Genomic DNA, 72,089 nt, shown 5'->3' on the forward strand with positions numbered 1-72,089 from the left:
ATCAGTTGAAGCAAACTGCTACCCTAATCAACATACACAACATGCTGGAAGAACTCAGCAGGTCAGGCATTATCAAAGGAAATGAATAAACAGTTGACGTTTCGGGCATTTTAAGCCAAGACCCTTCATCAGGACTGCTATTCCAATGTCTTATTGTTACTACTGCTTTCTGTTAACTGGTGAACGATTTTGATGAAAATAATGAAGGCAGAGGGCATAATTTAAATTTAATTCTAGGTGTTAGATTGTTTTTTGGTTATTGATCCCTCTTTACTTTTTATATTTTTCTAGAAATAATATTTTGAATCTCATCTTTCACTTAACATCTCTTTATGAAACAATGCATGATATTGACGACCACAAAATTCTTTAATTCTATTTCATATTCACTCTGTCTAATTTACAAGTTAATGATCATTCAATACTCAGCGCATAAGCATTTAAATGAATTATCTGATTTATCTATTTGCCTCATTGCTTAAAAAATGTGTCAGTTTGTGAGTAACTCTTCAGAATAAAAGGAGAAATGACACAGAATTAACCTGACGGGGAAAAGATTAAAAGAGATTTATGAGGCGAGTTTGTACCCTGGAATTAGTAGGTGGCTGAAACACACTGCTGGGGGTGGGGGGTAGGAGGTAGGAGGTGATAGATACAGGTAGCAATAATTAAGAGACATGAACAGGTCATTGAGAGCTTCAGATCAGGTGCAGACAGGTGAGATTAATTAGATTGGCATCATGGTTGACGCAGACATGGTGGGCTGAAGGGTCTGCTTCTCCCTGCAAAACAATGAGATATTGGATTGATGGTGGGAATGAAGATGTGGTGGCTTTTTCCGAGTTGAGTTTAAGTTAAATGTGTGCACACATTCAGGTAATACACAATGAAGAACTTACTTTAAGTTCAAGTTCAAGTTTAATTATCTTGCCATTCAACCATACATGAATTCCTATGAATAGAGCCAAATGAAACAGCATTACTCGAGGGCCAAGGTGCAAAAGACAGTCCCAACAGTCATACACAGTGCAAGACACATACAGCACATATAAAGTAGCAACCACATCCAAGATATCAGTAAAATATAGTCACACAAAAAATATATATAGTCCAAAACTCTGAGACCATGAATGTTACAAGAGTCTGCAGTTGAACACAATATGGCTTGTCTTCTGCCGAATGACCACCGACTGCATGGACAGCTCACCACACCATCTCCAGTGAAGCATGCTGATTCCAAAACCTCTCTCCTGGGTGGCTGTAAAACAGCTGATACTGCGGCTTATGGCCTAGTCCTTGCTACAACTGAGGCCGCATGGCTCTCCCGCCATTTGCCCCTGCCATCCACCAATAAATCAGTGAATTGGACTTGCAGCATTCCACTTTAACATTGTCCGACAGGGTCTTGTGATCACAAGGAAAGTGACTGAGACAATCACTTGATGTTAGACTGCACACCGCCTTTGCGTACCGACTCCTCCGATGCCTCTCTGACCCAGGCAGCAGCACGATCCGAACTAAGTCCAGCTCCATCAGTTTCTCTGCTAATGAGCAACTCACTGTTGGGGTAGACCTGTAGTACTTTAAGTTCTTAATGTCTAGAAGGGTCTTGTGATTGTAACAATATGTTTAAAAAAGACAATTACACCTTTGGCCTCGTAGAAGCCTCTGCAAATGAATGTTCTGCCATCTTATCAGAAGTCAAAGACTTGCTTACAGCAGTATCAGACACACATAGGTACAGACAAGACACAGAACAGAAATTCTACATAAATATGTAAAATTATAGTGTTAAAATAAGACCGTGCAAAAGTAAAACCTTAGTGCAAATTAAAACACACAAAATTGATGACATCCATGATAGTTCCAGAGAGGTCCATAGAGCCCCATTGCTGAGGTAAGGTTCGGGTTGAATTCAAGAACCTGCTGGTTGTAGAACGTAGCTCGTCCTGAACCTGATAGTGTGCGACTTCAGGCTTCTGTATTACATTCCTGATGATAGCTATGAGAAGAGGGCATGGCAGGGATCTTTGAATATAGATTCCATCTTCTTGATGCATTGCCTGGTACAGGTGATATTAATGGTGGGGAAAGATATGGTTGTTATGGACCGGGCTGCTTCACAACTCTTTGCATTCTTCTGTGTTCCTGTGTCTGCGTCTGTAAAAGCTTGGCATCTGTCATCCTCTTAAAGCAAATCAAATTATTATTATAGAAAGCTGAACTGTTGCAAGATATGACTCTCACTTGCCAGTATGAAGATTAAGATTGGCCATTGGGTTTTACCATGAGTTAGAACTTTCTCTTTAACCAGTGCAGTTTATACATATTCTACATAGACTAATAGGGTAATTGGTATCATTCTGTGATGTTTGCAAGAATTTCCAAGGAGTCATTTTCCACTTCAGTAGGGAGAGCAGGAAGAAAACTGGCAGCAATGAATTGGCCACATAATAACCACCCCTCCTTTTCATTTGCTGTCATTTTTAGCCTGTGGATAAGTTAAAAATGTCCATCTCCATAATTTGGCAGATATAGCATTTAATTGTCAATCTCAGTCAGAGGAGCTAGTCTGGGGAAAAGAAATTTGCATTGGTAAAGAAGAAATTGCTTTTACAAGCTTTGAGTTAAGGGGCAGGCTCTTAACAGCACTGATGTTCACTTGACTGCGCTTTGCTTGATTTGTCTCCACAGGTAACCATTGGAAATAAGCTAAATTTATAAGAGACTTGCAGGAATTTACATATTGCACAGCTGGTAAGAATGATCCACTCTCCGGAGAAAGGAAATAAATGAATTAAAGTGCCCTAATATCAAGAATAGGTTAAAATGTGCCAGATGTAGCATTTGTCCGTGAAGGGAACAACAAAAATCACTTACTTGGTTGTTACCCTTCACAGAAACAATCCTACATTTTGTAATACTGACAGTGCACAAATTTAAACCTGGCGAACATTTTTCAGTCTGCAAATCTTCCCATTTTTTTCTCTAACAGGAATAACAGTGTTGAGTCAGTAAAGATTTTTTTGTAAAGGTATTGACCCATTCATAATAAAAGCATGAAAAGTGAATTGCTAGTGAAATTTGTTGTTTCGTGAACCATAATCCTTTTGCTCCACCTTAGAATTCATCTAAGTCAATAGCAAAGAAAATAACTTCAAGTAAAGAGTTTGCAAAGGCAAGTTTTCATGAAATTTTCCCCACCATGACATTTCAAGAAGCTATTGAATCATTATTCTATACAAATTCACTATTGAATCGAGACAAATGCAGGCAAACAAAATGCATAGATTTTTAATTGAAATTAATAGAAAAATAAGGTCAGTTGGATTGTCAAGGGAATAATCAATTTTCCATTATGCATTTTATGCATTGTGAAGGCCAGTACCTCTGCTAGTTGATTAGCAGGAGCATTTCATTATCTACATCCAGTGCTACAAAACTCATACCCAATCCAGCTCTACTTTATTATCTCTCTGAAGAATCAACTTGACAAAAGTATAAATATTCCACTCTGGATCTCCAGCATCTTCTTGTGTTTATGTTCTACTACTCTAATAATTAATTGTGGTCTTTACCTGATCATGCTATTTCTTCCAGTCTGATGTTGTATACACACACACACTCACAACTGAATGCAATTAATACTTATTTGGTTGAATCAAATAAAAAGCTCGAATAGCCTTTCTTATTGAGCTAAAATCTCATTCATTTCAATGACACTGAATTTTATGTGTCCAGATCATTTGATGCAGATTAAGGAAACAAGTCTCTGAGCCCAAATGCTGGGAAACATGGAACTTCATACTGGTAATTTGGATGCTGTAAGGAATCCACCAGCCCAAGTTAATGCTCCAGTTGGTGAAAATCTCTGCTCCTGCAATGTCCAGTTACAAAATTTCTGCTGACTTTCCAATTGAAGTTTGCGCTGGTTAATCTCAGCGACAGGTTAACAATCATTGCAAACACTAACCTGTAACTTCCCTTTGGTCTCGGAGGCAACTTGATATGGCAGAACTGAGGCGAGGCGAAGCAAGGCAAGGCAGCAGGCCTGTCGCTGAAAGTGAGGAATGTCAAAGTTCAATTGATTTAAGCGCCAGGCCAAATTGGAAAGGTCAGGTATAGGCCAAATTGAGGTGGCAGGGTCCAGGCCCCAGAGCATATTGAAACGACTGAACCCAATGCTTGGACAATGATTTAAGCATTGAGCTGCATTGGAAAGGTTGGCTACAAGCCCAATTGAAGCAGTGGGATCCAGAGTATAGAGTATACCGAAGCATCTGAACCCAATATCTGGATAACGATTTAAGCACTGGGCCGATTGGAAAGCTTGGATACAGACCAAATTGAGGTGGCGGTGTCCAGGCCCCCGGGCCAGATTGAAAATGTCAAGGTATCGGAGTCTAAGGCGAGGGATGAGCCAATTCAGCTTGCTGCTTGGCTGTGCACTGAACTAAGGTTCTGTAGGCAGACTCTCTTTGTGGACCAGTTCAAAATGCTTGTGTTTATTGTTTGCATAATTTGTTTTCGCATTTGGTGTTTGACCGTTTTTTTAATGGGTTCTTTTGGGTTTCTTTGTTTTGTGGCTGCCTACTAGATGATGAATCTTAAGGCTATATAATGCATACATACTTTGATAATAAATGTACTTCAAACTTTGATGGACTTGTCCAGATCTTAATGAAAATCTGGCCCAGAAGTTGAAATAACACCTTATCATTTACACTTAACTGAAGTTTAATTGCATCTATTTAGAATAATTTGCATCTTTCAAATGAAAATTAGGTTTTACACCAGCATATTCCTGTTAAAAATCGCAGAATTATACGTGATGTAAATTTTCTTTAAAGAAAGATGATTCCTTTTCAAAAATTGCAATCACTCTGTAGTGAGATATGTGGAAGGATGTACAGTGTGTGATATTTATAAACTCAAATGGAATCAGGTTGCTCTTCATCCTATAGATGTAAATGAAGCAAAAATTAGGAGAGTTTATACAACATGTCGGCAATTCACTCTGTTAGATCACTGCCATATAAAGACTGAGCTTTGGATTTTGCTGTAAGGTAGAATTTGCTGTGTTTGCTCTGTTTACAGTGCAGACAAAATAGAAACAGCAGAAGGTCATATGTCCTTGCAAGCCTGCCCTGCTCTTCAATAACATCTTGGCTGATCCTATGCCTCATCACTTTTCTGTCCAATCCCCATAGCCTCAGTTTATATAAGAACCCAAAAATCTATCAAACTCAGTCTTGAATATACTCAATGTCCACAGCTCTGAGGCAGAGAATTTCAAAGATTTATAACCTATGTAAAGAAATTTTTCTTCATCTTAGTTCCAAATTGTTGACTCTTTACCCTGAGACTATGTCCCTTTGTTCTGGACTCCGCGGTGAAAGGACACAGCAGTTACTTACCTTGTCAATCCCTCTTAAAATCATGTATTGTCTAAAAGAGAATACCTTTTATTCTTTTAAACACAATTAAGCTCAGGAGTCCGAATGTTCATTGGTTCTGTCACTGATTCTGTAGAAAACTACCCATGATGGCTTTCAAGTGACTTTAAGGCATGTGTAAGATCATAAGACCATAAGACACAGGAGAAGAATTAAGACATTTGGGCCATCTTGAGGTATAGGGTCCAAGACTCTACCAGGTATTCGAAAATGAGCTCTGGCCAAAATCATACACTCAACAAGACTTTATTATTCTTGCATTTCACTCATTAAATCTTATACACACAATTATCACATTATTAGGTACTTCCCATACCCAGTAAAGTGATAACTGAGTGTAGGTTCATGTTTTGCTGCTGTGGCCTATTCACTTCAAGGTTGGATGTGTTTGCATTCAGTGATGCTCTTCTTCCACACCACTGCTACTTGAGGTACTACTGCCTTCCTGTCAGTTTGAACCAGTCTGGCCATTGTTCTTTAATCTCTCTCATTAACAAGGCATTTTCACCCACAGAACTTCCACACTGGATTTTTTTTTTGTTTCTCGCACCATTCCCTGCAAACTCCAGAGAGCATTGTGAGTGAAAATCCCAGGAGATCAGCTGTTTCGGAGATACTCAAACCATCCCATCTGCCACCAGCAAAAATTCCACAGTCAAAGCACTTGTATCACAGTTCTTGCCCATTCTGATGTATGGTCTGAATAACAACTGAACCGTTTAATCATGCCTGAATGCTTTTATTCATTGAGTTGCTGCCACATGATTGGCTGATCAGATATTTACATTAACGAGAACGTGTACAGGTGTACCTAATATTGTGGCCACTGAGTGTAAATCTACATTGGATTTGCATGGAACATAAACTTATAACAAGAATGCTTTATGTATCTTTTACAGGAATATTCTTTGGGATATTTTGATTTTCTTGGAGAAACCAGAAATCCAGTGATAGAGGATGGACAATATTGTACTTATCCCATATTGGCATTTATCTCTTCCCCGACTGCAGCAACAGATTTTGACATTTCCCTTCCCACTCCCAACATCAAAATTTGTTAGGAATTGGTAGTTCATGAATATTCCCAGTTCTAAATTGCTGATAGTTTATTCCGAGAGTTTGACTTTTCGAAAAGGTACATCTTAATGCTATGTACCTTAACAATCCCTTTCAGGATCTTGTCATTTTAAGTGGCCTTGGAAAATAAAAACTGCAATGAAAAAAGAAGACAGTTCTCTCCCATGACTGAAATTATGGGCAGACTGTGTGCAGTGCTCTCGGATGCATTTTGCTGGACTGCGCAGGAAATCTGCGCTTTGCTCCTGCACTGACATATCACACATGACTAGAGGAACAATCCAAGATGTTAAACATGATTTGCTTTATTTGTCACATGTACATCAAAACATGGAAACATCCAGTGAAAATGGATCATTTTGTGTCAACAACCCACCCAGTCTGAGGATTGTGCTGGAGGCAGGCCACAAATATCGCTATGTGCTGGCTCCAACATAACTGGCACACAGCTGACTAACTCTAACATCTTTGGAACTTGGGAGGAAACCTGAGCACCCAGAGGAAACCTGTGAGATCCTGATCATGGTGAGAATGTACAAACTCCTTACAGCACAGAAGGAATCGATTCTGGTTCAATGACATTGCAAAGCAATGTGTTAAATACTATGCTAACATGTTACCTGATAATGCTACAGCCACTATATTACCTGAAATCTTGATTCAACTATCTTCTTATACATTTATTTGGTGCATTTTGGATTGTTCAAGTGTTAATTGTTCAATAGCTGAATTGGTATGTTAGTTACTCTTTAGTGCCTGTTAACTTGCATGCCATTTACAAGTTATTTTCTAAAATAGAAATTAATTATGTTAACTACATTTAATATTTTCTGGCTATGAATTGAAGATTACTTTTCAATTAGCCTGTAACTAATATGTCACAAATACTTTTCTCATATGATGTTCTCATTAACAACTACCGGAAATATGGGGTAAACAAATCACTGTAGTGAGAGAGTAAGAGTAGCAGTTCCACATAAAACTAAGCAATAGTAAATAATAATGAATGGCTGTAATCAAATTTTCCAATTCATGAAGCTTTTAAAAATTGAATTCTGATGTTACAGATTGCCCTGTCTTTTGTTCCAAACAGAGGATTATTAACTCAACCTTATTTGTGTACATTTTAGCAGCTGCCAATCAAAATGGGAGTTGCTGCAATTTTCCTGTAATTTGTTTCACAAATTAAGTGCCAGTGATGATCCTCCTTCTGAGGTAATTAACTTGCTCTGTAGTAGAGGAGAGGTTTGGTAATCCAGCTATGCAAAAACATATGCAAATCTAAGTGCTGAAAGAAACTGAACAAAGCTTCTAAAAAAGACAGGTGGGACCCCATTTTTTTTTTCAAACACGAGAACATACGATTAGGAGGAATATGCTATACAGCCAGACAGGCTATTCTGCCATTTGGTAAGATCATGGCCAATTTGACCTTTTCTTTCCTCGCTGTTCACCTTAATCCTCAAATTACTAGTAGAGCAAAAATTAATTTACCTCAGCTTGAATACAATGAATGTCTCAGCTTCCCCTGTTCTCTGAGGTAGAAAATTCCAAACCCGTAAGAGAAGGATCTCTTCTTCTCCTATGTACACTTTAAAGGAAATGATGCTCTTTAGCTTTAAACTTTCCACCTGAGGGAAAATATCCTCTTAGCTTCTACACTGGCTTCTACCATTAGTATCAATATTTCAATAAAGCCACATTTCATTCATCTGAATTCCAGTGAATGCAAGCCTAACCTGCTCAACTTGTCTCCTTCATTCCTGGAATCAATCTTGGGAAAACTCTGAACCACTCTCATTAGAACTTGGTGAATTAGCTAACATAGACTGGCAACTGATACTTAAAGAGTTGACGGTGGATATGCAATGGCAAGCATTTAAAGATCGCATGGATGAACGACAACAATTGTTCATCCCAGTTTGGCAAAAGAATAAACCAGGGAAGGTAGTGCACCCATGGCTGACAAGGGAAATTAGGGATAGTATCAAGTCAAAAGAAGAAACATACAAATTAGCCAGAAAAAGCGGCACACCTGAGGACTGGGAGAAATTCAGAGTCCAGCAGAGGAGGACAAAGGGCTTAATTAGGAAAGGGAAAAAAGATTTTGAAAGAAAGCTGGCAGGGAACATGAAAACTGACTGTAAAAGCTTTTATAGGTATGTAAAAAGAAAAAGATTGGTTAAGACAAATGTAGGTCCCTTACAGTCAGAAACAGGTGAATTGATCATGGGGAACAAGGACATGGCAGACCAATTGAATAACTACATTGGTTCTGTCTTCACTAAGGAGGACATAAATAATCTTCCGGAAATAGTAGGGAACTGAGGGTCCAGTGAGATGGAGGAACTGAGGGAAATACATGTTAGTAGGGAAGTGGTGTTAGGTAAATTGAAGGGATTAAAGGCAGATAAATCCCCAGGGCCAGATGGTCTGCATCCCAGAGTGCGTAAGGAAGTAGCCCAAGAAATAGTGGATGCATTAGTGATAATTTTTCAAAACTCTTTAGATTCTGGATTAGTTCCTGAGGATTGGAGGGTGGCTAATGTAACCCCACTTTTTAAAAAAGGAGGGAGAGAGAAACTGGGGAATTATAGACCGGTTAGCCTGACATTGGTGGTGGGGAAAATGCTAGAGTCAGATATCAAAGATGTAATAACAACACATTTGGAAAGAGGTGAAATCATCGGACAAAGTCAGTATGGATTTGTGAAAGGAAAATCATGTCTGACGAATCTTATAGAATTTTTTGAGGATGTTACTAGTAGAGTGGATAGGAGAGAACCAGTGGATGTGGTATATTTGGATTTTCAAAAGTCTTTTGACAAGGTCCCACACAGGAGATTAGTGTGTAAACTTAAAGCACACGGTATTGGGGGTATGGTATTGATGTGGATAGAGAATTGGTTGGCAGACAGGAAGCAAAGAGTGGGAATAAACGGGACCTTTTCAGAATGGCAGGCAGTGACTAGTAGGGTACCGCAAGGCTCAGTGCTGGGACCCCAGTTGTTTACAATATATATTAATGATTTAGACGAGGGAATTAAATGCAGCATCTCCAAGTTTGCGGATGATACGAAGCTGGGCGGCAGTGTTAGCTGTGAGAAGGATGCTAAGAGGATGCAGGGTGACTTGGATAGTTTAGGCGAGTGGGCAAATTCATGGCAGATGCAATTTAATGTGGATAAATGTGAGGTTATCCACTTTGGTTGCAAGAACAGGAAAACAGATTATTATCTGAATGGTGGGCGATTAGGAAAAGGGGAGGTGCAATGAGACCTGGGTGTCATTGTACACCAGTCATTGAAAGTGGGCATGCAGGTACAGCAGGTGGTGAAAAAGGTGAATGGTATGTTGGCATTCATAGCAAAAGGATTTGAGTACAGGAGCAGGGAGGTTCTACTGCAGTTGTACAAGGCCTTGGTGAGACCACAGCTGGAGTATTGTGTGCAGTTTTGGTCCCCTAATCTGAGGAAAGACATTCTTGCCATAGAGGGAGTACAAAGAAGGTTCACCAGATTGATTCCTGGGATGGCAGAATTTTCATATGAAGAAAGACTGGATCGACTAGGCTTATACTCGCTGGAATTTAAAAGATTGAGGGGGGATCTTATTGAAACGTATAAAATTCTAAAGGGATTGGACAGGCTAGATGCAGAAAGATTGTTCCCGTTGTTGGGGAAGTCCAGAACGAGGGGTCACAGTTTAAGGATAAAGAGGAAGCCTTTTAGGACCGAGATGAGGAAAAACTTCTTTACACAGAGAGTGGTGAATCTGTGGAATTCTCTGCCACAGGAAACAATTGAGGCCAGTTCATTGACTATATTTAAGAGGCAGTTAGATATGGCCCTTGTGGCTAAAGGGATCAGGGGGTATAGAGAGAAAGCAGGTACAGGGTTCTGAGTTGGATGATCAGCCACGATCATACTGAATGGCGGTACAGGCTCGAAGGGCCGAATGGTCTATTCCTGCACCTATTTTCTATGTTTATTCCTTCTCTAAATGAAAACCATAATTTTACATGGATGTGGTCTCATCAACATCTTGTACAATTGTAGAAAACTTCCTTACTTTTGTACTCCAAATCTCTTAAAATATAGGCCAATATTACAGAAATCTCAGCAAGGTTAGGAGATTACAAGGTGGTTATGTGAACTTCATTTCCATTTTGTATCAATGTAGGAGTGAAAGGCCTATTTCTTCCCATAGCCTTTCAAATCTTTTATTTCCAGTATCTATCTACCTCCCTTTCGAACAACATAATGGAATTTGGCGTTCACTATTCCCTTGGCAGTAAGTTCCAAAGCCTAAACAATCATTGTGTGAAATGCTTTTTTTCATTGCCATTCAGTTCCTTTTGCCAATCATCTTCAATCTATGTCTTCTAGTACTTGGGTAACATAGTGACACAGCAGTTATTGCTCACAGCTCCAAGTATGCAAGTTTGATCTTGATCTGCGTGGAGTTTGTTTGTTCTTCCTGTGACTATGTGCGTTTTGCCTGGATGCCGTAGTATTCCCCCCTCACCCCAGAGATGTGCTGAAGGTTCATTAGCAACTGGCAACTACAGCTAGTGTAGCTGTGTAGAAGGCAAACCAGGGCAGTTGATGTGCATGCAAAAGCAAATAAGTTGCAACAAAAATAAATGAGGGGGGAATGGTATCATCAGGGATGCTGTGAGCCTACGTGGACTCAATGGGCGAAATGGTCTTTAGTGTTGTCAGGCAATATGAGACCCTTTTGCCAATGGGAATGGATTCTCTCTAACTACTTTGTCTACACAGTTTCTAATGTTATACTTATACCACTTGCTTTCACAACTGCTTTGGTTCCAGCACTGTCTTTTCCAGTTTGTGCTTGTTGCTAAAATATTTCTTTGCTCAAATCCTGCTAATTAATCTCTTTTTCACCCTTTCTGGGATCTTCTCATCTTTCTTAAAGTGATGTGCCTGGAACATCAATTGTGGCCAAATCAGTATTTTATAAAGGTGTATCATGTTTCCTTGCATTTGCACTTAGTTTATGCCTTGCTGATAACTTATTGTACTTACATGACATGACCCAGATCCTTCTGAACAGCAGCATCCTGTGATTTCACGCCATCTAAACAATATTCTGTGATGTAATTGGCCAGGAACTAGATCGCATTCCACTTGCCATTCAGAAAAACTAAAGTCAACCAGCTTCACATCTGTTACAGTAAGTGCCATAAATGCAGGAGTGAATGTCATGAATTTTCTATTAAAAGATTGTAACTATCAGGGTATTTGAGTTTTTACAAACCTACTGATTGTGACAGGTACATTGTAACTTTAATATCTTTCTTTAAATTTAAAGAAAGTTGATTCTTCCACTTAACAAGCTAAAAAGGTGTAAGAATTGCTGTTTATGTTTTTGCTGTATTTTCAATATGATGTTCTACAGCCAGAAGTTGTAGCCATTTTAATGGCTTGCAGATAAATTGATAGATAAGAAATAGAAACTTTGAAAGACAGACTCATTACTCTGCAAGTATTTAAAGTAAGATGAGCAGTGACATAAATGGTTCATATCCACACAAAGGGAGGAGCTGCTGTTATATAATATTTTTCCACATGCTGTACACAACATATTTTTCAGTTTGACCGGTATTTAAATAGAGACAGAAATGTGCATAACTTAGAAAGATTTTGTATACAAGGTTGGACTGCTGCCATTATGCTGTAGCTAGATGGTGGATTGTCTTAGTGGTAATTCAGAGCATTTGACATAGATCAATGAATCCTATTTACTTCCAAGGATCCTAAGTGATTGATGTTGCAGGGTAGTGGCCTTGATTTGTCACTATGCCCGGGCTGAGGTTTTAGGTCACGCATGAGTGAGAGGCAGGCCTAATATGCTTAGTTATGTCTTTGATAGATTGCTGTATATCAGGACTTTACATCTGAGCACTCACAACCTGCTGTGTGGGCTCTTTTCGGGAATTAATCTGAAGGCAGTGGTTGCAAATGGTAAACAATTCCCTGTCAGGAAGAGAGTGCTAGATGAGATCACTCATTGAATCCCACTCCTTACTCCACCATCTATTTTGCCCCCACGTTACCACTTTTCTATGATTTTCTGTCTGTTGCTCCCATTGTACATTGGTTTTACAGAACAGCTACTGGATTTTTCATGCCACCATATTGCCCAGCAAACAACTTGCCAAAGGATGTCAGTGGGCTGAGCAGCAGCTATTGGGGAAGGCCGAGGTGGCATGAGAGGGAAAAGAAATTATTAATGTTGATGCTACTCAACCCTCTGAGTTCGTCCAGCAGATTGTCTGTTGCTCCAGATTTCAACATTTCCATTCTCTTGTGTCTCCATCATATTGCCCATCCTGACATGCTAGAACTCAATCAGTGAGGCTGCTCACAGTCACTCACCAGCACTCGCAGGTGGGATTGGGAGGGGTGTGTGTGTGTGTGTGTGTGTGTGTGTGTGTGTGTGTGTGTGTGTGTGTGTGTGTGTGTGTGTGTGTGTGTGTGTGTGTGTGTGTGTGTGTGTGTGTGTGTGTGTGTGTGTGTGTGCGCGCGCTTTATAGCTGTGAAGCTTGGGTAACCTACAGCCGTCACATCAAGTCCTTGGAGCGCTTCCACATAAGCTGCCTTCAGCGCATCCTGGGAATTACCTGGCGTGAGCCAGTGCCTCACACTGAAATACTCGTAAAGACCAAGTGCAGAAGTACTGAGGCCATGGTCACCCAGCATCAGCTGCAGAGGCTGGGGCACGTGATAAGGATGCCCCCATATTGGCTACCCTGCAGAGTGTTATACAACCAGCTACATCATGGTCGACGCTCAGCCGGAGGGCTGAAGAAGCACTATAAGGATCAGATGAAGAATGCTTTAAGGAAGTGCAAGATCAGACCTGAGGACCTGGAGGATGTTGCTGCTGACCGTAACACTTGGCGACAGCTGTGTAGGGATGGGGTTCGTGTATTCTGGAGATGGAAAGAACTACCCAAAGAGAGCCAGGAGAAATGCAGCCATGGTTGCCATCACTACCACCACTACCACATATACATGTTCCACCCGCAATAGAACTTGTGGGTCCAGGATAGGAATGTATAGTCATCAAAGATCTCACCGTTAAAGGAGTGGATGTCATCATCGGATTTCGATGGACAACCGAAGGGGGGGGGGGGGTGGTGTGTGTGTGTGTGTGTGTGTGTGTGAGAGAGAGAGAGAGACAGAGTGACAGCGAGAGTGACAGAGAGTACTGTTGTAGAATTTAAAGATAAAGAAAAACAATAAATGCAGGGCCAACAAGGTTGTTAACTAAAACTCACAAACTGAAAGTTAAATGCGAACACCATGGCTGGATGCAATAACTAAATGCTGATTGAATACCGCTCCTTTACAGCATCTGTCGGAATGGCAACCCTCTTTCCTGGACAATGACGATGGTAAACAGGGAGCTGCTGTGCATTGGTCAAGTTTGACAAGACTACAACAAAAAGGGAGTTAAATACCAACATAATGAACCGGTAATTAGCTGGAACATGCATACTCACAAGAGCAATTGCCGATCCTGTTGCACAGCCCTCCTATGGAAGCACGTAGACCCAGCAGCAGAGACTATGGATGTGGCACCCTAATTCACAGACTACCGACCTGATACACGTCAAGAAGATTGTTTAGAGTTGTGTTTGCTGTTTTGTTATTTGATCCAGTTACTTATCACATGTCTTGTTAAGGTTGTTGATTGGAATTTGATCCAGTTACTTATCACTTGTCTTGTTAAGGATGCTGATTGGAATCAGCTATTGAGAGAAGAATATTGGTAAATTTTTAAATTGCTTTATTATTGTCACATGAATCCTATAAAAAGTAGTGGTTATGCCCAGTCCATCATGGATAAAGACCTCCCCCACCATTGAATACATCTACATGGAGTGTTGTGGTGAACTACATATACCTGTCTGGACACGCCCCCCCCCCCCCCCCCGCCGCTGACTGCTCCTGTGGCTCCTCCCACGGACCGTGGCTCCTCCCACGGACCCCGGTATAAAGGCGATTGGAGACACTACCCCGGCCTCAGTCTCCAGGATGCAGTGTGGTGGTCAATTGCTGCTTGTTCTTTCTTCCAGCCAATAAAAGCTGATATCTCGCCTCATGTCTCAGAGAGTTATTGATGGTGCATCAAGTGTTTTTACAGAAATGCAGATCCATCATCATAGACCCTCACCATCCAGGTCATGCTCTCTTCTCACTGCTGCCATCAGAATGAAGGTACAGGAGCCTCAAGGTTCACACCAGCAGATTTAGAAACAGTTACTACTTTCAGCCATCCCCTTGAACCAAAGGGGATAACTTCACTTGCCCCCTCATTGAAATATTCCTATAACTAATGGTCTCACTTTCATGGACCCTTCATCTCATGTTCTCAATATTTATTGCTTGCTTATATATTTATTAATTTATATTTTGTTTTGTATTAGCACACTGGTTGTCTGCTCTTTTGGGTGCAGTCTTTCGTTGACTCTATGATAAATATTGGATTTATTGAGCATGCCTGCAAGAAAAAAAAATCAGGGTTGTATATGGTGACATATATGTACTTGGGCAATAAATTTACTTTGAACTTTGAACATGTTCCGAGGTACGGTGGAAAGCTTGGTTTGCGAGCTGTACATACAGATTTCTTCATCTTATCAGTACATCAAGGTAGAACAAAGGAAAGGCAATAACAGAACGCAGATCAAAGCGTTATGGTTTCAGAGAAAGTGTAGTGCAGGCAATCAGGTGAAAGGCCCATTGTGAGATAGACTATGAGGTCAATATTCATCTCATCATACAGGAGTTCCATGCAGTAGGCTGGTTCGAATTCATGTTTGAGCCTGATGGTATGTGTTTTCAGCTTTTCATAGCTTCTGCCCAATGGGAGGAAGAAAAGAGAGAATATCCAGGGAGGGAAGGGGTATTGATTATATTGACTGCTTTGCCGAGGCAGTAGGAAATGTAGACACATAGAAAAGTCCTTCAGGTGCTTGAACTAGTACATGCCACGCATGTTTGAGATGACAATATTTTGCAGCTGAAATTATTCAAAGTGCTAGAATGTGCAGGAAGATGGACATGCATAAAAGGATATGCATTATGAACAGTAGCTCACTGACACTGAGCTGTGGCAAGTCTCCAACATCCTCTTCTCCTAATCCTTCTAGTGACAGCAAAAACTTGAAGCTGAGTATCTTTTGTGAGCCCTTCCTTAACTATCCAGCTCTACTATGGAGCTTTATGCCAAGATCCTTGACAGAAAGCAGAGTTGTTGGACAAAACATACAAAAGACTAGCCAGCCACAGTTGCACAGTGGAGTGACGTTAAAGAATCCCTGCCAAAAAATACAATTACAAGAATGGCTTAAAATTGCATTTGTGTACTGGACTCTGCTTATGAAATGCCTTCCTTTGAGTCACTTTCAAAGGCATTATGAAGTGTATGGGTATGAATAAATATTATTTTGGGTGCTACACACTGGAGATAATGTCTAGGCCTTTGTGATGCCACAGGAGATCGGCTGCTTCAATATGGTAATTTGCATTTTGTTTTGCATATGGCTGGAGCAAGATTTACAATCAATCTGAAATCATATCATTTCAGAGAGGATTTTTTCAATGGATTTGCATCAGTGGCAGGATGTAGTCCATTGCTTGATTCAAATTACCGCATTCACTGGACAAAAATGTTTAATTTGCTGCTTATGAATCCAGTGACATTCTTAAAACTGCTCATGCCTTTGATAGTGGAGAAAGCCACGAGACTTGCAGTTGATCTGCACAGTGATTTTAATCCAATCTCTTTCCCAATCATCATCATCCAATTGTATTGTGCAGTGATGTTAAGGAATTCCTGCCTAAAAATACAATTAATACAAGAACGATGAGAATGCCTGTTAATGTGATACATCTATCTCTAAATAAAATAAAATGTGGTCATTACTACTGTATGGGGAAAAATTACTGAACAAACAATAATTTTGAAATATGATCCTTGGAATCACTTCATTTGGTATCACACTCACATAGAGCAAACAGAAATTGCAGACATTCTAATTACTAACAATAAGATGCAAATGGCAATTAGAGCTTTCAAAATGCAACCTGTTTGCTTTTTACTGAAAAAAATGAATAAATTCAATATGTATATCTTACTGGCAGTTGCTAGGAATTAAAATGTTTACATACTCCAACTGTCATAATTAAAAGCTGTTTCAAAATTAAATTTCCTCTGAAATATCATCCTCTATGAGAACAGGTTTGTGTATTTTAAAGTGTCTATAGAACATAAAAGCCCAAACAGGTGCAAAATCGTAAGAGTTTTGTTTTTTTTTACCACTCAGTCTCCACATAAAGGAAAACAATTTTAGTACTGATCTGATCTGAAGCAAGGCTTTTAAAACTATCCCCTTGGTTGTTCTTGAAATAATTAGAAGAAAATATTTTAAGAGAAATTACTCAAAACTCCTCTGGTGCAGCTAACTGGACAACACTAATGCACCATGGGATAGTAACAAAGGTATTAATTTGCAAGCAATCAGTGCCTGCTTAATTACCTATCTTGTAGAGCTTATTATTGCTCGTTAAGTACACCATCTAACAGGGAGAATGCAGTGAACTCTGCCAAATCTCTTTATCATTGCACTAGCAGCCTTATGTTCCCCCCCCCCCACTGTGCCTTGTTTTGAAAATTTCTTTGTTCACTAGGATACCTATGCTTGAATTTTTCTCATCAGTTTGATGACATTAGACATAGTATTTTGGCTGAGATATTCCACTTTACATGGGAGGCTGCAGGAAAACTGTCCCACCCCCTGATGGGGCGACCAATGCATTTTGAGGGGTGACCGTGATGAAGAGTGGAAAATTCCCTGAGAAGGATGAGATTTTACTTGTGGTGCCCCATATGTGAGTACAAGACCAGATGAAGAGATTCCAGGGATCATCTTTAAAAATTACTGCTTGATTAAACATTTTTCCCCAGCAAGTAGTAGTAACTACATTTTAAAATTTTATTTAGAAATGCATCATGGCGATTTACTTATCTGTTTATTGAGATACAGCATAGTACAGTGTGGCCTGCTGAGCCACAATGCCCAGAAACTCCCGGTTTAATCCTAGCCTAATCATGGGACAATTTATAATGACCAATTGACCTACCAACTGGTATATCTTTGGATTGTAGGAGAAAACCGGAGCAACTGGAGGAAACCCACGCTGTAACGGGGAGAATGTACAGATTTCTAACAGACAGCAGTGGGAATTAAATCCGGGTTGCTGGTGCAGTAAAGTGTTATGTCAACCACTATGTTACCATTTTGGCCATTTCAATACAGGCCCTTCAGGCTGCACAAGCCTGTACCACCCAATTACAGCCAAGTGACCAATTAACCAATTCATCCATATGTCTTTGGAATGCGGGTGGAAACCAGAGCACTCGGAAGAAACCTATGCCGTTACAGGGAGAAGGTACAAACTCCTTACAAAAAGCAGCAGGAATTAAAGTCCACTTGCTGGTGGTAAATAGCATTACGTTAACCGAGACACCATTACACGTTGCAATGCACTACTGAAATTCTGTAGAAATAAATGGAAATTGAATTTGGAAGCTAAGTAAGATGCAAGGCTGTTGTAGAGTTAGGGAGTTATGGAGTCACAGTCATCAATTGCACAGCACAGAGATAGGCCTTTCAGCCCATTATGCCCAAACTGACTACTACACTCATTCCATTTACTTGCATTAGGGCTGCGCCATGCCGATTATCTGATTAATGATTCTGAAACATGGTAATTGTACATGCATCCGTCATCTTCTCAGATAGCACATTCCAGGTCTCAGCTACACTCTCTATGTTGAAACACAACATGCCTCTTTATGCCATCTTGTTTTTGATATCCTTACCATGTAGCTTTGTCGTGTACCACTGTATGAAGTCACATTTCTTGGTAATGATTTCTAACCCAACCAGTCCTGCCAAGTTTGTGTATTTAACCCATATTTAATTTCTGACAGGTCCTGGATCTTAGAAATCCACACTAAACAAGTGATGGGGTAATCTAGATTGATCTCTGTTTCTGTAATTCAGTTCCATTGACTGAACTTCAGAAGTGGAACCCACCATGAACATAGTAGTAGATCATGCGTTTAGTTCACAGGGGGGTTAAATTTCTTCCCTTACCTCTGTGACCCACCTCAACTCAGAACCTCCAATGCACAGGATTACAAGAGGCTGCAGAGGGTTGTAGATTCAGCGAGCTCCATCATGGGCACAACCCTTCTCATCATCAAGGATACCTTCATGAGGCAGTGCTTTAAGAAAGCAGCATCCATCATTTAGTATCCTCAACATCGGGGCAGGACCTCTTCTCATAAGGAACGGGTACAGGACCATGAAGACCCGCACTCAATGATTCAGAAATAAATTGTTCCCCTCTGCCATCATATTTTTACATGGTCCCACAAGCCCATGGCTTATTATTCCTTTATTTTGCATTATTTATGTATTTTGGTAATTTATAGTTTGTATGTCTGTACTGTACAAAACAAATTTCATGTTACATGTCAGTGATAATAAATCTGATTCACATTGCTTTTTTGCTGGGCACATGAAAAATAATAATTTCATTCTTATTTCATTAATGTCTGATAGCTTTTTTTTACAACAATTAAATTTTTTGGGTTAACTACAATTGTTCCTAATTCTGTGTCTCGGATTGTGAATCAAAATTAAACTACATTTTTGTACCAAGTGGATTGACACTGGTACGTAATACAGTTTTCTAACTAAAAATCATCGTAATATAGGATGTTATGTTGTACAATTCTCATAAAGAATTGCTTAGCAGTGACAAATAGCCACAGCCTTTAATAGACAGTGGCCTTTCAGAACAAGATGGGACAAAATGTGAGGTTGAAGCGCAAGGTAATATTGTAATATGTGATGATAAAGCTTTGTCATGTCAAGTCAAATCTATTGTGATTTAACTATATACATGTATATAACCATATAATGTATATAGGAACGAGGCAACATTACTCTGAACCAGGGTGTAAAGCACAAAAGCATAACACACATAGCACAAAATATCTTATGAAGTTGAGAGTAAAATCTACAGATGAATCACACATAAATGACAAACTAAAGTGCATTAATAAAATATTGTAAGATACAACAGAAATTAACCAGTGACACTTTGAATACAATATGGCAGGGAGTTCAGAAGCCTAATGGCCTGAGGGAAGAAACTGTTTCTCATTTTAACTACTCCTGTTTTTATGCATCATAGTCTTCTGCCTTATGGTAGAAAGACAAAGAAGATGCTGTATGGATGGATTGGATCCTTAATAAAACCAAGAGACTTGTGTCTGCAGTGCTTCTGATAAATATCCCCGATGGATGGTAAGGAGACCCCTATGATCCCCTCAGCTTATCTGACAGTCCTTTGTAGGGACTTATGGTGTGATGGGAATACCATTTGTCAGGACAATCTCAATGGTGTTCCTGTAAAATGCAGTTAAGATGGAGGTGGGGGGGGGGGGGGAGCTATGCTTGCCTTAATCTTCTTAGGAAGTGGAGGTGATGCTGCATCTTCTTTTTCAGGGAGGTGATACTAAGGGATCAGTGATGTCATCTGTGATGTGAACTCTCAGGAACTTGGTGCACTTTACTCTCTCTACGGAAGAGCCACGTATTTGCAGAGACAGATGAGTTGTCTGCACTTTCCTGAAGCCCAATATGATTTCTTTGGTCTTCTCCACATTTAGGCTTAGGTTGTTCCTCTCACAACAATCCACCAGTCCACCAGGGAGCAGAATTAAGAAACATTGTAATGGAGAAGAGAGAAGTGGAAAAGTTTAAGATAGTGTTGGATCCTGATGCTTTTGCAATCCAAAAGTACTTCGGAAATTAAAAATAAAGCATAAAACTCATTGCTTATGATCATTTTATTAAGTATTAAAAGAGCAAAAAAGAAGGGAGAGGAAGCATGGTGAGTGATAAAGGAAAAAGTGAAAGAATAAACGTGGTGTTGTCTTCCTATATCAGACTACTGTTAACAGTAAATTCTATTGATAGTTTTAAACAATAAAATAGCCAGAAAATGTAACACCTTTCACAGAAACCAAGAAGTTTCCCGAAAAATACGGAGACAACTATGATCACTGAAAATTTGCTGAACGTATATATAAGTGATTATAAAAAATACAAACAAGCATAAGAAAGTTAAACTACAAGAAAAATAACAATTCTACAGTTCATTCGAATATAAAGGACTCCAGAGTGTAGGGTCTAGTCATTTTCACAAGTGAAGCTGACAATGGTGAGCCACAGGCAGACCATTTACTGTAATGCAAGAACCACAATCATTGAAGGACTGTAAGAGCCAGCCATGAGACATAGTGTGAGATATGTATTAATGTTACATCTTGAATTTTTTCCAGAGATATAAGCACTCAGCTATTATTTTGAATTCATAATTAGCCAAAGCGCTCTCTGTTTATCTATATATAGTCAGTTTGACATGAAATAAGGTGGGTAGTAGGCTTGTGAGTACATAAGTACTAATGTAGATCTGTTTGGTTGAACTGTCCACTACTCTGCTGTAAAATTATATGTCTAAGGATTAATCCTTGAAGCTAAGCATGCTATATTTTGGCACCAGTACACTTCTCTACCTCTAAAGTTCTTTCCATTAACTAAAACAGAATTCATTTCAGACAAAAGCACAACATGCTGACTCTATTATAGAACATGTTCAGTGCTATCAATAGGGGCCGAATTTCTAGCAGAATATACAGTTTTGTTTCAAATGATAAGTGTAGTGACTTGAGTGATTAGCATTAAACATGCAGTAAGCATAATTTTGAAACTAAATGTACAAATTTGGTACATTTAATATCTTTTACGTAAGTTTTTAAAAAAGCATTGAATCTTCAGGGAGTCCGGCCGAGTGATGAAAACTCTTCAACCTCTCTAAAATGACTATTTTTCATTCCATGTCTTTTGGGAGTTTATTTGACTGTGAAGCATCACAAGCAAAAGATATATGGTTCTGTGGTTTTTTCATGTCATTTTCAGGATATCCCTCAGCAGTTTACATAAGAAATAGGAGCAGGGCTAAGCCATATGTCTCTTTAAGCCCACTCTAACATTCATCAGGATCATGGCTGTACTTCTCAGTATAATCTTCAGTACAATTAAAAAATCCACTGATTCTCTTCATGCCCAAAAATGCATTGATCTTTGTTTTGAATGAACACAACACAATAGTTTCTGCAACTGACCAGGGTAAAGATTTTTTAACATTCCACCACTGTCTAAGTGAAGAAATTTCTGCTCACCTCAGTCGCAAATGGCTGAGCCCTTATTCTCAAACAGTATTCCCTTTACAACCGATAAAGTAGATTTGACGTATTGGCACTGTTTTACTAAAGGAAACAGGGCAGCTAACTTTCATATATATAAGGAGCATAAGGAGCAATGATATTAATTCGATATATTTTCTCAGTAATGACTGCAGGGTAAGGTATGGTTGAGATACTGAGGATAATCCCCATTTTTAGTTTTCAGGCAAGACATTGTCAGATGTATTGTTTAGTGTTATATGAAAATAGCCTTTCCCAAGATGCTGCTTCTTTAATACAGGAACTTAATAAACCAGAAAACTACGAGTCCCTCAAAGCTCAGTAAATGATGATGCACTCATTGTTATTCTCGGCAGTCCTTGGCACAGTTTGACTTCTACAACCTTTACAAAATGCATCAGTTTTTATTCAGTGTGTAGGAGGCATCAAATGCTTTGCACCTGTGTTAAATATTCTATATTCCTCAAATTTACACTGAAAGAATTATCATACAGTGAGGAATGAAGTCTCAAAAGTACTACCTGCTGTTTGGAAGCCTTGGCCAATATCAGTGGAAGGGGAATAGCAACAGAAGCTGTAACACTGAAGACTTCAGGTGGTTCAGGAACTGTAGAGGATTTCCTGATGTTCTTAGACCTCCTTTAAACTCACAGCATATGGCAGAACAATGTGCCAATTTAAATAAATTTTCAATGCACAAAACTGGAGATTTGCCATGAAAATGGTACAAATTGCAAATTTAAAAATCCTTAAGCAAATCGAATCTCGAGCAATGCCTTCTCACATGTCATTAATGAAGCCATAATCCTCAAATTTATAAAACACAAGTATTATAAATATTGATGTCCACAATGAGCTTCATTCCAATTTTTGTATTATTATTTATATTAATTAGTCAGTTCTTTCAGATATAATGGTCAACATTTATGCCTGTTACAGTGCATCATCAAGGTAGCCTCTTTTTGGTTTATAACCTAAAAAGAGTAACTTTAAATCTCAAGTTGATTTTCTAACAAGCCCCACCCTTTAAAATTATGCTAATAAAATTTCTATTATTTATAGATCCTATTATGCAAATCTTGCATAAAAATTATTATTGTTGGGGCACTTCCGAAAATTGGGTTGAGGGAAGTCTATTACCAGCCTTGACTAGACACATCGGTAGTGCTCTTTTACTTCCCAATGACCTTAATGCCTTTTACAAACACTTTGAAAGGGAGAATCACACGACAGCTGTGCAAATCCCCAATGTACCCGACAACCATATGATTTCTGGCTTGGAGGCCCATGTCTGAACATTCTTCAAGAGGGTCAACCCACAAAAGGCATCAGTCCCCAAAAGAAACCGCAAGCCTGTGCTGATCAATTGGCTGGAGCACTTAAGGACATCTCTGACTTCTCACTGCTGTGGTCTGAGGCTCCCATCTGCTTCAAAAAGGACAGCAATCATTACAACATCTAAGAAAAGCAGGGTGAGCTCCCTCAATGATTATTGCCCAATGGCACAATCTTCTACTGTAATGAAGTGCTTTAAGAGGTTGGTTATGGATAGAAACTAACTCTTGCATGGCTAAGGACCCGGGAATGCTGGAATATATTTATAACCACAACATCTCACTGGCTCTTCATTCTGCTTTGGAGCACCTAAACAACCAGAAGAAGCATATCAGGCTGCTGTTTGTCCACACACACACACACACACACACACACACACACACACACACACACACACACACACACACACACACACACACAATGAATCAATCAATGCTGGAGGAACAGTCGATGTTTCAGGCTGAGATGCTGCCTGACCTGCTGAGTTCAGCATTTTGTTTGTTTTGCTCTGGATTTCCAGCATCTGCAGTATCTCCCGTGTTTATGATTTGCTGTTTATCAATCATAGCTCAGTGTTCAACAGCATCATTCCCCCAGTACTAATAACCAAACTTCAAACCTGGTCTTCTGTACCTCCCTCTGTAAACAAATCCTTGACTTCCTTGTTGAGAGATCACAATCGATGCAGGTTCATAATAACGTCTTCTCCTTACTATCAACACACCTCAAAGCTGTGTTCTTGGCCCACTGCTTTTCTTTTAACACACTCATGAACGTGTGGCTAAACACAACTCTAATACCACCTAAAAATTCACCAATGATACTGTTGTTGTTGGTAGAGTCTCAAAGTGGTGTTACAACAACAACCTCACTCTCAACATCAGCAAGACCAAGCAACTCATTGTGGGCTCCAGGAAGGGGAAGTCAGGAGAACACACACCAATCCTTATTGACAGGTCAGCAGTGATAAGGATGAGCAGTTTCAAGTTCCAAGACCTCAGCATGTCAAAGGGTCTATTTTGGTCCTAATGCATTGATGCAATTGCAAAGAAGGCATGTCAGGAACTTTACTTCAGTTGTAGTTTGAGGAGACTTAGTATGTCTCTAAAGACTCTTACAAATTTCTATAGATGTACAATAGAGAGCATACTGTTAGCCATGAAGGAATTAAAATGTGGAGGAAAACATTGACTTTGAACGAGTTAAAGACAATAGAAGTAGACAAAAAATTGTCTTTGTTCTTGCCACGTGATTGAAGGAATGGAAGCTGCCATTTTGTGAAGCTGCTCTGTAACCTCCATTTTGTGAGCTGTCTTCGAAACTGGTTTTGCTCAGGAACAGCTGTACAAAGTGCTTTAAAATGGACACAATGATGCTCCGGATAATCTGCTGAATTAGAGATAATTTCCAGATAAGTTATTTGTGAGGGGTTCTTTGGTACAATTAAATACGCAAATTTATAAATAGAGGATTGTGTATTTGATGTGTGTAACCTGAGCCTAGTATCTAGGTGGTCTGCTATGATTCACACCAAAGAGTTGTCACTTGCAAGAAGGGCAATGAAATGATTTTGGTTTGGACTAAAGCCATGGGAAGCTGACACACAATTGCCAGATCGGCCAGAGCCAACAAGATTGAAACACAACATTTGTACTGAGAAGGAGGGTATTAGAATGAGACGCTTTGAATGCAAAGCAATGAGAACTCCCGTGACTAACTATCACAAGGGAGACCACTGTACCAGGGGCTGGGAGAAGGAGGATTAATTGTTTGGCCCATGGAAGTGATGCACCATCAGTAACTCACTCTGAGATGTAAAGGCGAGATATCGGCTTTTATTGACTCGAAGAAGGAACAAGCAGTGAGTGACCACTATACTACATCCTGGAGACAGAGAGGCCGGGCTCAGACCTCCATCACCTTTATACAGGGGTCTGTGGGAGGAGCCACAGGAGCAGTCATCAGGGAGCGTGTCCAGACAGGTATATGTAGTTCACCACAGGAAGATCCCCTATTTCAGTTTTATAAATCAGAGAAGTGGTCTAAGTGAATATTTGGTACAGAGGGAACAGTAGAATTCATGTTTGGTTGTGTTGGCCAGTAAATGCATTGATATTTGTGCAGGGACAATAAAGTGCAAGCTTTTATTAATTAGGAGTTGTGTAGTGAAATGCTTAACCTGGATTAGTTGACAATAGTCAACACCATCATGGTCTGATATGGAGGCTCCAATACACAGGATTGCAAGACACTGCAGAGGTTGTGAACTCAGCCAGTAATATCACAGGCAATACCTCCCCACCATCAAGGACATCGTCAAGAAAACAGAGCTTCAAGAAAGAGGCACCCATCACTAAGGACCTGAGACATGCCCGCTTCTTGTCACTACCATCAGATAGGAGGTACAGGATCCCGAAGAGCCACCTTCAATGACTTAGTAACTGCTTCTTCACCTCCACTGTCTAAATTGTCCATGAACCCTTGAACACCACCTTGATATTCCTATTATGCACTGTTTACAGTACTATGCAAAAGTCTTTGGCACATGTAAAAAATTATGCAATGTGAAGACGCTTTCAAGTATAATAGAAAGTTTCTAATTATCCGAAAACCTGTTATAAAGAGAAGTAAGCAGAGAAAAAAAACCTAGAGCAAATCAATATTTGTGTGACCACCCGCTGCCTTTAAAACTACATCAATTTTCTCAGGTACAGTGTCTTGCACTTTGAGAAGAAAATTGGCTTGTATGTCTTGGAGAAGTTGTCACAATTCTACAGGCTTTGGCTGTCTCGCCTACTTTTCCTTCTCCACGTAATTCCAGACAGCCTTGATGATGTTGAGTTCAGGGCTCTGTGGGGACCATACCACCTAAAACCATAGAAAGCATCTACCGTGCAGAACACTCTCGCACAGTACTATGTATTTTTGTATTTATAGTTATGCCTTAGTACTGTACTGCTTCTACAAAATGACAGATTTCACGTCATCTGTCAGTGTTAATAAATCTGGTTCTGATGACTTACATCTGAATTAATCCTTGGCTAGTGATGCAACATTTTGGACTAAAAATTTCCAGCATTACATGTAAACAGCTGCCCAAGAATCACAGGCAAAAATATTTGATCCACTCAGAAGTTAACAAATTTTGAAAATTTCTGAGTAATTTTGGACAGATATTGCTTGCTGATAGTTTATTGTTCCAAGTTTTCAAACAAGGAGTTTTAAATATTAACTGCCTTATTCTTTCTAAATGATGAATTATCTACTGCCTACCTCATTCTTTTGATATTCAGACTTCTATCATTCTTTTTCTCTGGCATTGTGCTGATACTAACTACAATCTCGTATCAAATTAAGAAAAACAAAATTTGAAGAGGAATATCGATAGACAGGCCATTTAGATGGATCAGGCTTGTAATTAGTATTTTTTTCAAAAGAGCCATCTGTTATATGAATAATATATCATATTCATTGAAATCAAGTTAATTACATTGTAGTTTAATATACATGGCAATGTAGATGGAGATGTCAATTAAGTAAGTGTGGGACAAAATGGATAGAAACTATGCAGTGATTGAAGTGTCTCAAAGGGACAAAGAATATGCAAAAATATAATCCTGATTTCCATCACTCCACCTCTGACCTAAGTTCCAAGTTAATTCTCAGATCTTTATCTATTTCACCTTTAAGTCACTTATTGAAATATTCCCTTTTGACCAAGCTCTTGATGCCTCATTTTACTTCAGTGAAACACCCTTACATAAAATATATAATAGGAGATCAAGAGTTTGTAAAACTGTTACAAGTGTTGGTAATTGAAAGAAAGGCCATATCAACTTTCAGGAATGAGATAATTGAAGGAAAGCGTAATAAAACTGTATGAGAACTAACCAAAAGTTTGAGCAATACATGTATGGAGAAATTAGGCTAACATAGTTTCAATGAGTCAATAGAAATGTTATTGACCAAAGAACATCAGCAGGATTCTAACACCTTCCCTGCAACCCCATTCTTAAGGTTGGAGATTTTACTATTTCGATGATTTGGTTAGTTACCACAGTGTAACTAGTTTAACTTATCCTATCTCTTTATTAACTAAAGAATCCAAGAAGGTAGGAGCGGGAGTAGGCCACTGAGACCCTCAAACCTGACCTACCATTCAACATGATAATTACTAAAGAGAGAAACACAAGATACCACAGATGCTGGAATCTGGAGCAAACAAAAGTTGCCAGAGGAACTCATTGGGTCCTACAGCAATTGTGGCTGGAAGTGAATAGTTGACATTTCAGGTTAAGAACCTTCATCTGGACTTCACCCTTCCAGATAAAGAGTCTCAACCTGAAATTTCAAATGTCACTACATGTACCTAGTTACGCCCTTCGGCCTTGCGAACACTCAGTCATTTTCCAGGATTTTATAAACACCGTGCTCTGGGATACTCTCCATAAGTATGCCTTTGTTTGCTTGAATGATATCCTAATCTTCTCAAAGTTCATGGAGGTGCACGTCCTCATGTCAGGGACATTTTAGAAAGGCTTCTAGGCCATGGACTTCATGTCAAGTTGGAGAAGTCAGAGTTTCACATGATGACTGTTTAATTTTTGGCTTTCATCATCTCACTAGCTATCACAAGATGGACCCTACCAAGACCCAGGCAGCAAGAGACTGGACTCCACCATCCAGTATCAAAAAAGTCCAACAATTCCTAGGGATTGCTAACTTCTACCAGGGGTTAATCCAGAATTCTAACTCAGTGGCAGCTTCACTGACGGTGCTAAGAAATCCACAGGCACTTCTGACTGGATTATTGAAGTGGAGGCTGCTTTTGCAGAGCTTAAACAGTGGTTCACAACAACCTCCATCTTGGTTCCTTGTGACCCCTACCCTGCCTTCATCATGGAGGTGGATGCCTCAGACATTGGAGTGGGTGCTGTCTTGTCTCAATGATGACCTTCAGACAGTAAACTGCACCCATATCCATTCTTCTCCAGGCAGCTATCCCCGGCAAATGGGAACTATGACATTGGGAATTTGGAGCTTCTTGCAGTTAAATTAGCTTTGGAGGAAAGGTGTCACTGGCTAGAGGGGGCCAAGAACCCTTTTATCATTTGCACTAATCAGAAGAACCCAGCTTATATTCAGGAGGCCAAGAGGCTGAATTCTAGGGAGGCCAAGTGGTCTTTGTTCTTCAACTGCTTTGATATTATCCTGACCTATCGATCGGGATCAAAGAACCAGAAGCCAGATGCCCTGCCTGTTAGTTTAAAGAACTGGACTGAGAGAAGCAAAGTACCACCATTTTGCCCCAAGACAGTGTGGTAGTGCTAATTCATTGGGGAATCGACACTCTTGTTCACAAGGCCCAAGCGCATTTGTTTTGTGCTCAGTTCTCAATCTAGTTTGATAATGAGTCTTGCTCCTTGCTTCAAATACTCTAGCATTTCAGTCCAAACCATTCTCATCAAGGGCTCTTGTGACATAACTTTTGCAAAGATTGAAGGGATATTGAAAATTTTGCTGAGTGGTGTCACACAACTATCTCTCAGTAGATGACAGCAAGACCAAGGATCTGATTATTGACTTCAGGAGGGGGAAGCTGGAGGTCTATGAGCCAATCCTTATCGGGGGATCAAAGATGGAGGGGGTCAGCAATTTTAAATTACTCAGTGTTATCATTTCAGAGGACCTGTCCTGGGCTCAATTAAGTTCAATTATGAAGAAAGCATAGCAGCTCCTCTATTTCCTTAGAAGTTTGCAACGATTTGGCAATGTGTGGTGGACACAAGCCCTTGAATGGAAAATCCTACAAAAAGTGGTGATTACAGCCCAGTTCATCATGGGTAAAGCCCTCCCTACCCTTGAGCACATCTACTTGGAGCACTTACATAGAGGAGCACATCCATCCTCAGGGATCCCACTACCCCAGTCTTGCTCACTTCTCATTCCTGCCATCAGGAAGAAGGTATAGGAGCTGCAGGACTCACACTACCACTTTCAGGAACAGTTAATAGCCCTCAATCACAAGACTCTTGAACAAGAGGATACAACTTAATTCATTTTAATTTGTCCCACTACTGAAATGTTCCCACAACCTATGGACACACTTTCAAGGACTCTTCATCTCATGTTCTTGATATTTATTTATTTATTATCATTACCTTTTGTAATTGTACAATTTTCTGTCTTTTGCACCTTGTATGTTTGTCTGTCCCGTAGGGTGCGGTCTTTCATTGATTCTATTATGATTCTTGGATGTACTGAGTATGCCCACAAGAAAATAAATCTCAGGATTGTATATGGTGATACATATGTATTTTGATAATAAATTTATTTTGTACTTTGAAATTGTGCATGAGAGCCCTTAGATCCCTCAATAATACTTATAACTATACTTCACACACTTCAGTTCACTCCAGTTATATGAATGGTTTCCATACCATTCACAAGATGCACATGACTGAGTAAATAATATAGTTCTTTTCAGAATCATCAAAATTCAAGGCCGAAATGCCCAATTTAACATTAGTTTTATAAGACATCTGAGACAACATAATTAATTTCATCAAATTAAAACGTTATGTTGTATATGAGTGAATGTTAATGACTGTTGGGTTTAACATTTATCTTTAATGTACTTTCTTTGCTAGGACTCAGACCCAGCTGCTTTGACAACAGTCTTCTTACACAAGATGGCAGTCAACAGCTTTGTGACAGGTCACATTTGTCAATATGAAAACATTTACTTCCTTTTTCAGCAACAGCTTATAATTGAAACAATCATCTCCTTTTGTAATTAGTTAGTATTAAGCAAATCTACAGTATATCTCATTATCACTTGTGAAGACACTTATGGTTGAAGTCCATTCATGTCCAAATTTCTCTTTGTTTTCATCCTTTGCTTTTCTGGGTATCTTTATCCATCCATTATTCATGTAAGGGTGATCATGAAACCTTCTGTGACTGCTTTGTGTTGTTGGTACCCATTGTTTTCATTTCTTGTATGAGTTCTCTTCTTAATTTCTTGAACTCTCAACTAAAACACTTGATAGGCAAACTTTTTTAAAGTTTTCCCTTTTGGCTTCCCTCTAATCTGGATGTAAACTATTGATCTCTAATCAAATTCACAAATTAAAACTTTTCTCCCAACCTATATTGATCTGGCTCTCCAAATTACTTCAAGGATTCATCTTTTGTGTCAAGCACTTCAAAAGGTCATGTCAAGGTCCTATAATGAGCATATTTTAGTTCTGGACCATGAACTAGGTTTGCTCGCTGCTCTTTATATTTTCTTGTCTCCTAGCAATCAGCCAGTAGTCAATACTTGATAAAATTGTTGCTCCATCCTGAGCTTGTTTATCAGGTCATGACAATATAGCTGATACAAAAGCAGGGAGATTAATTTTAATACTTGCCCCACCTCCACTCTTCCTGGCAGAATTGGTCTGGGTGAACAATACAATGGGTGAAATAATGTAATATGTCACAGATCATGTTCGACAGAGTTGTTCACTGTAAGCAAACAGGCTTGCTGTTTCATTCCAAAGGTTCAAGCTTTAAAGTGTCTATACACCGACAATGCAACAAAAATAATCATGCATTCAGGAAGGTGATAAAGTTCTAAACTGAAATACAGTGTGACCAAAATCACCCATGATAAATAATTTTGTTTAACTTTTCTGTGGCAACCTTATTGACGTGGATGAGTAGGGTTGTTCTGGATCTCCCTCAACCAGGTTTTGGCAGGCATGGATTCAGTGGGCTGAATGCCTTCCTGTGCTGCAAATTCCTCGGATTTCTCCGCTCAAGTTCTGTCTGTCCTACCCTGTGTTTTTTATTTAAATGAGTCTAACATTTCAAAATATCTGAATCTCACAAGTGAATTTTCCTCCCACACATTGCAAACCTACCCTGACATGAATTCAGTCCCATGGGTACTGGACTCTTCATCCTGTCAGCTCGAATCTTGTGTTTAAGATAATAATTGAGGCCAACTCCCAGTATAAGTCCTTTGGCCTATAAATAGATGAGATAAACCAAGATGTGTTGAGAATAAAAACTGACATAAAATTCTTGGTTGAAGGGCCTTTGTTGTGCACAGTGGACACTGAACAACATTGATGTAGAAACAGAATCTGAACTTATAAGAGTGTTAGTTGTGGCATTTCTCAGATTGCAGCATGTTATTTAACAAAAACAATTTGAAAGCCTTGTTTCCTACATCTGAATCCTGCATTGATTTGATGTAGGCCTTTAAACAACTGGGGAAATGAGTAGTGTCAGGACATCAAAAGTGAAAACTCATAACTATTGACTATAATTTCTGCCAGGCATTTCTGTCCTGAGATCAGCTGCTGATTTCCAGCTATAAAGGAGGGCACATTTTATAAGCTGCTATTTTGTGTTTGCCTCAGGCAGTAGATATTCAAAAATCTGCCCTGACATATATAAAAGTACTTGAATCTCTTGCGGATGAATAATGGTAAAGGTTAATTTTCTACAAGGTAAATAATTAGAAGACTGAGCTTCTTCATTTTTGGGCACACACTTGTAGGAATTTGGATTGTAAGTGCCACTTTTGTGAAGTCATTAACTCATTTAAAGTGAATAGTTAATGCTTATATGAAGATGATGCAGAAAATGTATCTTAAGGGCATTTAGCATTTTTACATGAATCTTGATAATTGGACTATTGACTAACGGTCTAGATAGAGTGGACGCAGAGCAGAAGTTTCCCATACTAGGGAGCAGAGGGCACAGCCTCAGAATAGAAGGATGTTCCTTTAGAACAGAAATGAAGGAGGATTTCTTAAGACTGCGTGTGGCAAATCTGTGGAATTTATTGCCGCAGATAACTGAGGAGGCCAAGTCATTGGGTACCTGTATTTAAAGCAGAGGGTGAGAGGTTCTTAATCAGTAAGTGAATCAAAGAGAGATAATAAATCATCCATGATGGAATGGCAAAGCAGAATCAATGGGCCGGATGGCCTAATTCTGTTCCTTATGTTCTTATGGAGAGATTTGTATCAATAATTTTTCTTATCCAATACACTCTGGACATTGAACATTGTTCTTTGCCTTTGTGTTCATTTGTTTTCTCTGCAAATTCACTGAAGATGAGCCCTTCAGCAAGGCTTGGCTGTAGCCAACCTTCAAAGGAGGAGGTGATGTTGGTACTGTAATAATGTAGATTATTCAGCCCATGGTCACAACACAGCTCTACCAGTGTGGGCTGAGCAGTCCGGAGTTCAGTACTTTACTTCTGGATGCAAACCTTTTTTGATGCATCTGGGAATATGAAAGTTGATAATACCTGGGAAAAAAGCCTTATTGAAGTGAACAGAGTCAACTACAGAACAGTCATTTCAGAACAAATGGTGAGATGTGACTGTTGCATCTGATGTTATTTTGCTGCTAATGCACTTGGGTGCTTTTCTAAAGGACTTGAAGTGATTGGTTCTTAGACTCAGGCATAATAGGCCTTTCTGTCAGATTAAATGCACAGATCTTATTGTTGTCCATTTCTGTGGCTGTCACGTAAAGAGTTCCAGATTTGTCTCCAGCCTGCTTTGAGAAAACATTCACATTAATGTGAATTCTGAAATTTGACTGAGTGTCAAAGGGTTTTTTCAATTTATTGAACTCAAGTAAGCTTCAGTTACCCTGGCAAGGAAAACAGTTTTCCTTAATGCAATCACACAGATAGGGTCTGTTCCCTTATTTTCTGTCTTGCATTCAGCTTGGGAGACTACCATCAATGAAAATGCCATGTAGCTGATGTTCCAACTCTTCCATTAATATTTTAAGCAGGTGAACATTTTCTTGCCTGTTACTTTATTTTTAAAAAATGGATTAGATTTTAACACTCAAAATTAGGGTTAGGTCAAAAGTTAAAACATTAGCGATCTAAAATATTCCCCCAATTTATCCCTTTTGAGTTTACCAGGAGCATGCTAGACTCAGGCTACATCCACACTAGACTGGATAATTTTGAAAACGCCAGTTTCAAGTAAAAATGATAGGCGTTCACACTATGCATTTTTGGAAATATCTCTATCCACACTGAAATGGAGAATTCGGCGAATCTCCTCCTCCTGCGCATGCGCAGGACACATCTACCAAAAACAAGCGACATGTTTGGTGTTGAATCTTGCCGTAAAAGTGCACATTTGTGTAGTTGCAGACTAGAAAAACTTAAAACGACGGACAGTTGTTGGCTCTCGCGCAGGAGAACTTAAACCTAAAAAAAAAACAAATACTGGAGCGTACGGAGACAACCGACAGGGAGTTCACGGACAGATTGACCCGGCTGACAACGAACATTGAAAAACTGACTAACTCTGTTGCATTAATAAAGCACCTTGTTAATTGTATAAAACATGTCTGCATCAGTGTTATCTTGTATTTCCATACAATGTTACATTAGGCTGCTACACATCTATTGTCAGAGAAGTACTTGCATAAATAGGTAAACCACCTTCATACGAGCAAGGACAGAAAACAGGGCAAAGTGAGTATACTTATTTATTCAGTAAGTTATGGGTCAAAGTATTTGGTGGGTACATTTCTAACTCTTCTGGCTTCAGTCTCTTTGCCGTCTGTTCTGAAATTGTTAAGTTGCGTTCAAGAAAACAATGAAATAGCGTGCTGCTGTCTGATAGCGTTTTCAGAAGTCTCTGGTTACGCTTTTCCACGCTGATCTGCCCGAGCAGCATTTTCAAAAATAACCCACCCTGGAACACGTTTCTGAAAAGCTCCATTTTCGGGGGATGAAAATGCCATTTTAGTGTGGACGGAGGGTGAAAACGAAGAGAAAAAGCTTTGCTTACGGATTTATCTGGTGTAGTGTGGATGTAGCCTCAAGGAACTGGCTTCTGACATACTCACAGGAGACACATTGGCAATTCAAATATTTAATGAGATTGTTTTAACCTATTTTATATGTATTACTGTGGCCGGGTAGGTTTTTCATACCTTTGTAAACTTATCACCCTAAGGAAGGTGAGAACAGTTTTAGAGATGGCAGTCTTTTGGACACAAAGGTCTTGTGGACCACAAAGAGTAATGAATTTGGAAGCTCTGCCTCCGACAGGCTCTCACTCTACACACAAGGAAATTGAGCTTACCATGGTTAGAGCAGCCTTTCCAGGTTGCTTTTTCCAAGCCAGCTGATATCAAAACTACATGTTATGGGATTAAACATGTGGATTTAAAGGATTTAAAGCATTATAGGATGTGAGGAAATGTAGGGAGTCTTTTTCATCAGCTCTGTCAATCCTTTCCTATTATCTGATCCAATTCATCTACAAGCTGTCCCTGGGTTATGAATGTTCAGTTTATGGACACTAATATATATGACTAAGCTTCTATATTACCACAATCGGAAGGGTAACATACTCACATAAGACCATAAAAGCTAAGGAGCAGCATTTAACCCTTTGAGTCTATTGAGTGTGCTCTGCCATTCAGTCATGGCTGATTTATTTTCTCTCTCAACCCCATTCCCTTGTCTTCTCCTCATAACCTTTGATGCCCTTAGTATTCAAGAACGTTTCAACTTCCACTTTAATTATAGTCAATGACTTCGCCTCCGCAACTGACTGTGGCAATGAATTCCACAGCTTGACCATCGTCTGGCTGAAGAAACTTATCCTTCTATTCTGAGGATGTGCCCTCCGGCCCTAGACTCTACCTGTCTTGAAATCTTCTTTTCTATGTCCACTCTATCCAAACCTTTCAATATTCAGTAGGTTTCAATGAGATCCTAAACTCCAGCTGCTACAGGCCCAGCGTTATCAAAAGCCCCCACATATGTTAACCCTTTCATTCCTGAGATAATTCTTGTACACCTCCTCTGGACCCTCTCCAATGCCAGCATATCTTTCCTTAGATATCGTCCCAAAACTGGACACAATACTCCAAATGTAGTATACGGTGACATATACATACTTCGATAATAAATTTACTTTGAACCTTGAAATGAGGTCTGACCAGTGTCTTATAAGGGCTCAGCATTACATCCTTGTTTTGATATTTTAGTCCACCAGAAATGAATGCTAATATTGCATTTGTTTTCCTTACTAACTATACAACCATCAATGTAACCTTTAAGGGATCCTGTACTAGGACTTACAGGTCCCTTTCCACCTCTGCCTTCTGAATTTGGTTCCTATTTAGAAGATAGCGTATGCCTTTATTCCTTTTACAGAAGTGCATGACCGTACACATCCCTACACTGTATTCCAACTGCCACTTCTTTGCACAGTCTACTAATACGTCCAAATCCTTGTTAAAGTCCTTGCTCCTTCTACACTACCTACCCCTTCACTTATCTTTGAATCATTCACAAACTTTGCCACAAAGCCATCAATTCTGAAATCGGAATTATTAACATGTAATGTGAAAATACATGTTTGCTCCAATCAAGAACACAAAAAGTTCTCTCTTTTTCTCCACTTTTAGTAATTGTTCCTTCTTATTAGTCTTCATATGCTTTTGATGCCATTCATTGTAGCACTGTGGAGGTGTGGTTACCACGTCAAGTGATTTTTGTGTATTTTTTGACCTGTGGACAAAATTGACTTAAAGATGTTTGTAAAAATAGTATCTATTTGTTACCTAGGGACAACTTCTACATTGCCCATTCCCATAATACCATGGACATGCTGTCCAGAATCTTTGAACTTTCAATAAAGCGTATCCCTGTGTTAATTTAAATCTGATTTTCCTGCTTAATGCAAGACCTAATGTGTTGCATAAAATTTAACTGCACTTGTACAACAATTTTCTAGAAAATGTTGTGATGATTATCCAGCTACTGCCGTCTCAGAACATTAGACTATTTAAATAATAAAAATAATAGAATAAAAATATTATAAAATGAATAAAAATAAGCACAGAGCAATTCAAAATCCTTTGTAATGAACTATGTTGCTCTTTAGAAGTGCATTTATTGTGGTATGTTAAAAATAGAGCATTAATTGCTGCATGTTAAGTTCCTATTAAAAGGTTATGTATTTATGGCCAGATAAGATGTTTCAATGATGTTAGATGATTGCAATGCGCAACCTCCACAAGTCTTCATCAAAATAAACCCCAGGTATCTTTTACTGTACAAAGAACGATAGTGCTTAATGTAGAACCTCATCATGGTGTAGGTCTGGATTTGGTGCTCAAGTCTTTGGGTATTTGCATTTTCTAAATTATGTTGTGCTTTCCGAAGTCAATTTCACTACTGAAGAAAATTTAGTTAGATTTGCAGGCTTCTGTACTTGTTCAGGGTCAAATATTCCAAGCTCCAGGTTATGTTCTTACATTGTACATTGCCATGGGAACGGATCATAATGGAGCCAAAGGAACTTACAAGCAACATTCCCCTTGAAACTGCCTTACTGAAATGTTTACACAGAAGTGACTGTTTTATTACAGGGTGTATTTTAAACACTCATGCCCAGGACACAGAGCCTCACTCAAAAGAAGGTCAAATTAATTTTCTGATCTAATGTCTGAGATATTGGGCTACAGTGAGTTTAACTGGTTGATTTCCATCACTTTCTATTCATAAGAACATAAGAACATAAGAGATAAGAGCAGGAGTAGGCCAATCGGCCCCTCAAGCCTGCTCCGCCATTCAACAAGATCATGGCTGATCCAATCTTAACTCTAGTTTTCACTGAATCCCACAAGGCAACAGTGCCAACCAACAGGGCACCATGCCGCCCATTTTATTTTATTATTCATCCTGCCCAAACCCATGTGATCACCCGGGGTAAAAAAACCGAGTTGCCAATTGAGGAGAAAAAATCTGGAAAATTCCTCTCCGACCCTTCCAGGCTATCGAAAACTGGTCCAGGAGATCACATGGCTGATCTAAACCTAGCCTCATGTCCACTTACCTGCTCGCTCACCGTATCCCCTAATGCCAATTTTATCCAGGAAAACGTCTATCTCTGTTTTTAATTTATTGAGTGTAGTAGCTTCCACAGCTCTCTGGGGCAGTAAATTCCACAGCCCCACTACCCTCTGAGTGAAGAAATTTCTCCGCATCTCAGTCCTGGAACGGCATCCCTTTATTTTAAGATTATGCCCCCAGTCCTAGTTTCACCTATCATTGGGAACATTCTCCTCGCATCCACTCGATCAAGCCCCTTCACAATCTTATATGTTTCAATAAGATCGCCTCTCATTCTTCGGAACTCCAATGAGTAGAGTCCCAATCTACTCAACCTCTCATCATACATCAACCCACCCATCCCCGGAATTAACCTAGTGAACCTTCTCTGCACTGCCTCGAGAGCCAGTATGTCCTTTCTTAAATATGGACACCAGAACTGCACGCAGTACTCCAGGTGTGGTCTCACCAATACCCGGTACAACTGCAGTAAGACCTCCCTGTTCTTATACTCCATCCCCCTAGCAATAAAAGCCAGCATTCCATTGGCCTTCTTGACCACCTGCTGCACTTGCATACTAAATTTTTGTGTTTCCTGCACCAGGACCCCCAGATCCCTTTGCACAGAAGCACTTTCCAGTTTCTCTCCATTTAGATAATAACTTGCTCTATTATTTTTCCTGCCAAAGTGCAAGACCTCACACTTGTCAGTATTATATTTCATCTGCCAAATGTCTGCCCAATCACTCAGCCTATCTATGTCCCCCTGCAGGGTTTCAATGTCCTCCGCACTCATTACACTCCCTCCCATCTTTGTGTCATCAGCAAACTTCGATACGTTGCACTTAGTCCCTTTCTCCAAATCATTAATATAGATTGTAAAGAGTTGGGGTCCCAACACCGACCCCTGCGGAACACCACTAGTCACCAACTGGCAGTCTGAGAATAAACCATTTATCCCAACTCTCTGTTTACTGTTAGAAAGCCAATCCTCCACCCATGCCAGAATATTATCCCCAATCCCATGATTTTTTACTTTAAGTAATAATCTTTGGTGTGGCACCTTGTCAAATGCCTTTTGGAAGTCCAAATACACCACATCCACTGGTTCCCCTTTATCTACCCTATATGTTATGTCCTCAAAGAACTCCAATAAATTTGTCAAACATGACTTCCCTTTTGTAAAGCCATGCTGACTTTGTCCTATTAAGCTATGTTTATCCAAATGCCCTGTTACTGTTTCCTTAATTATCAATTCCAACATTTTGCCAACCACAGATGTTAGGCTAACTGGCCTATAATTCCCAGCCTTCTGTCTATTGCCCTTTTTAAATAAAAGAGTTACATTAGCATTTTTCCAATCTGCCGGGACCATTGCCGAGTCCAGCGAGTTTTGAAAAATTATCACTAATGCATCCACAATCCCGACCGCCACTTCCCTTAAGACCCTAGGATGCAAGCCATCCGGTCCAGGGGATTTATCCACCTTCAGTCCCATTAATTTATCAAGTACCATTTCCTTGGTGATTTGAATCATAGTTAGCTTCTCTCCCCCTAGAGCCCCCGTTTATCCAGTGTTGGGATATTTTGAGTGTCCTCTACTGTAAAAACTGATACAAAATATTTGTTCAGCATTTCCGCTATCTCCATGTCCCCTACCATTAATTTCCCGGTCTCATCTTCTAGGGGACCAACATTTACTTTAGCCACCCTTTTTCTTTTTATGTAACTATAAAAACTCTTACTATCTGCTTTTATGTTTTTCGCCAATTTACTTTCATAATCTATCTTCCCCTTCTTAATCAATCTTTTTGTTATTTGCTGCTGATCTTTAAAAGCTTCTCGATCTTCAATCTTCCCACTAGATTTAGCTACCTTATATAACTTTCTTTTTAGTCATATACTTTGCTTTATTTCTTTACTTAGCCACGGATAACTATTTTTTCTTTTACACCCTTTTTTCTTCAGTGGAATATATTTTTCTTGATAGTTGTAAAATAACTCCTTAAATATACACCACTGATCAAGTACCGATCTACCCTTTAATCTATTTTCCCAATCCATCTTAAGTAATTCCGCTCTCATACCATCATAGTCTCCTTTATTTAAGCTCAGTATGCTTGTTTGAGATCCAACCCTCTCATCCTCTAATTGAATATGGAATTCGACCATGTTATGGTCACTCATTCCAAGGGGATCCTTTACTAGGACATTTTTTATTAGTCCTGTCTCATTACACAGGACCAGATCTAAGACTGCTTGCCCCCTTGTCGGCTCAGTAACGTATTGTTCAAGGAACCCATCCCGAATACACTCAATAAACTCTTCTTCAAGGCTGCCGTGTCCGACTTGATTAGTCCAGTCAATATGAAAGTTAAAATCCCCCATAATTATAGCTGTTCCCTTATTACAAGCCCCAACTATTTCCTGATTTATGCTCCGACCAACTGAGTTACAGCTGTTTGGAGGCCTATAGACTACTCCCACCACTGCTTTTTTCCCTTTACTATTTCTTATTTCTACCCAAATTGTTTTGTTATCCTGATCCTTTGATCAATATCATTTCGCTTTATTGCAGTGATTTCTTGCTTTATTAACATAGCCACCCCACCTCCTTTTCCTTCTTGCCTGTCTCTCCTAATTGTCGAATACCCTTGTATGTTTAATTCCCAGTCCTGGCCACCCTACAGCCATGTTTCCGTAATTGCCACAATATCATAACCATACGTAATTATTTGTACCGTCAACTCATCAATTTTATTCCTAATACTACGTGCATTCAAATAAAGGACTTTCAAATATGTTTGACACTTATTTCCTACCTTTTCCTTTTGTACAACTTTATGCTTATCTCCGTACATTCTTTCCCCTCCTGACACACTCTGTCTTTTTATTCCTCCACTTTTACCTACATCCATTACCTTCTCCATTGTCTTTTTAATTATTTGCTCTCTAGAATCCTCCCCCCCCACTAGTTAGTTTAAAGACCTCCATTCAAGCCTCCATTTTTGTCATATAAGAATAAATATTGACTATATTATATAGACAATTGTTTAATATTTACTGCAGGTTTTTATACACAGATGGAGGTTTATATAGACCCAAGAGGCTACAGATGTTTTAAGCTGAAATGAAACGCAGATTGTTGGAGGAACCCAGAAGGTCGAGCAGCATCCATGGAGGAGAAAGAGATATCCTTGTTTTGACACCTTAATACAGCTCTTAACCTGCAATCTTAACTATCCCTTGGCCTACTGAGTTCCTCCAGCATTTAGATTTTTATATATCTAAATTTTAAATTTACTGCTTATTAATAGTTGAAATTATTTTGTTAATGTGCATGTTTGGGGTCTCTCTCACCCACACTAGCCACCTATCCAAACCAATCTCCAAACTTCATCCCACAGCTTACTTTGTCTGTCTGTTACCAAAGCAAAGAAGTCACGTTTTGCTGATAAGTGCCAATGTCCAAGATATCCATGCATTTTCCGTCAGGTACAGAAATCTAGAAATAATTTGGCAATAGTGGGGACTTATTGTTTCAGTACTTCCTGCCACTTGACTCAAGAGTGCAACTCAGTCTTCTTGAAGTTATCCAGGACTTCTCCTGTGACATAGATAGTTGGCTTCTGCTTATGGTTTAGATGTGGTGCTCGATCCATGAGCTCATTGATTCAATGGAGCTGTAGAAAAGAAAGGAAGAGGTGGGTTTCTTTCTTTGAAGATTTTAAGTGTTATCAGTTGAATTTATTTTATTTTATTATTTAATTCTATGTTTCATTTCTAATAAATATTAAAAAACATATAATCTTGACAGCTTTCACAATTAATACAGCTGGAAGTGTTTTTTCCCCAATTGCTTGAGTTTTCAGTCATGCTTAAGGGCAGGCCTAAAATAAAAACTGGAGTAAAATCAGATCACTTATAGTTGATGTACTGGACAGTCTAATGTTTAATTTTTGTGATAATTCATGAGATATTGGGCTAGAGTGAGTTTAACTGTTAAATTTTCATGGCTTTCTTCTAATCTTCAATTCTCGTGAAATGAAATCAAATGATAATCCAATTGTCCCATCGTACTTCTCAAAGTTATTGAGTAGGATACTCTCTAGCAAAATTAAAGAAAGTTTATTCTAAAAAGTTACAGTTCGTGATTGCTCAGCTTTATGGATAATTTATGTTTGGTGAAACAGTGAATAATTTTGATTCAAATTGAGAAAAAGAAACTTTCAAAACTAACATGAGGTATAAGAGAAATAAAAGCCAAAATGTGCAAATCAGGTGTCTCCAAGATAATATCTTTTCCTCCAACAATACCAAATAAGGCAGTCAAAGGGTTTGGTTTAAAATTTACTTTAAAAAGCACAGAAAAAGTTTGAAATACTTCCTTCCAGCATTTTTCAAGACTTGGGCATGTCCAGAACATATGAATTAATGAAGTCATTAATTCATATGTTGAATTGTTGCTCTGCCTACTCATGTTCAATGTCTAAGCGATGTTATGTCATGCTTAAATTTAGAGAAGATTTGTTGTTCAATTTCGGAATCAATATGAGACTTGTTAACGTTGTGGGGACCTTTTAGAATTACTTTCAAAATCTTTGATTTGTTATCAAGTACATAATATACTTTATATGATAAGGATTATTTTCTTTCTTTACCAAACAGCTTTTCTCGGTAGTGGGTTTAGATTTTTTTGTATAATAATAAAATTATTACTTTTAAATATTATGATTCAATTTAATTTACATGAATATGGGGTAATGAAACTGTAAGTGTGATTCACATATATTGTAACTGATATATGATATACATTCTCCTGTACTCTGTATTCTTTTTTTGTAAGAAATCAATAAGAATATTGAAAAAGAAAACTAACATGAGGTTAGGTCAATTTAGGGTCAACTTGCACCTTAACTACTGATCACACAAAGCAGAAACTTTGGGTGTTCAGATTTTTGTATTAATCATTGTTTCTGTTGTCAAACTCAAGAAAGTAACTGCAAAAATATGTTTCCTGTCACATATGTTCTCCTCACACACTACACACATCACATTTTCACAGCTTCTGAATTCAGTAACAAGTTTCAGGAAAGATTTAAGGACTTGGCATCATGAGATCCCAAAAAAGCCTCATTAAAACTCAAACATTGCATTTTAAACTTCTCTTCTACTTCAAGCTATGAAAGAATGGACTATCATTTTAGAATCTTTTTCTTGCTTCCAGCTGTATTAGGTCCATCAAAAACCTATGAAATCTCTTTAATCAGACCAATACATCATTGATGATATCTTCACAGGATATTAACAAGGAACTAAAGGCAAAATAAAGCCTCTCAACCAATAGTTTTGCTAAGTTATATATTTAGAATTTTATATTCAGAAGGCATATGTTGTGAAATTGTTGCACATTTTGATTAAGTGCATGTCTAAGTGGACTTTCTCTCATCATTGCTTTCCACCAATCTACAAATCATGTTCTCAGTATTATTTCCTCATGTATTTATTTATTATTATTATTTTTTAGTATTTTCAGTTTGTCTCCTTTTGCATGTTAGTCAGTTTTTATTTGTGTGTAGTTTTTCATTGATTCTGTTGCATTTCATTGTTCAATTATGAATGCTTCACAGAAAATGTATTTGAGTAGTATTTGGAGACAAATACGTACATGGACAACAAATTTACTTTGGATAGTGAGTGTCCCTCTTTTCCCAGCTATATCACAAATAATGCCAAAGATGTTATTTCTGCTTCTTTAAAAACACAGAATGGAGTAGGACAATCACAAAAAAGAGAAAATTTGCAGATGCTGGTAATCCAAGCAACGTACACAAAATCCCCAACAAGAGAAAATCTGCAGATGCTGAAAATCCGAGCAATACACACAAAATGCTGGAGGAACTCAGCAGGCCAGGCAACATTTATTGAAAAAAAGTATAGTCGATGTTTTAGGCTGAGACCCTTTGGCAGGACTGGAGAAAAAAAAAAGGATGAGGAGTAGATTTAAAAGGTGGAGGGAGTGGGGAGAGAAACACAAGGTGATAGGTGAAACCAGGAGGGGGAGGGATGAAGTAAACAGCTGGGAAATTGATTGGTGAAAGAGACACAGGGCTGGAGAAAGGGGCGTCCAATAGCAGAGGACAGAAGGCCATGGAAAAAAGAAAAGGGGGGAGGAGCACCAGAGAAAGGCGGTGGGTAGGCAAGGAGATAAGGTGAGAGAGAGAAATGGTGAAGGGGGGCATTACCAGAAGTTCGAGAAATCGATGTTCATGCCAACAGGTTGGAGCCTATCTAGATGGAATATAAGGTGTTATTCCTCCAACCTGAGTGTGTCCTCATCACAACAGTGGAGGAGGCCATAAACTGACATATTGTAATGGGAATGGGAAGTGGAATTAAAATGTATGGCCACTGGGAGATCCACTTCTTCTGGTGGATGGAACATAGTGCTAGGTGAAGTGGTCTCCTAATCTGCGGGCATCTCACTGACATACAGGAGGCCACACCGGAGGCATCTGACACAATAGATTACCCCAACAGACTCACAGGTGAAGTGTCACCTCAACTGGAAGGACTGTTTAAGACCCTGAATGGTAGAGAGGGAGGAGATGCAGGGACAGGCATGGCACTTGTTCCGCTTGCAAGGATAAATGCCAGGAAGGAGATCAGTGGGGAGGGATGAATGGACAAGCCAGTCACTTAGGGAGTGATCCCTGTGGAAAGCAGAAATTGAGGGGGTGGTGGGGGAAGATGTACTTGGTGGTGGGATCCTGTTGGAATTGGTGGCAGTTGAAGAGAATTGTATGCAGGACATGGAGGCTGGTGGGGTGATAGGTAACTGCCAACAGGACATCAACCGTCTCAACTTCAACACTCCTTTCTCCAATTCCAAATTCACCCCTTCCAAATGCTTTGCTCTCCACTTCCTCCACACTAATCCTAACCTCATCATCAAGCCTGCTGATAAAGGGAGTGCTGTAGCAGTCTAGCAGACTGATCTCTACCTTGCTGAGGCCCAGCAACAATCTCAGACGCTTCCTCTTACCCCTCAAACAGGATCTCCCTAAGAAGCATCAAGCTATTGTCTCCCACATCATCACTAACCTTATTAGCTCTGGGATCTCCCACCCACTGCCATTGGCCTCAAAGTTCCCGCACTCTGCACCTCCTATTTCTATATCTTACCCAAGATCTACAAATCTGCTTGTCCATATAGACTCATTGTTTCAGCTTGTTCCTGTCCCACTGAACTCATACCTGCATACCTCAGCTCAGTCTTATCCCCCTACCCCCTAGTTCAGCACCTTCCTACCTACACCCATGACACTTCCATGCTCTGGACCTTTTCAACGATTTCAAATTCCCTGGCTTCCATCGTCTTATTCTTACTATGGATGTCCAGTCCCTATACACCTTCATCCCCCACAAAAAAGGCCTCAAAGTTCTCCGTTTTTCTCTGCACACCATACCCAACCAGTTCCCCTCCACCACCACTCATCTCCATCTAATGGAATTGCTCCTCACTCTCAATAATTTCTTCTTTGGCTCCTCCCACTTCCTTCAAACGAAAGGTGTAGCCATGGGCACTTGCGTGAGTCTGAGGTATGCCTGCCTTTTTGTCGGCTACATGGAGCAGTCTATGTTCCAAGCCTACACTGGTGTCCCTCTTGCACTATTCCTATGCTCCATTGACGACTGCACTCATGTGGAGCTCATCAACTTTGCCTCCAACTTCCAGTTTGCCCTCAAATTTACCTGGCCCATTTCTGACAGTTCCCTCCTCTCTCTCGATCTCACTGTCTCTGGCTCTGGAGACAGCTTATCTAATGATGTCTACTATAAACCCTCAGACTCTCACAGCTACCTGGACTATACTTCTTCAAAACCTGTTACTTGTAAAAACGCCATTCCCTTCTCTCAATTCCTCTGTCTCCACTGCATCTGCTCTCAGCAAGAGGCTTTTCATTCTAGAATGCAGGAGGTGTCATCCTTTTTCAAAGAAAGGGGCTTCCCTTCCTCCATCATCAATGCTGCTCTCAATTGCATCTCTTCCATTTCATGCACGTCTGTTCTTACCCCATTCTCCTGCCACCATACCAGGGATAGGGTTCCTTGTCCTCACCTACCACCCCACCAGCCTTTGCATTCAGCACAGAATTCTTCAAAATTTCTGCCACCCCCCCAATGGGATCCCACCAACAAGCACATCATTTGGTTTATTTCTGTTCATTCAAAGGTTTCACACTTAGATTTCTGTCTCATCTTAAATTGCTCTCACTGGAGAAAAACTTAGATTCAAGGTAGAAAAAAAATAGCATTTTTCAGTTCTGTTTACCAGCATTGAGGCTTTCAGAGGTCAACAGAAAGAGAAAATGTAATAATGGGATATTTAAGTTCACAAAGGTACCTTCTGAAATGGGTGAGGACATCTGTAAATGAAAGCAGAGCACAGCACATTATGAGCGGGGAATAGATCTTTAATTGTTGTGTTGTGGATCTGCAGAATGAGTGACTGAGAGTTGCAACTCTTCAGGCTCACTGACAGGACATCCATCCATCTTCATCTAGTAAAACCACTGGTGCATCAGATGCAGAGGGAAAGAAGTTGAGGAGAGGAGCTGCCAGTTGCCATGAAGAGAGTATCGTGGAGTCATAGAGCACTACAGCACAGAAGAAAGTCCTTCAACCTAGATAGTCCATGCCAGACTGTGGCTAGCCCCAATGATCCACATCTGTGCCAGAGCCCTCCATACCCCTCCCATCCATACAGTATACTTATCCAAACTTCTATTATATACTGTAGTCAACCTGCATCCACCACTTTCACTGGCAGCTCATTCCACACTTGCACCACCCTCTGAGTGAAGTTCCCCCTCACATTTCCCCTTAAACATTTCACTTTTCACCCTTAACCTATAACCACAAGTTCAAGTCTCACCACCTTCATGCCCGAGTAATCACATGACAGTGGTGGGGCAATTAACCAACAATGATGAGATGGCCTACAGATAGAAACTGCAAGAGTTCGACTCCTGGTGCCAGGCAAATAGCTTCTTCTTCAATTGAACAAGACAAAGGAGATGATTGTTGACTTCAGGAGAACTCACCACTCATACACCTTTCTACATTGGTGGCATAGCAGAGAAAAGTGTGAGCAGTTTCAAACTTCTGGAAGTACACATCTCACACAAACTCTCATGTTCCCAGAACACATCCTACACAATCAGGAAAGCTCACCATTGACTCTTCTTTTGAAGGAAGCAGAGGAGAGCTGGACTTGGCATGTCTATGCTCACAACCTTCTTCAGCTGCACCGTAGAGAGCATCCTAACATGCTGTAGCACTGCATGGTACAGAAAATGCACTGCCTTGGACAGAAAATCTCTACAACAGGTAGTCAAAACTGTCTAAACCTTACCGGCACCAGCTTATTCCTCATTAAAGACATATATACAGAAAGGTGCCAGGACAGTGCCAGCAACCTCATGAAGGATCCCACCTATCCTACTCACGGACTGTTTGGCCCATTCCCATCAGGAAGAAGGTTATGCCAGTACCACTAGACTCTTACTTTTACTTTCCCCAAGCGGTAAGGCTGATCAACACCTCCACCCACAAATCCACCCCTCCACAACCCCCAGCACCACTATTTTATCAGTTCCTGTTAAAGCCACCTCACGTACAAAAACCCCTATGCCTAGCATCACTTTATGGACATACAAACAATCTACGTATGTAAATTCTCTTATGTGTTTATATTTATTGTGTTTTTTATTATGGTGTTCTTTGTTTTACAGTGTTTTGTTTTGATGCTACGTTTAATCCAGAGTAACGATTTTTTTGTTCTCCTTTACACTTGTGAACTGGAAATAACAATAAACAATCTTTAATCTGCTTTTACCCTCTTAAGTGTACTCTTACATTTCATATACTCCTCAAGTACCTCATTTGTTTCTTGCTGTCTGTTCCTGCTGTGTACCTCCTTTTTTAAACATGGCATTAATGTCTCTCAAAGACCAAGGTTCCCTAAACCTGTTAGCCTTGCCTTTTTTTTCCTAACAGGAACATACAAGCTATGCCCTCAATATATCACTTTTGAAGACCTCCCACTTACCAAGCATCCCTTTGCTTGAAAACAACTTTAGAACCGCAACCAATGGAGCAATCCTATCCTTTTCCAAAATTATCTTGGAACTAATGGAATTTTGATCATTAGATCCAAAGCATTCCCCTAATCAGCTGCCCTGTCTCTTTATCCAATAGTAGATCTAGTATCTTGGTCTCTATTTGGGCCCTCTATATATTGATTAAGGAAACTTTTTTGAACATATTTGACTAACTCTACCCCATCCAGCTCTTTTGCAATATGGGAATTCTAGTCAATATGTAGAAAGTTAACATCACCGTGTTGTGTCTTTTCTGATTTGGATTGTTATTTTATTTCTTGTTACCAGATCTTACTGCTTACTTGTGGGTTCACAGCTGTTGTTGGCTGCTCATTATCATGTTATTAAGCAATTAGCTTTTGTCATCATGTCGGTCATTTTATATCATTTGTACATTGCAGTCAGTTAGAAGCAATTTGTTGGAAGTCAATCATTTGTTGATCAGTGTTTGAATCTACCTTTCATAAGAGCACCGAGAACTACTGTCTTTTTACACCAGCTCCTTTGCATACTGTAAGGCGTTGCTGAATAATGGATCTGCATTGAACTGCAGCTACTGTAAACTGGGACTGGAGCTATCTGTTGGTCTAGCTTCAGAAAACAGGGAAAACTCTTGAGTGAGAGCAGAATACACCTATTATCACAACCTTAAGTTTCTTGCAACAGTTTGTGATCTCTTAACAAATTTGCTCATCTGAATCCTGCTGACTATTGGGAAGTCCATATTACAATTCAATTAACCTTTCTTATTCCTGATCAATTCCACCCTCCCCCTTTTATACCTCACCTGCTATCATGTCTAAAACAACAGAACCCCAGAATACCAAGCTGTCAGTCATGTGCTTCCTGCAACCAAGACTCACAACTGGCTATAATATCATAATTCCATGTGCTGATCTATGCTCTAAACTCATCTTCCTTACCATCAAAGCTCTTCGCACTGAAATAGATGCCACTCAGAACATTAGTCACACCATGCTCAATCTTTTATTTCCTTTCCTTGTATGTAGGATTAACAGCTCCTTTCCCTACAGCCATTCCACTAGTCTCAATGGCACTTTGGTTCCCGTACCTCAAAAAGTCGAGCTTAAATCCCCACTCCCAGAGCAGTACCAGCATACTTTCCCATAAGGATATTGGTCCCCCTCCAGTTTAGACACAAACTGTCCCACCTTCCCTGGAAGATAACCCAATGACCCCAAAATGTGAAGCCCTCTGTCTTTTACCATTTCCTTAGCTATGTGTTAAATGGTATTATCTTCCTATCTCTAGCCTCACTAGCACATGGGATGGGTAGCAATCCTGAGATTACCACCCTGGAGGTACTGTCCTTTAGGCTACATCCACACTAGACCGGATAATTTTGAAAATGCCGGTTTCGCGTAAAAACGATAGGCATCCGCACTAGGTGTTTTTAAAACTATCTCTGTCCACATTGAAACGGAGATTTCGGCATATCTCCTCCTCCTGCGCGTGCACAGGACGCATCTACCGAAAACAAGCGACATGTTTGGTTTCGAATCTTGCCGTAAAAGTGTGCGTTTGTGTAGTTACAGACTAGAAAAACTTAAACGATGGACAGCTGTTGGCTCTCGCGCAGGAGGACTTAAAAGTAAAAAAAAACAAATACTGGAGCGTACGGAGGCAACCGACAGGGAGTTCACGGACAAATTGACCTGGCTGACAACAAACATTGAAAAACTGACTAACTCTGTTGCATTAATAAGGCACCTTGTTAAATGTATAAAACATGTCTGCATCAGTGTTATCTTGTATTTCCATACAATGTTACATTAGGCTGTTACACATCTATTGTTAGAGAAGTACTTGCATAAATAGGTAAACCATCTTCATATGAGCAAGGACAGAAAACAGGGCAAAGTGAGTATACTTATTCAGTAAGTTATGGGTCTAAGCATTTGGTGAGTACATTTCTAACTCTTCTGGCTTCAGCCCCTTTGCCGTCTGTTCTGAAATTGTTAGGTTGTGTTCAAGAAAACAATGAAATTGCGCGCCACTGTCTGATGGCATTTTCAGAAGTCTCCGGTTACCCTGTCCACACTGATCTGCCTGAGCAGCGTTTTCAAAAATACCCACCCTGGAAAGCTCCAGTTTTGGGGGACGAAAATGCTGTTTTAGTGTGGACGAAGGGTAAAAACGAAGAGAAAAAGCTTCAGTTATGGATTTATCCAGTGTAATGTGGACGTAGCCTCACTTCCTGCTGATGTCATTGCTATGACCTTTGGTTGCTCAACTCCCATCACCCTCCCCCCACCAAGAATGCTATGGCATTGATCTGAGATGTCTGAGACATGGATGGCAACATATCATTAGGGAATCTACAGGTGCATCTACAGAACCTCCTGTCTATTTCCCCAAGCAATTAATCCTTTATCACTGCTATTTGCCTCTTCTTCCCCTCACCTCTTTCTTTCTGAGCCACAGAGTCGGAATCTGCGCCAGAGATCTGACATAATTATTGACAGAAAATACAATTAATACCCAGCAGGTCAGGCAGCATTCTATGAGGAAAGAAGCAGAGTTAATGTTTCATTGTGACATAACACTAGACTGGACCATTATGGCAAAAACTCACCAGACTGATTTTTGGAATGACAAGTTCACCTTGAGGTGAGCAAAAACTAAGTGTGGAAGCACTCAGTGGCTCAAACAGCCTCTGTGAGGCAAGGAGAATGTTGAAGTTCGAAGAACAGTCAAGACCCTTCATCAGGAATGGAAGTGTAGAGGGACCGTGGCCACTTTATTGGGTGCAACTCTGTATCTGCTCAATATTGCAAATACCTAATCAGCCAATCATTTTGCAGCAACTCAATGCAAAATATACACACAGACATGGTCAAAAAGTAGAGTTGTTACACAGAGCAAACATCAGAATGGGGAAGAAAAATAATGTAAGTGACTTTGACCGTTGAATGATTGGTGCTGCCAGCTGGCATGGTTTGAATATCTCAGAAACTACTGATTCCCTGGGATTTCAACCGTAGCACTTTCTAGAGTAAATAGAAAATGGTGCAAGAAACTGAGGCTACATCCACACTAGACCGGATAATTTTGAAAAAGCCAGTTTCGCATAAAAACGATAGGCGCCCACACAATGCGTTTTTGAAAGTATCTCTATCCACATTGAAACGGAGATTTTGGCGAATCTCCTCCTCCTGCACATGCGCAGGACACATCTACCAAAAACAAGCGACATGTTAGGGGTCGAATCTCGCCATAAAAGTGCGCATTTGTCTAGTTACAGATTAGAAAAACTTAAACGACTGACAGCTGTTGGCTCTCATGCAGGAGAACTTAAAACTAATAAAAAGAAATACTGGAGCATACGGAGGCAACCGACAGGGAGTTCATGGACAGATTGACCCGGCTGACGCCGAACATTGAAAAACTGACAAACTCTGTGCACCTTGTTAAATGTAAAAAAAAATGTCTGCATCAGTGTTATCTTGTATTCCCATAAAATGTTACATTAGGCTGTTACACATCTATTGTTAGAGAAGTACTTGCATAAATAGGTAAACCATCTTCATATGAGCAAGGACAGAAAACAGGGCAAAGTGAGTATACTTATTCAGTAAGTTATAGGTCTAAGTATCTGGTGGGTACATTTCTAACTCTTTTGCCTTCAGTCTCATTGCCATCTGTTCTGAAATTGTTAGGTTGCGTTCAAGAAAACAATGAAATAGCACGCTGCTGTCTGATAGCGTTTTCAAAAGTCTCCGGTTACCCTGTCCACACTGATCTGCCCGAGCAGCGTTTTCAAAAGTATCCAGCCTGGAAAGCGTTTCTGAAAAGCTCCGGTTTCGGGGGACAAAATCGCCGTTTTAATGTGGACAGAGCGTAAAAACATGCAGTGAGTGGTAGTTCTGTGGGTAAAAACGCAGTGTTAATGAGAGAAGACTTTGGAAACTGGCCAGACTGGTTCAAGCTGACAATGATGTGCAGACAGGCATTTAATGACTGCAATGTCTTCCCATTTTGTAAGTGTAATGTTGCATTTCTTCAGGCTAATTTTGATGCTATCTTTGAAGTATTTCCTGTGCCCACCAGGGGCCTGCTGACCTTCCTTCAACTGGGCGTAAAGGATCTGTTTGTGGAGACATGGATCAGGCATCTGAATAACATAACCTAATCATCAGAGTTGGTGTTGCTTTATTGTGGTGGAAATGCTGTTCAGGTTGGCAACCTCCAGTATGCTAGTGTTAGAATGACTGTCCTTCCAGCTGATCCTCAAGATCTTTCGTAAGGTTCTTTGGTGCTATTGTTCTAGGGTGTTCCGGCCTCTACAGTAGGTTGTCCGTGATTCAGCTTCATTTTAAAATTTAGGAAGGACGACTGCTCTATAGACCAGTTTTGTTTGGATTTGTAGGTTGTGGTCTTCAAAAACCCTCTTCCTTATTCTTGCATAGGCTCCACTAACACTCAGGCAGTGGTTGATCTCAGAGCCAATGTTTTCTTTTGAGGAGATGCTGCCAAGGTAGGCAAAGAGGTCTACATTTTCAAGGGTAATATCGTCAACTTTTATGGAGGTCTGGATAAGTAGCTGGTTGGATGGTGGCTGATATAGGACCTGTATCTATTTTATATTTAAACTAGGACCAGGGCACTATATGCCTTGACAAAGACATTCAGGATTCATTAGAGATCTTCTTTAGAGTGTGCTATGATGGTGTTATCATTCCTATGCTGAAGCTCCATAATAGTTGGTAGTACTGACCTTGTTCTTGTTCTTGTACCGGTTGAGATTGAAAAGCCTGTTGTCCATTCCATACACAATGAGGATTCTCTATTGCAGGCTTTGACCAATGAAATGAAGGATGAGAGCAATGAAGATGGTGAATCGGGTGGATGCAATGATACAGTCCTGTTTGACTCCTGTCTTGACAGTGAAGGGTTCTGGTTCATCACCACTGTTACTGTGTACTGTGGCTGAGAGGCCATCATGTAGTAGCCTCAGTGTTCATAAGTACTTCTCAGGACAGCCATGTCTTGATAGTATATGCCAGGAACGTGGTGGTCTACTGTATCAAATGCTTTTGTCAAATCAATGAAAGCCAAGTACAAGTATTTCCTTTGTTCATGGCATTTTTGCTGTAATTAGTGTGCTGTGAAGATTATCTCTGCAGTACCTTTGGATGGGCAGAAACCACACTGTGATTCAGGGAATACTTCTTCAGATAGCGGAAGGAGTCAGTTGACAAGAATACGTGTAAACACTCTGTTTGTTGTTGACGGGGGGAGCTCCTTCTGTAATTGCTCTCATCTGCCTCATCTCCCTTCTTTGAAGATGGTCACTATTAGGGCATTTCTGAGCTCTCAGAGCAGTTTTTCTTTTTCACGGACCTTCAGGAGCAAACACGCATGTGGAGCAGGAGAGCAGGTCCACCTTCTCTACTGGGATCCCATCAGGACCAATGGCTTTGTTACTTTTCAGGCTCCTGATGGCATCATGGACTTCTTTTAAACTGGGAGATTCCCACATGTCTTGTCTCACAGGTCTCTGGAGGATTTGATTAGTAGCCTCTGGTTCAGCTATAGTGTCATGGATTAGAAATCCATGAAAGTGCTCTCTCTATTGATCGTTGATATTTTTCCAATCCTTTAGCAATTTCTTCCCATCTTTCTCTATGCTAGGTCTCACCAATCTACAGGAGGCTATATCATGAAGTGAGATTAAATAGGCTTGGTTTTTCTCTCTAGTTCAGAAGAATGAGAGGTGACGTCCTTGAAGTATATGAAACTTTTAGAGCATACTATAGACAATTTTTGGGAAGAATGTTTTTCCCTGGCTAAGGAGTAAATTAGGTCTTAACCTCAAAATGAAGCGTATACCTTTTAGAATGAGATCAAAAGACATTTGTTTATTCCAGTGATGGTAAATCTTGGAACCCTATAGGACTGTATAGGCTGAGTCACTGAGTTAATTCAAACCAGAGGCTAATAGATTTCTGGGATTTAAAAGGAATCAAAGGATATGGGACTATGACAGGAATATGAAGTAGTGATAAAGGTTGTCTGTGATCTTGTTGATGGAGGAGGTTTGATGGGTGGAGAGGTCTAATTCTTCTAATTCTCCTACTTGTGCTCTTATATAAAACCCATCTGGGTCTTGCCTCCTGGAAGTCACTGGCACTTTTTGAAAAGTGGCATTTGGAGGGTGTTGTGTGTTTTTATAATGTAGTTTATTGTTGGAGTTGGAATACTGGAATGAAATATGATAAGCCTTTTACCTACCAATTATGTAGTTGATGGTCTTCTCCTGCTTACCTTCTGTGGATGTGATTCAGGGTTTCCAACCTTACTCTGGGCCTCGATATTTCGATCGATCTAGAGTCTAATTTTTTTGGAGCAAGCACATATTGAAGTTCCACTATTCGCTGTATGGAGAAAATGCTTCCTAGTTTTATTTATATTGCCCAGTTCTAAATTTACGATGATGCTTCACTGTCTTGTATTCTTCCAGCAAAAGTCTGAACTCCAGGGTATCCAATGTATTCCAAATGACCCAGAAATTAAAGTAGCTTAAGCATGCCCCTCAAGTTCTTGACTTTGAGTGATTGAATGAACTGCCACCCTGAAACCTATCCATAGTTGAGATTAAAAACTCCGCCTTAACAATAGCACACCACATGCATAATCCTACCATCCACTTTCTAGTCTTGTCTGTAGCAAATGAAACAGAAACTGCAGAAAAAACTCAGGCAGCATCTGTGCAAAGATAAACAGAGTTAATGAAATGTAAACTGTACCTCTCTTTCCACAGATGTTACCTGATCTGTCAAGTGTTTCTTTTGTTTTCTGCTTTAGTTTCTAATTTCAGCATCTGCATTTTTTAGAAAAAAAGTTTCACCAATCCACTGCTTCCTGTTTTCTAACACGTGTGCAATATAGATTGGCACATGTGCTGTAAAATACTGTTAATTAACTCTAAGATCTCTCCTGTATAAAATAAACAAAAATAAATAAAGACATTTCTAACGCTGTTTTGCCAGGCGTAGTGTTAGCTGTGAGTTCTCCTTTATTCTGGGAATGCTAAAAGTTTGCAAGTAGCATTTAATTCTTTCAGCTTTGATAGATCTGTCACAACAGATGCCATCCATTCACAGGAGCAGTTTAGTGCTACTTGAAACGTTAATGTTGCTGTTTGTGTAATAAACCATCTCCCATGGAATCAGCATGACATAAACACTAATATACTGTTTTCATTATTTTTGAGAAATTTCTTTCATACTGCATTTTTGATAGTCAAGAAAATGTTTTTGATTATAAAAATGTAATTTGATTAAAAGAGATTAGAAGGAAGTACTGAATTGATTTGGGAAAATTGAGTTGGTGATCAGCAACAGAATATTGTCTTTGCTTCTCAAAATTTAATTGACCTCCTGAGGTGAGATGCCAGGAAATAATTATTTTAAAAATGTGCTTGTATGTCACCCCAGGTGATGCTTACATTCACAGCATTTTTAAAGTTATGGATGTTAGTGACAAGTTTTGCATGACATTGCTGACACTGACTTATAGCAATGGAGTAAACATAATTTGCCTTGAATCAGTCAGGTTGGAGGAGGCTGCAATCCAATGGTATGAACATAGATTTCTCTCTCCACTCCCTGTTATTTCATTTTTCATTCTCCATTCTGGCTCCTGTCTTAACCCATCTTCCTTCCATTTCTTCCATGGTCCACTGTCCTCTCCTATCAGATTCCTTCTTCAGACTCTTCAGTACCTGTCACTAACCAGCTTCTTAATTCATCACCCTTCCTCCACAACCCACTTTCTCCCTCACCTGGTCTCACTTTTCACCTGCCAGCTTGTACTCCTTCCCCTCCCACACCTTTTTATTCTTTGCTTCTGTCCCCTTCCGTTCCAGTCCAGATGATGGGTCTCGGTCCAAAAAATCTACTGTTTATTCCTCTCCGTAGATGCTGCCGGACCTGCTCCGTTCCTTCAGCTTTTTGTGTACGTTGCTCTGGATTTCAGCATCCGCAGAACCTCTTGTGTTTATGTTTATATCCTTGTATATTTCCAATTGCTTTTAGGTGAAGTTCAATGGCAAATATCTCAAACTAACTCAGTGGGTCATTAAACAGATACATTTTGGGTCAAGCGCCTTCTTTGGCTTGTCAGCTATTTTCCAGATACACATGATGCAATCTATACTGTATTGCTCATCACCTCCAGCTGGCTCTGCTGATGGTCTTGAGTGATTCAGGGAAGATGTTTCCTAGGGTGAAAAGACAAGAATCGCAGACCTAAATGGTCTTACGGGCACTCAGTAATTTCTATATAAGTAAACTACATTTCCAGCTAATTTAGAATGAACTACTTTAGTAAGATAATAGATGGAGCGTATTCTGCCTGGAGGTTGTGAACAATGGTGATTCACAGGGATCTGTTCTGGGCCCCTGCTTTTTGTGATGTTTATAAATGAATTGGGTAAGGAGTGGAAGGGTTGTTTAGTAAATTTGCAGATGTAACAAAGGTTGGTGGTGCTGTGGATAGTGTTATAGGTTGTCACAGGTTACAATAAATGCATTGCTAGAATGCTGGGCTGGGCTGAGAAATGGCAGATGAAGTTCAATCCAGGAAAGTCTGAAGTGATGCACTTTGGAAGGCCAGGCTTAAAGTAAGTGTACTCATTTAATGTAGGTTGGTTATGAAGCTTTATGTTGGATTTCATTAGCTGGGGGGCTGATTTCAAGAGCTGTGAGATAATGGCGCAATTCTATAATACTCTGATCACACTTGGAGTACTGTGCTCAGTTCTGGTTGCCTCATTATAATAAGAATGTGTAAGTTTTAGAGAAGCTGCAGTGGAGATTTACCAAGATGCTGCCTGAATTAGAGGACATGTCTTATGAGCAAAGGTTGAGCGAGCTATGACTTTTCTCTTTGGAGCAAAGGATGATGTAACTGACTTGATATTTGGTGTATAAGATGATAAGAGGCATGGATAGAATGGACAATCAGTGTCTTTTCCCAGGGCAGAAATGGCTAATACAGGAGATCATGATTTTAAGGTGATTGGAAAAAAGCATTGGGGTTATTTCAGCAGTAGGTTTCTTCACACAGAGAGTGTTAAGTGCAGGGAATGTATTACCAGAGATGGTTGTAGAGGCAGACGCATTAGGAATATTTAAGAAGCTCTTAGATAGCCACCATGGATGGAAGAAAAATGGAGGGCTATGTGGGAGGGAAACATTAGATTGAAAGTTAAAGGTTGGCACAACATCATGGCTGACAGGTCTATAGTGTGCTGCACTATTCTATGTTAACTTCATTTCATATTTCATATCTCAATTTGCCATTACATATACATCGTACCCATACTATTCAAGATGCTTGTGTTCATACATTGAGACTTGCCTTTGATCCTGAGATCAGATCAAATGTTCAAACTTGTTGCTATCTCATTTAAACTATGAATTGCTGATGACTTGCTGCATTGTAGCAACGAAGATAATTAAGATCTAGTTGCAGTATTTGTAGAACAGAGGCTGTATGTCATTGTCAGAAATGGAGGACCTTGTCACAAAATGTCAGCCACCAGTTGCCCTGTCAGAGTCTACTATTCCCAAATTAGCAGAACCCACAAAGCTAAAGCGGAAATAATTATCCTTGGTTCCGAAAAAAAACTTAACAAGTTTCCTGTGGCTCTTGTGTAAATGTTTGGGATCAGTTACTAGCATATGAACTTTTGTAGTCATTTTTGAAGCGACTAAGGGATGATTTGATTGAAGTTTTGAGGTTACGAAGGGGAACCGATGGGATTGATAAAAGATAATGATGTAGAAAATAATTGGTTACCCATAACAAAAGTGATCCTAATGATAAGAGTATCAGAAAATAACATTGCCAAGTTGAGCATGACAGAAGGGACTGACTTTGTCACTGCTAAAAGGTTAGCAGTTCAGTAATGGGTTGTCCTAACTCATCCACTTGCCAACCCAATACTGGCAGTTACAACACAACCATCATTAAGTGGATTAGATTTCCTGACCCAACACTTTCAGTTTGTGAGTTAGAAGCAAAATGGATGAAGGGAGAGTAAGGCATGAGAAGGATAAAGCATTTAGATTCACTCAGTGTCAAATATTCCAGAGCTGCCATTGTCCACAGCCTGTGGAATTCCTCTTCCCGATGTCTGACAATGTCTCACAAAAGAAGTTGTTGGTACAGTGGTATTCCAGTTTTTTCCTTTTTGTTATGTGCCACTTTATTTTGCAAGGAAGAGAAAAGAATGCCATGCTTGGATATTGTGATGTTCAAGGCCATAGAAGAGGTACTGGCAAGTTACGTTATTTTTAAATTCTGTTGTTAGCTAGCATGGAGATAATGGGTGAAATTGGCTCTGCTGAGTCATAAATTTCCATTATTCCATGACTATTCTGGTGAATTTTGTGTTGTTGTAACTTCTACTATGCATAGTGGATGGTAGTAAAGTAAACCATATAAACTGTGCCAGATATTGAGATAGTTGGTTGTTGGCCGATACTTGTAATGAACTGAACACAGCATCCATTGTCGTGGAGCAATACCACCAAGATTCACATTCTCCTGCCCTTGTTCCTCTGTCCAATCACTGCAAGGAAGTGGAGAACTGACTTTTTATTTACACATACATGAAGGAGATCTTACCAAAATGATATTCCTGAATTAATTTCAATTTATTCTTTACTTGATGGGGCATTCATTTATTATACATGCTCAGCTACTGGCTGAGGTTGAACCTATGAAAGTTCTAATATTGAGGATGTGGCTTTAGAAAGAGATGGCAAAATATTTCTTTGCTAAAAAAATGCGGTAATCAATTTGTGCTCCAACATTCACAGTTCAGTATGCATTAAATAAGGCAGTAATTTTAATGTTATGATCTCAGATAATAATGACGAGATTTGCAATAAATAATTAAGGATACCGGATAAAGCAAATAATAGAACTAATAGTTAGACCATAAGATCTAGGAGCAGAATTAGAATATTCAGCCCATTGAGTCTGCTCCGTCATTCCTTCATGGCTGATTCATATCCCTCTTAAAACCATTCTCCTGTCTTCTCCCATAACCTTTTACATCCTGACTGATCAAGAACCAATCAACCTCTGCCTTAAATGCACTGAGACCTGGCCTCCACTGCCGCCTGTGGCGATGACTTCCACAGACCTACCACCTTCTGGCTAAAGAAATTCCTCTTCATCTCTGTTCTAAATGGACATCCTTCTACTTTGAGGTTGTGCCTTCTGGTCTTCGGTTCCCTCACCAAAGGGAGCATCTTCTTCACATCCACACTATCTAGGCCATTCAGGATTCAATAGGTTTCAATGAGATCCCACCTAATTCTTTTAAATTCCAGCAAGTACAGGCCCAGAGCCTTCAATCACTGCTCATATAATAACTCTTTCATTCCTGGAATTATTCTTGCAAACCTCCTCTGAACCCTCTTCAATGTCAGCACATCCTTTCTTAAATAAGGTGCCCAAAACTATTCACCATACTCCATGAGGTCTCACCAGTGCCTTATAAAGCCTCAGAATTACATCCTTGCTTTTATATTCTAGTCCTCTTGAAGTGAGTGCTAAAACTGCATTTGCATTGCTCACCACCGGTTCAACCTGAAAATTAACCATTATGGTATCTTCAACAGTACCTGCCTATCCACCTATCTTCATATTGTCTGCAAACTTGGCCACAAAGCCATCAATTTCATCATCCAAATTGTTGACATGCAGTGTAAAAAGAAACAATCCCTACACAGACCCCTGTGGAACACCACTTGCCACCAGCAGCCAATCTGAAAGTGATCCTTTTATTCCCATGTTTACCCCCTGCCAATCAGCCAATGCTCTTTTCATGCTAGTATCTTTCTGGTAATATCATGGGCTCTTATCTTGTTTAGCAGTCTCATGTGTGGCACCTTATCATAGGTCTTCTGAAAATCCAAGTACACGACTTGCATCAATTCACCTTTGTCTGTCCTGTTGGTTATTTCTTCAAAGAATTCCAACAGATTTGTCAGGCAAGATTTTTCCTTAAGGAAACCATTCTGATTTTGGACTATTTTGTCATGTGCCTTCAAGTACCTCAAAACCACATCCTTAACCATCATCTCCAACATCTTCCTATCCCATGAGGTTAGGCAAGCTGTCTTATATTTTCCTTTCTCTGCCTCCCTCCCTTCTTGAAGAATGGTGAGACATTTGCAATTTCCAGTCCTCCCAAACCACACTAGACTCTATTGATTCTTGAAAGATCATTACTAGTGTCTGCACAGTCTCTTCTACTACTTCTTTTAGAACACTGGGATGTAGTCCATCAGGTCCAGGTACCTTATCTACCTTCAGGCCTTTCAGTTTTCTACGCACCATCTCCCTAGAAATAGCAACAGTACTCACTTCTGTACCTAACACTCTCAAACTTCTGGCATACTGAAGTCTTCCACAGTGAAGACTGATGCAATATACTAATTCAGTTCCTCCACCATTTCCCTATCCCCCATTACTATCTTGCTAGTGTTATTTTCCAGTGGTCCATTCTCACCTTTCTTTTACTTTTTAAATACCTGAAAAAACTTTTAGTATTATTTTTGTTATTATTTGTGTGTTTACCTCCATATTTCATATTTTATCTCCTTATGGTTCTTTTAGTTGTATTTTGTTGTTTTTTAAAAGATTCCCAATCCTCTAACTTACACCTATTTTTTGCTTTATTATATGTCCTCTCTTTCGCTTTTATGTTGGCTTTGACTTCCCTTGTCAGCCACGGTTGTGTCATCCTGTCATTAAAATACTACTTCTTCTTTGGGATGTATTTATCCTGCGCCTTCCGACTTGCTCCCAGAAACTCCAAATATAATATCTTCACTTCTATTTTTGTCACCATTTTCAGTTATGTCCCCCTGTAACATTGTAACTCACCCCACTGACTGCAGTTTTGCTCTATCACCTGCTTGTCCTCCCTGACAGTCTTACGATAAGCTACCTCTCCTTGTTAACCAACATACCCATCCTTAGCCCTATCACTCCAGTTCCCATCACCCTGCCAAACTTGTTTATACCCTTGCCAATGGCTCTAGTAAGCCTCCCTGCTAAGCTATTGGTCCCCCTCGAATTCTGGTGTAGCCCATCCCTTTTGTATAGGTCAAAAGAGATCCCAATGATCAATGAATCTAAAACACTGCCCCCTCCAACAATTCCTCAAATATGTATTCATCAGCCAAACCATCCTATTCTTGCCCTCAGTAGTGAGTGGCCCAAGCAGCAATCCAGAGATTGTTACCCTGGAGGTCCTGCTTCTCAGTTTTCTACTTAGCTCTCTAAATTCTCTCTTTAGGACCTCCTCTCTTTTTCTTGCTATGTCATTGGCACCAATATGTACCAAGATGGCTGGCTGCTCACAGTACCCCTTTAATCCAAGATGTCCCCGACCCTGTCATGTGGGAGACAACGTACCATTTAGGTCTCTCTGTCGTGTCCATAGGCTCTCCTATCTCATCCTCTAACTATGAAATCTCCTATCAACACTGTGTTCCTCCTCTGGCCCCTTCTGAGCCACAGCACCAGAGACTCAGTCACTGTGACTCCCCCCAGCAGGTTCTTTTCCTTAACAGTGTTTTCAAAACAGTATACTTGTTATTGAGGGGAACAACCACAGGTGTACTCTGTACCGGCTCCTATTTCCCTCCCTCTCCTGATAGTCACCCGTTCATCTGCCTCCTGCAGCCTAGTGATAACTACCTCCCTATAGCTCCCACCTATCATCTCCTCTGTTTCCAAGGTCATCGAGCTGCAGCTCCAGTTTCTTAAGCTGAAGAGTTGCAGCTTGTGCAGATGTTGTTATCCGAGAAGCTGGAGCTCTCCCAGAATTTCCAAAGCACAACCCCAGGAGCCATTCTTACTGTCCTAACTATACACCTACAGAAGAAGAATGAGCACATAAAAGCTTACCAGATACTTACGTTGCCTATGCCTGCTATCACTCAAGCCTGTTAAGCCAAAGCCAAAAGTCTCACCATTCTAACGCTGTCCCACTCCAACAATGGCCACCCCACTTGCCTCTGCCTTATATTTATTTGACCTTGCTAATGAAACCTGAACTCTGATTGGCTACTGTTCAAGCTTGTTGATGAAAAAATTGATTTTGTTTTTCTGATGTTACACCTCTTTTTCATCTCACAATAGTTAAGACTGACAAATTTCTGTTCCAGAGAATATAAAGCAAATATCACATAAGCAAGTACATTCATTGACAATTGGGTGAAACTACACCATAGTGGTTGAAACATGTGGATAACGTGGATATGGAAACTATTTCACAACGAGGAAATGTATCATATTTCTAGCCATGTCTTAAGCATAGATAACATAGCAAGATTCATAATATTTGCTTATAACTCACAGAGGAATTTTATGTTTTTTTAATATATATTGACACTTCTGAAAATGAGAAATTTGTGAAAGGAAAATGGAAGTATTGTGAGAGCATTGCAGAACTTTAGAAAAGCAAAACTTGGGATTTGTTAAGGAGTTTAAATTTGACCACCATTGGGAATTTGGGAGGGGTAGGGGATGGAATGTTAAATAGAATCATGCTGTGCACAGACAACCAAAGTGATTAATGAAGGGTGAATAAGTACATTCTAGCTGCAATAAGGCAAACCTGTGTTTTTTTAATCCTTTTATATTTAAAGGAAGGTTATGCTAGGAAAGTTGAGAGAACATGCACATCAGTGATTTTTGTAAGTAATACATTGGAATGTGAAACTGCATGATGAGTTTAATTCCAACAGAGCCAGCCTTGATTTCAACAGAGGGCCAGTGCAGGCAGAATGAGGAACAAAAGCAACAGCATGTTTCAGTTTGAGGGAAAAATGAAATATTCAATACTACACCAAACACTGAGATATCACATCAAGTACAAAGAGAGGAGAAAGATAGACGTGATAACAATGAGGATGTTACATAACTGCAGGTGACTATCATCTTTTTCATAATTTTACTGGAGCAGATGATACAGCCTTGCTAACCAGTATCTCAGAGTATGGGAACTATTTGATAGACTTGGGAGTGGAGATGTAAGGATTGTTGAAGGGGAAGGGAGTTAATTAAAATGATCTGTTTAACAATCATTGTGTCTGCCAGGCACCTGGTGAATTTTCTGTTTATTTCATGAGTAAATATTCCCAGAAACTCTAGCATTAAGATGGCAATACAATATAATAAAGCAATTTGTTACACTTCCCTTATAGAATAATTTCTAATCTTTAGTACTTGGACTACCTCTCGAAATCCAAGCCTACGTCCCCATTGTGAGAGCTGGAAGTGGGTAAGGGCAGCCTGCAGGGCTCTGGTGAAGCTGTATAGACCAATCCCCTGTATTGTGGATACGATGGATTACAGAAACGTTCTAGAGAAGAAGGACATCGATTGCCTATGCCCCTCTGGGAGCTAAGGGCCCAAGAAGAAGATGAACTGATGTCACTTTAATCCTTCAGGATTTTGCTCAATAATGTTAGAAACCCATTTAGAATGGCCATTTATCTACATATAGTTGCTTTTATATTATCACAAGCATCAGCGATGCTACCATCTGTTGTGCGGCTAACCAATTTTAACTTGTGCAAATTATTATGTTACTAAAAATAATTTGAACATAAAATAATGAACTGTTGCGATTTCTCCTGGGACATTGAAGGTTAACAAAAGCAAGTAATTGCCTTTATATATAATATTCATTAAATTGATCTCTTCAATATTATTGCCTGATGGGATCAGAGAGAATTTTCCTTTACCGTCAGTTATGCCTGTTTTTCACTCTTGTTTCTTTTTCCCTGTCGATATTGCATGATTATTTGATAGGTATCACTTACACTTGCCCACATTGCATCAGAATATGTGGATCTCGGATAGACCCACCAGTAGACAACCCCTTTCAAGAATGTCATACTCGACTCGAGTAATCACACTACTACTACTATTACTACTACTTTTAATTGTGATGCCTTAACCGATCGTGGTTTGCAAGTTAGGTGGATCAACTGGTCCTTCTCTCCGTCTCCACTTTGCTTGTTTGTTGGAAGAGACTTTTTGAACATCGATTTAAATAAGAATACAAAGACAGCAGCATGAGAAAGGCCACTTTTTCCAATACACTTGTATTATTCACTTGCATTCCTTTCTAAAATTGATTCCACTTGAGAAAGCGAATGTGCTGGCATTTTACTTCCTATCCTTGGAGACGCATACCTTACCAGCAATGCAGAAGGGGTATTTGATATAGTGCACATTTCAGAATAACTATAGTACATTTGGAACTGAGGTTTGGAGTTGCTCACTGAATGTGTAATTCAGGCAACCGTCCAACTTCAGTCAATCTTGCTGAGCAGTTAACCAGAAGGGAAGTCTGGGACTTGGAATATGGCCGGTCAGAAATTGGTTGCTGTCAATCTTCTTAGTACTTTCGATAGAGCAAAGGAGTGAGAGAGGTTGATATATGGCAAAGGTAGAGGTATAATTCCTCTGTAGTCCATTGATTTTCTGGGGTATGCCAGCTAAGATTCTCTTACATTAATAACAGTGGCAGTCTCAAATAGGATTGTCTGAGCCATATTAAATGCCTGGCCTCATTGATGTTGAAGGATGAGTTGTACTCCAGATCATCAGTAGAAATGGGGTTCCAATCCACATTTTATGTTCAGCAATATGCTGTAACACCTGATAAACGTCCTCAGCTTGCATATTTCACAGAATCTGGGTAATTTTGATTGGAAGATTGTACAAAATATGTGAGAGACAAGAAGGTCCTATGCCCACTTTTTTTCTAATTTTTACTTCTGCTTTTTCAGCTTGGTGTATGTGGGCCAGTTGATAGATATTTCCCCAGTGGCTTCCTGTAGTATCCCTGGAGCTTCTGGTGGAAGGCCAGTTGAGGAGAACTACTCTCCTGCAACAGCAGGAGCTAAAGTCACTGTTAAACAGGCCTGGATAGAGCTGAATTAAACTTTTAATGCCAACAATCCTACTCCTAAGATGTGGCTTTATTAAAGAGAAAGCTTTACTGATCTCTCAAAAGCATCAAAGTTATTAACATCTTTTAATCTCCCCACCCCATTCAGCAGCATTTATTTTTACTGCTCCTGTGTCTTTACGCATCACTTTCAACCACTGCCTCCCCCCATTACTATTGACCACAGATATCCAATCCAAGTCTGAAGGGACTGAGCAGAATGTATCAGGTTAAGTAAACAAAATTACATCCTTTGTCTTGACCCAAAACAGTTTGAGTCAAATCTTTATAAATAGTTGTATCAAGACTCAGTACTTCCCTTGGAATTCAGTAACCTTACCCAAACCTGATTGAATCCAATCGGGATTTAGGGCGGCACAGTGGTGAGACAGATAGCATAATGCTTTTATAGCACCAGCGACTCAGGTTCATTTCCCACTTCTGTCTGCTAGGAGTTTGTATGTTCTCCCTGTGACCGCATGGGTTTCCTCAGGTTGCTCCAGTTTCCTCTCTCATTCCAAAGATGTACCAGTTCATTGGACGGGCCTGTTCCCATGCTGTATCTCTAAACAAAATAAACAACAAGTAGTGTCAACATTATGATGACAGCAGGAAGATGGTGAGATACCAAAGCACTGCTGCTGGGTTTGGATTGACCATGGTCATTTTAGATGTGAGTTGCATTTTTATTGAGTATTCAAGCACATGGCAAACCATAGCCAGCTTTTGCTGCAAGTTCTCCCTTGTTGACTGCTGACATCCATTGCCCACATTTCTAACAGACAAAGTGACTGCATTTTTATGCTGCATTGCAACCCCTTTGGTCCCAGTACCTGCTGGAAAATGCAGAGAAAGTGGGGCAGATTACAGAGGAAACCTAGTGAAAATAAAGAGGCGAAGTTACTGACAATATTCCCGAATATCTTCCTGCCCCAGAGTTGGTTATATTGAGAGCTGCCTGATTGCTCCAAGGGAAAATAGCTGGAAACTGGAATTTAGAATCAAAGCTTAGTGGAAATGCCGGCGGAGAGCAGGGCAGGTGACTTAGGACTGGAATCGAAAGGAAAGTGTTGGTAGTTCATAACACAGTGGTGTTTGGAAGAGGATGAACAGTTGCCAATCATGGCAGTGAAGAAAGTTTGAGATCAACAAACAAGAAAGTCTGAAGATTAGCGTGTGGATTGGGGAAATATTTCTATTTTTTCCGGTCCAAAAGGAGATCAGTATAAAGACTTAGTTTCTGCAGCTGGCAGCTCCCATCTCCATACAGATTAGAGAAACCCAGCTATCAGGCATTAAATTGACTGCCTCTGATACAAGTAATTTAAACAAAGCTTAAAACTGCTATGGTGTTGTGTATTTCTTAATCAAAGATCAACCTGAGTAATTTGTAGTCCTAAATTAGTGTTCCCATACCTTATGGTGCTGCAGTGAATTGTTAGTGTCAATACAATGCCAGGATTATTACTTCTAAAACTGCAACACCCAGAAATCATAAATAACATTGCAGATTATCAATCAGTTCTGGAAAGGAAATCAGTCTTGGATGAGGGTTGGGGTATTCAGCTAATTAATGCAATCCCCTCACGTTATGCTTGTGGTTTATGACAGCATGTGAGTTCCTTGATTGATTTCTTGTAAATCTACTGCCAGTCATACCCTCTATATCTCATTTCATTTTGATTAACTGTGCTCCGATAATTTTGAACCCTGTCTCGAAAGAGCAGCAACATCATCTGCCAATTCTCTTCAGCCCTTTGTTGATGGATTTCTTCCTCACTGAGATGATGAATTCACCCAGTGAGAGCCACGGTTGTGAGATTGTTTATGAGGGGGTAGGTGAAGGGTCAAAATACGAGCTGCCGCTTTGGTAAAGGGAACCGTTGAGTCAATGTTTTGGTCGAGTTGCTTCATCAGGACTGAAAGAGGAGAGGAGAAATAGTCAGTATCAAGGAGTGAGAAGGTGGGGCTGGGCAGGATCATGGGCTGGGTGAATCTTGATGAGGAGGTTTGTTTAACAGGTGGAGTCAGGTGGGAGAGGGAAGGGTGGAGGTTATTGCCAAGCTGAAAGGTGACAGCTGGAGGCATCAAAGAGATGCAGATGATGGAATCTAGCCGGAAAGGGAGGTGAAGAACAGAAGCAAGTACAATAGCCTTGGTGGGCAGTGGCGACAGTGGGAGGAATGGTGAGTGATGGCAGATAGAGGAGGTGGGGAGGGGAAAGGAGCTTGGAGGTGGGGTGCTGCAGGGAGAAGGGGGTTGTGTATGAGAGGGCTTGAATAGATCAGAAGGAAAGAGAAAGGGATAAAGGGGAAGTGGGTTACTTAAATTGGAGATTTCAATGTTTATGGCATTAGATTGTAGATCTTTCAGGTAGAATATGAGGTGCTGTCTTCTAATTTGCATTTGGCACTTTTTGCCACCCTTCCTCTTAACTCTTTATACTAGCTATCTCCGCTCAACTCTTTGAGGATTAAGAGTGGACTGTCCATTTCTCCCAGTGGATGCTGCCTGACCTATTGAGCTCCTGGGGGAGCTTGATGCACAAGAGGCTGCAGATAGAGGAATCCAGAAAAACACACAGAGAACTGGAAGAATCTCTCATTTGCCTATCACCCTCTCACAGGGATCCATTTCCCTCCATAGATGCTGTCTGGTTTGCTGCTTTCCTCCAGCATTTTGTGTGTTCCTTCAGAAACATTCTTCTTCTTTTTCCGCAGTATGTTCAGTCTCTTGTGTCTCCTGATGAAGTGTCATGGACATTAAATGTTAACTGTGTTTCATTTTCCACAAAATCCTCCAGACCAGCTTAATGTTTCCAGCACTTAGTTTCCATTTCAGATTTCCAGCATCTATAGCATTTTTATTTTGATTTTAGTCTATCCTCATACTGGCTCTGTTGAGCAAATGACCTAGTCACATTGCGAATTATTTTCTTAAGAAATTGTTAATCAATGTGGGGAAATGACAATCTATACCTTCAGCCATTTTGTGTTATCTTGCTGTACTGTACCAGGCGCTTCACCTATTGTCTGACCTTCAGCCCTAGTTAGTAGCCTGGAGTTCTCTGCAGCTGAGCAGGATGGGATCTCATCCTACCTCCTGTATCCACAAGAACAGACACGTAGATCGTGCATCCTAACCCCTGCACAGCAGCTTACAATCAAATCCTGAGGTTTGTGCTTGTGTACGGGGAGTATGGGAGAGAATGCCTTTCAACCTGGACAACAAGAATATTATAGTCATATGTGTTTTAAAGGCTTAAAAACAATAAACTTGCAGGCTATTTATTTGGCCTGAGGTGGTTACTTTATTAACTTTAATGACAAATGGATTTAGTTTGTTTTGTTTTGATTTGGTTATTGTACACTTGTCCATTAAAGTAAGTAGCAAAGCCAGGTACTTTAAATGACAGTTACAGTTAATACATTTCTTGATTGCCTGTAGTTCTTAGCTCTGCAAGTGCACTTTCAATGTCAAAAGCAAATGTATTATAGCTGCTGCAATTGGTTTACATTTCTAAAAGTAAATCTGGTGTGTGATTAACACCCCAGAATGCTTTTGCTAACATGCTTATTAGGTATCAAATCACCTGCTTGTTCTGGTTTTCAAACCCTTGCATTGGCCATTCTATATACATAATACATGTAGTTGACAGGTTATTTTTCACTGAATGATCAATAATGAGTTTTTCACATAAAAGAAAATGCAAACTTTGCACTGTATATATTTTGGAATTGTTCCATCTAGTTAGATATTGAGGATTTTTTTTTAGCATTGTCTGTTGCGGAACAGCAAAGAGAGATTTCAGGGTTCTCTTGGCACTTAAATTACTGATGGTAATGATTTTATAACCTTGTAAGGTGTATAGTATTAATTTTACACCCCGTCACTATGATAAGCTGGAATGTTCGTATTTATTCAAAGCTGATTTTTATCTCTCAGGCTGCTATGGAAATTCAGCAATCAAAGCATTAACAGGGCAGATATGAATAAAGTGCAGACATGAGCTGCATTGAATATTTACACTCTGGTATTTATATGTGGGTCACAAAACTCAAATTCACCAGTGGTTTTGGTCACTATGACACACAGACACACAATGTGTCCGTGCATGTCTGTCTGAATGTGGGGTGTAGTGCTTCTAAATTTTTAATCGATCTTCAGTCTGGGGCTTTTTTTCTCAACTGCACCTTAATATTGCTGGAGTGAAATTAAAATCATAGCAGTACAGTCAATGCTGTGAACTTTCAATTGATTAGCTCTGCATGACGCTTCTTTCACCCGTGCAGCTTTCATTGTGATGGAAGACGATAGTGCTGCTTCTAACAGCAATTTTCCTTTTACTGGCATCACCGTGACATCTGCAACTCCCCTTTTATATGCCAAAACCTTCAAGCCATTTATGAAGTGGGTTCACAATATACTCTTTAATGTGTCAACGCCAGCTCCTTGTCACCTCTGAGTTGATAGATGGTGAAAATGAGTCAGTAGGCCTAACGTTTCTATGTTACATTTTCTTCAGTGAAATGCATCAAAAATTAGAAGGGCAACCAGGAGTTCAAATGTAGCTAATGTGATGGCAGTAGATGAAAACCAGACTGACACTCTTTCTAGACTGGAATTGAAACAGGAATGCTAAAAGCATGAAGCTAGTTAGATGGCAGTTCTAATTTACTAGGTATATCTATTAATGTCACCAGCCTTTTCTCCCCTGCAGTGCACAATTCAAAACCAAAATGTATTCAAATTACTTGTTTTGAAAAAAAATCTGTCTTCAAACCTTACTAGACCAAATGCATGAATTGTCACACAGTATCATTATTCCAGACAGATGGGTTAGAATAAAAAAAGGCATGTCTGTACCAAATGCGTACTCTCTGTGGCACAAAAAGACAAAACAACTTGTCACAGTCCTCATATTCACTTCCACGCTTTCAGAAGCAAGCAAATTCCCTAATAGATTGAGTTTTCAATGCAGTGTTAATGATGCATTTTGCAGTTATGTGAATTTTCTTAGATTATTCTGTGAACTAAAGTGTCATAGTTAATTTGGACGAACTGAAACTCAAGATACTAATGCATGATAAGATATGCATAATAAAGTGCATTACATTTCTCCACTGTTTACCTTTTGGTGAATCATTTACCTCATTTCACATCATCATCCAAAAGACTCAATTCTAGTCCTGTACAATTCTCTTTCCAAATAAAAGGCAAAAAATTAACCAAAACCTATGGCCTGTGTTGTCCTCTATGCACTATTTCTACTTCCTGCTGGATTTCCACAGCTGTACTCACTATATTTGGTTGCTTGGCTCCTTGTGATCAGGAAGCCTTAATGAAGAAACAAATTTCATGTCACATTCTAGTGATAACTGTGGTGAACTACATATACCTGTCTGGACACGCCCCCCGCTGACTGCTCCTGTGGCTCCTCCCACAGACCCCTGTATAAAGGCGATTGAGGTCTGACCCGACCTCTCTGTCTCCAGGATGTAGTATGGTGGTCAACCACTGCTTGTTCCTTCTTCCAGTCAATAAAAGCCGATATCTCGCCTTTACGTCTTGGAGTGAGTTATTGATGGTGCATCAATAACAAACCTGAATCTGATTCTGATTCTGCATACCCTTTCAGTTCGACAGCGAAGGCAGTCAGTGGTGAGTGGACCTTGGGCAGGTCAAACTAAGACCCATCGAACAGGATATCCTAATGGCCTCTTGAAAGCACATGCTGTCTGAAGACCTTTCTTACTATCTCTAAATGTCTCTGATCTTTGGAGACATCCAGAAAAGCATAAAAATCTATTTACATACTTTAAAAACATTATTGAAATTTGCAAAAAGTATTTGAAATTATGTTCAAACTGTAAATTAATTGAAAACAGATACTGCTAAGGATAAAAAAAAACTTGTTAGCTTTTTAATGAAGGTCAGCAGCTCCACTGAATAGAATAGGGCTCTGCTGGATATGTTAATCATTCCCAGATGGAGATGGAAATTAGATATTCAGGCTGCAGTGCTCAAAGGTAGAGGTTTGGGATATGGCTGCTTGTACACTGCTGGTACAGTGAATTCTGGTTAATTTGGCCAACTGGTTAATCCAAACTGCCACTTATTTGGGACAACTTTTAAAGAACAAAAACTAATCTAGAAAATAGCCAGAATTCCCTTTGTTATTTGGGACACTATACTACTTAAGTGGGACAGGAGACTTGCTGAACAGTTTTTAACCAACGTCAGTCACGTGAACCATTAGACTCAACACCATGTTTAGAGTGAATAGTTTTCAAATAGCGTCAGTTGGACATGTCTTCATAAAGCAGTGGTTTTTGTCACTGATCGTTACTGAGAAATAAGCAGTAAGGCAATTCAGAACTGTTTTGCTCACTGTGGTCTCAAGCATTCGGGCTTGGAGATGCCAGAAATGGCCAGGAGTGAAGATGAAATGATTTCACTATTTCAACAAGCTAGGAAGTATGAAGAACTTGAAGGTATCGACAATCATTTTGAATGTTACAATGAAAATGAAAATTTGGAGAATGCAATCGTCAAAAGCATTGTATGAAGGCAGTCTATTATCTGCACTAGGTGTCTGTGTTGATTTTGTTCAGTTACGATCAATCAAAAGAACATGGCAACATACACTGGATGAATGCATCTCTCCTTAACTATTAGGAACTAATACACAGCTTTATAGTTCTGTAGGAGTTTTGGTAGTGTTCTAATTCATTCTGTACTTCATTTAAATGCATTATTCGTTATTCCATTAAATGGTAGTTTGTCTTTTTTTATATCTTTTAAGCTATTTCCATAAAACTTTGACATAAGTGGGCTAAAATGTGCTGGTTCTGTTGTGTCCTTATTAACTGGAATCCACTGTATTTCTATAATAGAGCCATTAGCACAATAGCACAATCCAAGGCACTGACATCCTCATGACCTTACAGCATGAGACCTGCTGTAAAATGTTAGAACAAAAGACCTGAATTTAGTTAGTAATTGGTTTATTATTGACACATATACCAAGATCCAGAAAAAAGCTCATGTTTGCATTGCATCCAGAAAGATCATTCTAGACAAAAGTACATTGAGGTAGTACAAAAGGAAAGTGAAACAGAATGAAGAATTTAGTGCTACTGTTACAGAGGAAGTGTGTAGCAGGAAAAAAAGTGCAAGGGGCTTTCATAGTGTAAGACCAACAAGTTACTGAATTGTCAGTAACTTAGCAAAACTTGAGGCTTTACAAAGCTCTGGTGAGGCCTCATTTGGAATATTGTGAGCAGTTTTGGCCCCTTATCTAATAAAAGATGTGCTGACATTGGAGAGGGTTCAAAGGAGGTTCGCAAAAATGATTCCTGGATTGAAAGGCTTGTTATATGAAGAACATTTGATGGCTCTGGCCCTGTACTCACTGGAATTCAGAATGGGGGTGACCTTTTTGAAACCTATTGAATGTTGAAGGGCCCGATAGATTGGATGTGGAAAGGATGTTTCCTACTGTGGGGGAGTCTAGGACAAGAGGTCACAGACTCAGAATAGAGGGCCGTTTATATAGAACTAAGATGAGGAATTCCTTTAGCTAGAGCGTAGTGAGTCTGTGGAATTCATTCCTACAGGCATCTGTGTGGGCCAAGTCATTGGTATATTTAAAGCAGAGGTTGATAGATTCTTGATTAGTCAGGGTGTGAAGGGATATTGGGAGGAGGCAGGAGATTAGGGCTGGGGGGAAATGGATCAACCATGATGAAATGGCAGAG

Source organism: Hemitrygon akajei, chromosome 4, assembly GCF_048418815.1.
Source record: "Hemitrygon akajei chromosome 4, sHemAka1.3, whole genome shotgun sequence".
NCBI lineage: Eukaryota > Metazoa > Chordata > Chondrichthyes > Myliobatiformes > Dasyatidae > Hemitrygon > Hemitrygon akajei.